Source organism: Coturnix japonica, chromosome 17 (genome assembly GCF_054131305.1).
Source record: "Coturnix japonica strain WE chromosome 17, WE-NBRP24, whole genome shotgun sequence".
Taxonomy (NCBI): Eukaryota; Metazoa; Chordata; class Aves; order Galliformes; family Phasianidae; genus Coturnix; species Coturnix japonica.
The window spans coordinates 1,307,833-1,379,921 of NC_140679.1; the positions used below are offsets into that span (position 1 = coordinate 1,307,833).

At 54.1% G+C, this 72,089-nt stretch overlaps 3 protein-coding genes across 3 annotated transcripts; 2 read left to right on the plus strand and 1 right to left on the minus strand.

Moving 5' to 3' along the window:
- Nucleotides 1-572: 572 nt before the first annotated feature.
- On the minus strand, nt 573-52,459 carry LOC107321102 (integrin alpha-L-like). Its single transcript, XM_085518627.1, has 17 exons — nt 52,366-52,459; nt 49,106-49,217; nt 47,987-48,069; nt 46,514-46,572; nt 43,993-44,107; nt 39,984-40,114; nt 37,399-37,544; nt 32,056-32,194; nt 27,235-27,385; nt 22,176-22,243; nt 18,734-18,860; nt 17,392-17,534; nt 15,030-15,185; nt 10,403-10,600; nt 2,377-2,507; nt 921-942; nt 573-581 (listed from the first exon to the last, which is right to left on the minus strand). Exons 1-17 carry the CDS (start codon nt 52,406-52,408, stop codon nt 573-575), a joined length of 1,833 nt encoding a protein of 610 aa, XP_085374753.1. The 5' UTR covers nt 52,409-52,459.
- Nucleotides 52,460-53,995: 1,536 nt separating this feature from the next.
- LOC146757979 (uncharacterized) lies at nt 53,996-58,553 on the plus strand. The gene is made up of 6 exons (XM_085518628.1): nt 53,996-54,016; nt 55,978-56,084; nt 56,676-56,800; nt 57,139-57,198; nt 57,992-58,063; nt 58,423-58,553. The coding sequence occupies exons 1-6, from the start codon at nt 53,996-53,998 to the stop codon at nt 58,551-58,553; spliced, it is 516 nt and encodes a 171-aa protein (XP_085374754.1).
- A 27-nt stretch (nt 58,554-58,580) lies between these two features.
- Nucleotides 58,581-60,645, plus strand: LOC146757980 (uncharacterized). The gene is made up of 3 exons (XM_085517967.1): nt 58,581-58,759; nt 59,067-59,214; nt 59,504-60,645. The coding sequence occupies exons 1-3, from the start codon at nt 58,666-58,668 to the stop codon at nt 59,724-59,726; spliced, it is 465 nt and encodes a 154-aa protein (XP_085374093.1). The 5' UTR covers nt 58,581-58,665; the 3' UTR covers nt 59,727-60,645.
- Nucleotides 60,646-72,089: the final 11,444 nt, after the last annotated feature.

Below are 72,089 nucleotides of genomic sequence, written 5' to 3' on the forward strand. Positions count from 1 at the left end.
CCATACCTGAAGATGAGTGCCTGCCCCATAGCCAGCCCCATAACCAGCCCCATAACTGACCCCATAACCTGCCCCATATCTGACCCATAACCAGCCCCATAACCAGCCCCATAACTGACCCCATAATCAGCCCCATAACCATCCCTATCACCAGCCCCATAACCAGCCCCATAACTGACCCATAACTGGCCCCATAACCAGCCCCATAACTGACCCTAAAACCGGCCCCATAACTGACCCATAACCAGCCCTATAACTGACCCCATAACCAGCCTTATAACTGACCCATAACCGACCCCATAACCATCCCCATAACTGACCCCATAACCAGCCCCATAACCAGCCCCATAACTGACCCATAACCAGCCCCATAGCCAGCCCCATAATCAGCCTCATAACTGACCCTAAAATCGGCCCCATAACTGACCCATAACCGGCCCCACAACCAGCCCCATACCTGAAGATGAGTGCCTGCCCCATAGCCAGCCCCATAGCTGACCCCATAACCAGCCCCATAACCCCATACCTGAAGATGAGTGCCTGCCCCATAACCAGCCCCATAACCAGCCCCATTACATGCCCTATAACCAGCCCCATAACCACCCCATAACCCCATACCTGAAGATGAGTGCCTGCCCCATAACTGACCCCATAACTGACCCCATAACCAGCCCCATAACCACCCCATAACCCCATACCTGAAGATGAGTGCCTGCCCCATAACTGACCCCATAACTGACCCCATAACCAGCCCCATAACCACCCCATAACCCCATACCTGAAGATGAGTGCCTGCCCCATAACTGACCCCATAACTGACCCCATAACCAGCCCCATAACCACCCCATAACCCCATACCTGAAGATGAGTGCCTGCCCCATAACTGACCCCATAACTGACCCCACAACCAGCCCCATAACCGACCCCATAACCGCCCCATACCTGAAGATGAGTGCCTGCCCCATAGCCAGCCCCATAGCTGACCCCATAACCAGCCCCATAACCCCATACCTGAAGATGAGTGCCTGCCCCATAACCAGCCCCATAACCAGCCCCATTACGTGCCCTATAACCAGCCCCATAAGTGACCCCATACCTGAAGATGAGTGCCTGCCCCATAACTGACCCCATAACAGACCCCATAACCAGCCCCATAACCACCCCATAACCCCATACCTGAAGATGAGTGCCTGCCCCATAACTGACCCCATAACTGACCCCATAACCAGCCCCATAACCACCCCATAACCCCATACCTGAAGATGAGTGCCTGCCCCATAACCAGCCCCATAACTGACCCCATAACCAGCCCCATAACCACCCCATAACCCCATACCTGAAGATGAGTGCCTGCCCCATAACTGACCCCATAACTGACCCCATAACCAGCCCCATAACCACCCCATAACCCCATACCTGAAGATGAGTGCCTGCCCCATAACCAGCCCCATAACTGACCCCATAACCAGCCCCATAACCACCCCATAACCCCATACCTGAAGATGAGTGCCTGCCCCATAACTGACCCCATAACTGACCCCATAACCAGCCCCATAACCACCCCATAACCCCATACCTGAAGATGAGTGCCTGCCCCATAACCAGCCCCATAACTGACCCCATAACCAGCCCCATAACCACCCCATAACCCCATACCTGAAGATGAGTGCCTGCCCCATAACTGACCCCATAACTGACCCCATAACCAGCCCCATAACCACCCCATAACCCCATACCTGAAGATGAGTGCCTGCCCCATAACTGACCCCATAACTGACCCCATAACCAGCCCCATAACCACCCCATAACCCCATACCTGAAGATGAGTGCCTGCCCCATAACTGACCCCATAACTGACCCCATAACCAGCCCCATAACCACCCCATAACCCCATACCTGAAGATGAGTGCCTGCCCCATAACCAGCCCCATAACTGACCCCATAACCAGCCCCATAACCACCCCATAACCCCATACCTGAAGATGAGTGCCTGCCCCATAACTGACCCCATAACTGACCCCATAACCAGCCCCATAACCACCCCATAACCCCATACCTGAAGATGAGTGCCTGCCCCATAACCAGCCCCATAACTGACCCCATAACCAGCCCCATAACCACCCCATAACCCCATACCTGAAGATGAGTGCCTGCCCCATAACTGACCCCATAACTGACCCCATAACCAGCCCCATAACCACCCCATAACCCCATACCTGAAGATGAGTGCCTGCCCCATAACCAGCCCCATAACTGACCCCATAACCAGCCCCATAACCACCCCATAACCCCATACCTGAAGATGAGTGCCTGCCCCATAACTGACCCCATAACTGACCCCATAACCAGCCCCATAACCACCCCATAACCCCATACCTGAAGATGAGTGCCTGCCCCATGGCCCCCACAGCCAGGTCTGGCCCCCCGTCCCCATTGAGGTCGTGGGTCCCGTCCAGCACCGTCCCAAAGTGCCGCAGCCCCATAGACAACACGCGGCCCTCGATGCGCTATGGGGCACAACCGGAAACCCCATAGAAACCCCATAGAGACACATAGGGACACATAGAAACCCATAGGGACCTATAGGGACACATAGAGGCCCCATAGAGGCCCCATAGAGACCCCATAGAGACACATAGGGACCCCATAGAGACACATAGGGACCCCATAGAGACACATAGAGACCCATAGGGACACATAGAGACCCATAGAGACACATAGGGACCCATAGAGACACATAGGGACCCATAGGGACCTATAGAGACCCATAGAGAGACATAGGGACCCATAGAGACCCATAGGGACCCATTGGGACCCATAGAGACACATAGGGACCCATAGAGACCCATAGAGACCCATAGGGACCCATAGAGACCCATAGAGACCCATAGAGACCCATAGGGACCCATAGAGACCCATAGAGACCCATAGAGACCCATAGGGACCCATAGAGACCCATAGAGACCCATAGAGACCCATAGGGACCCATAGACCACATAGGGACCCCATAGAGAGACATAGGGACCCATAGTGACCCATAGGGACCCATAGAGACCCTATAGAAACACATAGGGACACATAGAGACCCATAGAGACCCCATAGAGCCCCATATAAACCCCACAGACACCCCATAGAGACCCCATAGAGCCCCATAGAACCCCATAACCACCCCATGGAACACCCCAGAGCCCCATATAAACCCCTAGACACCCCACAGACACCCATAAAACCCCATAACCACCCCATAGAGCCCCATTGACACCCCATAGGACCCCATAGAGCCCCATAGAGCCCCATAGAAACCCATAGGGACCCATGGGGACCCCATAGGCAGCCCATAGAGACCCAAAGAGCCCCATAGAACCCCATAACCACCCCATGGAACCCCACAGAAACCCCATAGAGCCCCATATAACCCCATAGAGCCCCATAGATACCTCATATGACCCCATAGGATCCCTATATAACCCCATAGGATCCCCAGAGACCCCCATAGGCACCCCATATAACCCCATAGACACCCCATAGAGCCCCATAGAGCCCCATAGACCCACCTGTATACAGCCCATCTCCTTCCTGACCCTACAGACATACACGGCTCCCGTCCCCCCATAGAGCCCCATAGAACCCCATAGAGACCCATAGACACCCCATAGAGCCCCATAAGGACCCCATAGAACCCCATAGACACCCATAGACACCCCATAGAGCCCCATAGAACCCCATAGACCCACCTGTATACACCCCAGCTCCTTCCCGACCCTACAGACATACACGGCTCCCGTCCCCCCATAGAGCCCCATAGACACCCCATGGAGACCCATAGACACCCCATAGAGACCCATAGACACCCCATAACCAGGCCATAGAGCCCCATAGACACCCCATAACCACGCCATAGAGCCCCATAGACAACCCATAGAGCCCCATAACCACCCCATATAACCCCATAGAAACCCCATAGAGCCCCATAGAACCCCATAGAGCCCCATAGGACCCCATAGACACCCCATAGAGCCCCATAGAGCCCCATAAAACCCCATAATCACCCCATAGAGCCCCATAAGGACCCCATAGAGCCCCATAGACACCCCATAGAGCCCCATAGAGCCCTATAAGTACCCCATAGAGCCCCATAGGACCCCATATAACCCCATAGAGCCCCATAAGGACCCCATAGAGCCCCATAGACCCACCTGTATACACCCCAGCTCCTTCCCGACCCTACAGACATACACGGCTCCCGTCCCCCCATAGAGCCCCATAGAAAACCCATAGAGCCCCATAGGACCCCATAGAAACCCCATAGACACCCCATAGAGCCCCATAAGGACCCCATAGAGCCCCATAGACACCCCATAGACACCCCACAGACACCCATAAAACCCCATAGAGCCCCATAGAGCCCCATATAACCCCATAAAACCCCATAACCACCCCATAGAGCCCCATAAGGACCCCATAGAGCCTCATAGACACCCATAGACACCCCATAGAGCCCTATAGACACCCCATAGACCCACCTGTATACACCCCATAGAGCCCCATAGTACCACATAGAGCCCCATAGACACCCCATAGAGCCCCATAGAGCCCTATAAGGACCCCATAAGGACCCCATAGAGCCCTATAGACACCCCATAGAGCCCCATAGAGCCCCATATAACCCCATAGACCCACCTGTATACACCGCAGCTCCTTCCCGACCCTACAGACATACACGTCTCCCGTCCCCCCATAGAGCCCCATAGACACCCCATAACCACCCCATGGAACCCCATAGAAACCCCATAGACACCCCATAGAGCCCCATAAGGACCCCATAGAGCCCCATAGACACCCCACAGACACCCATAAAACCCCATAGAGCCCCATAGAGCCCCATATAACCCCATAAAACCCCATAACCACCCCATAGAGCCCCATAAGGACCCCATAGAGCCTCATAGACACCCATAGACACCCCATAGAGCCCTATAGACACCCCATAGAGCCACATAGACACCCCATAGAGCCCCATAGTACCACATAGAGCCCCATAGACACCCCATAGAGCCCCATAGAGCCCTATAAGGACCCCATAAGGACCCCATAGAGCCCTATAGATACCCCATAGAGCCCCATAGAGCCCCATATAACCCCATAGACCCACCTGTATACACCGCAGCTCCTTCCCGACCCTACAGACATACACGGCTCCCGTCCCCCCATAGAGCCCCATAGAGCCCCATAGACACCCCATAGAAACCCTATATGATGCCATAGAGCCCCATAGAGCCCCTTAGACACCCCATAATGACCCCATAGATCCCCATAGAAACCCCATATAACCCCATAGAGCCCCATATAACCCCCTAGACACCCCATAGAGCCCCATAGGACCCCATATAACCCCATAGACACCCCATAGAGCCCCATATAACCCCATAGACCCACCTGTATACAGCCCAGCTCCTTCCCGACCCTACAGACATACACGGCTCCCGTCCCCCCATAGAGCCCCATAGACACCCCATAGAGCCCCATAGACACCCCATAACCACCCCATAGAGTCCCATAAGGACCCCATAGAACCCCATATAACCCCATAAAACCCCATAACCACCCCATAGAGCCCCATAAGGACCCCATAGAGCCCCATAGACACCCCATAGAACCCCATAGACACCCCATTAGGACCCCATAGAGCTCCATAGAAACCCCATAGAGCCCCATAAGGACCCCATAGAGCCCCACATAAACCCCATAACCACGCCATAGAGCCCCATAGACACCCCATAGAGCCCCATAGAACTCCATAGGATCCCGATAGAGCCCCATAGACACCCCATAGAGACCCATAGAGCCCCATAGACACCCCATAGAGCCCCATAGACACCCCATAGAGCCCCATAACCACCCAATGGATCCCCATAAGAACCCATAGAGCCCCATAGACACCCCATAGAACCCCATAGAGCCCCATAGACCCACCTGTATACAGCCCATCTCCTTCCCGACCCTACAGACATACACGGCTCCCGTCCCCCCATAGAGCCCCATAGACACCCCATAGAGCCCCATAGGACCCCATATAACCCCATAGACACCCCATAGAGCCCCATAGAGCCCCATAGACCCACCTGTATACAGCCCAGCTCCTTCCCGACCCTACAGACATACACGGCTCCCGTCCCCCCATAGAGCCCCATAGACACCCCATAGAGCCCCATAGAGCCCTATAAGTACCCCATATAACCCCATAGAGCCCAATAGAGCCCTATAAGGACCCCATATAACCCCATAGAGCCCCATAGTACCCCATAGAGCCCCATAGACACCCCATAGACACCTCACAGACACCCATAAAACCCCATAGAGCCCCATAAGGACCCCATAGAGCCCAATAGACACCCCATAGGACCCCATAGAGACCCATAGGACCCCATATAACCCCATAGACACCCCATAGAACCCCATAGACACCCATAAAACCCCATAGAGCCCCATAGAGCCCCATATAACCCCATAAAACTCCATAACCACCCCATAGAGCCCCATAAGGACCCCATAGAGCCCCATAGACACCCCATAGAGACCCTTAGAGCCCCATAGGATCCCCATATAACCCCATAGAAACCCCATAGAGCCCCATAGAACCCCATAGAGCCCCATAGGACCCCATAGACACCCCATAGAGCCCCATAGGACCCCATATAACCCCATAGACACCCCATAGAGCCCCATAGAGCCCCATAGACCCACCTGTATACAGCCCAGCTCCTTCCCGACCCTACAGACATACACGGCTCCCGTCCCCCCATAGAGCCCCATAGACACCCCATAGAGCCCCATAGGACCCCATATAACCCCATAGACACCCCATAGAGCCCCATAGGACCCCATATAACCCCATAGACACCCCATAGAACCCCATAGACCCACCTGTATACAGCCCAGCTCCTTCCCGACCCTACAGACATACACGGCTCCCATCCCCCCATAGACCCCATTGACACCCCATAGACACCCCATGGAACCCCATAGAAACCCCATAGACACCCCATAGAGCCCCATAGACACCCCATATAACCCCATAGACACCCCATAGAGCCCCATAGAACCCCATAGACCCACCTGTATACAGCCCAGCTCCTTCCCGACCCTACAGACATACACGGCTCCCGTCCCCCCATAGACCCCATTGACACCCCATAGACACCCCATGGAACCCCATAGAAACCCCATAGACACCCCATAGAGCCCCATAGTACCACATAGAGCCCCATAGACACCCCATAGAGCCCCATAGACACCCCATAGAGCCCCATAGAGCCCCATAGACCCACCTGTATACAGCCCAGCTCCTTCCCGACCCTACAGACATACATGGCTCCCGTCCCCCCATAGAGCCCCATAGACACCCCATAGAGCCCCATAGGACCCCATATAACCCCATAGAGCCCCATAAGGACCCCATAGAGCCCCATAGACCCACCTGTATACAGCCCAGCTCCTTCCCGACCCTACAGACATACACGGCTCCTGTCCCCCCATAGAGCCCCATAGACACCCCATAGAGCCCCATAGGACCCCATATAACCCCATAGACACCCCATAGAGCCCCATATAACCCCATAGACCCACCTGTATACAGCCCAGCTCCTTCCCGACCCTACAGACATACATGGCTCCCGTCCCCCCATAGAGCCCCATAGACACCCCATAGAGCCCCATAGGACCCCATAGTACCCCATAGAGCCCCATATAAACCCCTAGACACCCCATAGAGCCCCATAAGGACCCCATAGAACCCCATAGACACCCACAGACACCCCATAGAGCCCTATACACACCCCATAGAGCCCCATAGAGCCCCATAGAACCCCATAGACCCACCTGTATACAGCCCAGCTCCTTCCCGACCCTACAGACATACACGGCTCCCGTCCCCCCATAGAGCCCCATAGACACCCCATAGAGACCCATAGACACCCCATAGAGACCCATAGACACCCCATAACCAGGCCATAGAGCCCCATAGAAACCCCATAACCACGCCATAGAGCCCCATAGACAACCCATAGAGCCCCATAACCACCCCATAGAGCCCCATAGAGCCCCATAGAGCCCTATAAGGACCCCATAGAGCCCTATAAGGACCCCATAGAGCCCTATAGACACCCTATAGAGCCCCATAGATACCCCATAGAGCCCCATAGTACCACATAGAGCCCCATAGACACCCCATAGAGCCCCATAGACACCCCATAGAGCCCCATAGGACCCCATATAACCCCATAGACACCCCATAGAGCCCCATATAACCCCATAGACCCACCTGTATACAGCCCAGCTCCTTCCCGACCCTACAGACATACACGGCTCCCGTCCCCCCATAGAGCCCCATAGACACCCCATGGAGCCCCATAAGGACCCCATAGAGCCCCATAGGACCCCATAGAGCCCCATAGTACCCCATAGAGCCCCATATAAACCCCTAGACACCCCATAGAGCCCAATAAGGACCCCATAGAACCGCATAGACACCCATAGACACCCCATAGAGCCCCATATAAACCCCCAGACACCCCATAGAGCCCCATAAGGACCCCATAGAACCCCATAGACACCCACAGACACCCCATAGAGCCCTATAGACACCCCATAGAGCCCCATAGAGCCCCATATAACCCCATAGACCCACCTGTATACAGCCCAGCTCCTTCCCGACCCTACAGACATACACGGCTCCCGTCCCCCCATAGAGACCCATAGACACCCCATAGAGACCCATAGACACCCCATAACCAGGCCATAGAGCCCCATAGACACCCCATAACCACGCCATAGAGCCCCATAACCACCCCATAGAGCCCCATAGAGCCCCATAGAGCCCTATAAGGACCCCATAGAGCCCTACAGACACCCCATAGAGCCCCATAGACACCCCATAGAGCCCCATAGTACCACATAGAGCCCCATAGACACCCCATAGAGCCCCATAGAGCCCTATAAGGACCCCATAAGGACCCCATAGAGCCCTATAGATACCCCATAGAGCCCCATAGAGCCCCATATAACCCCATAGACCCACCTGTATACAGCCCAGCTCCTTCCCGACCCTACACACATACACGGCTCCCGTCCCCCCATAGAGCCCCATAGACACCCCATAACCACCCCATGGAACCCCATAGAAACCCCATAGACACCCCATAGAACCCCATAGACACCCATAAAACCCCATAGAGCCCCATAGAGCCCCATAGAGCCCCATATAACCCCATAAAACCCCATAACCAGCCCATAGAGCCCCATAAGGACCCCATAGAGCCCCATAGACACCCCATAGAGACCCTTAGAGCCCCATAGGATCCCCATATATCCCCATAGAAACCCCATAGAGCCCCATAGAACCCCATAGAGCCCCATAGGACTCCATAGACACCCCATAGAGCCCTATAGACACCCCATAGAGCCACATAGACACCCCATAGAGCCCCATAGTACCACATAGAGCCCCATAGACACCCCATAGAGCCCCATAGAGCCCTATAAGGACCCCATAAGGACCCCATAGAGCCCTATAGATACCCCATAGAGCCCCATAGAGCCCCATATAACCCCATAGACCCACCTGTATACAGCCCAGCTCCTTCCCGACCCTACACACATACACGGCTCCCGTCCCCCCATAGAGCCCCATAGACACCCCATGGAGCCCCATAAGGACCCCATAGAACCCCATAACCACCCCATAGAGCCCCATAAGGACCCCATAGAGCCCCATAGAACCCCATATAACCCCATAAAACCCCATAACCACCCCATAGAGCCCCATAAGGACCCCATAGAGCCCCATAGAACTCCATAGGATCCCGATAGAGCCCCATAGACACCCCATAGAGACCCATAGAGCCCCATAGACACCCCATAGAACCCCATAGAGCCCCATAGACACCCCATAGAGCCCCATAACCACCCAATGGATCCCCATAAGAACCCATAGAGCCCCATAGACACCCCATAGGCCCCCATAGACCCACCTGTATACAGCCCATCTCCTTCCCGACCCTACAGACATACACGGCTCCCGTCCCCCCATAGAGCCCCATAGAAAATCCATAGAGCCCCATAAGGACCCCATAGAGCCCCATAGACACCCCATAGAGCCCCATAGAGCCCTATAAGGACCCCATAAGGACCCCATAGAGCCCTGTAGACGCCCCATAGAGCCCCATAACCACCCCATAGAGCCCCATAGAGCCCCATAGACACCCCATAGAGCCCCATAGAGCCCCATAGACCCACCTGTATACAGCCCAGCTCCTTCCCGACCCTACAGACATACACGGCTCCCGTCCCCCCATAGAGCCCCATAGACACCCCATAGAGCCCCATAGAGCCCCATAGACCCACCTGTATACAGCCCAGCTCCTTCCCGACCCTACAGACGTACACGGCTCCCGTCCCCCCATCCTCCATGGGGGCCCCGACCACCAGCCGCTGTTCGGTTCCGCCCCCATCTGGGTCACCCAGCACCGAAAGCGCCGAACCGAACCGACCCAAAGGCTGCCCCGCTGAGCCCCACAGCTGCCCCATTGATTCCAGCCGGCCCTATAGGGGATAATGGGGGGATAATGGGGGGATATGGGGGGATTTAGGGGGATATGGGGTGGTTATGGGGTGGTTATGGGGTGATATGGGGTTGTTATAGGGGGATATGGGGGGATATGGGGGATATGGGGTGGTTATGGGGTGATATGGGGTTCTTATAGGGGGATATGGGGGGATATTGGGGGATATGGGGTGGTATGGGGTTATGGGGTGGGGTTATGGGAGGATATGGGGGGGTTATGGGAGGATATAGGGGAATATGGGGCGGTTATGGGGTGGTATGGGGTGGTTATAGGGGGATATGGGGGGTTATGGGGTGCCCCGCTGAGCCCCACAGCTGCCCCATTGATTCCAGCCGGCCCTATAGGGGATAATGGAGGGATATGGGGGGATATAGGGGGATATGGGGTCATATGGGGTGGTTATGGGGTTATATGGGGTGGTTATAGGGGGATATGGGGGGATATGGGGGATATGCGGTGGTTATGGGGTGATATGGGGTTGTTATAGGGGATAATGGCGGGATATGGGGTGGTTATGGGGTGATATGGGGTTGTTATAGAGGGATATGGGGATATATAGGGGGATCTGGGGTGGTATGGGGTTATGGGAGGATATGGGGGGGTTATGGAGGGATATAGGAGGATATGGGGGGATATGGGGTTATATGGGGTGGTTATGGGGGGCTATGGGGGGTTATGGGGTGCCCGGCTGAGCCCCACAGCTGCCCCATTGATTCCAGCCGGCCCTATAGGGGATAAGGGGGGGATATGGGGTGGTTATGGGGGATATAGGGGAATATGGGGGATATGGGGGGATATGGGGATATATGGGGTTGTTATAGGGGAATATGGGGAGGATATGGGGGATATGGCGTGGTTATGGGGTCATAAGGGGTGGATATGGGATCATATGGGGGGATATGGGGGGAGTTATGGGGGGATATGGGGTGATATGGGGTGGTTATGGGGGGATATTGGGAAGTTATGAGGGGGTCATGGGGGGCTATGGGGTTATGGGGTCGGGTTATGGGGGGATATGGGGGTTATGGGGTGCCCGGCTGCACCCCACAGCTGCCCCATTGATTCCAGCCGGCCCTATAGGGGATAATGGGGGGATATGGGGTGGTTATGGGGTGATATGGGGTTGTTATAGGGGGATATGTGGAGATATAGGGGGATATGGGGCGGTTATGGGGTGGTATGCGGTTATGGGGTTATGGGGTCGGGTTATGGGGTGGGGTTATGGGAGGATATGGGGTCATATGAGGTGGTTATGGGGGGATATTGGGTGGTTATAGGGTCATATGGGGGGGATATAGGGAGATATGGGGGGATATGGGGGATATGGGGTGGTTATGGGGTGATATGGGGTTGTTATAGGGGATAATGGGGGGATATAGGGGGATATGAGGTGGTTATGGGGGGATATGGGGTGGTTATGAGGGGGTCATGGGGGGCTATGGGGTTATGGGATCGGGTTATGGGGGGATATGGGGGGATATGGGGTGATATGGGGTGGTTATGGGGGGATATGGGGTTATATGGGGTGGTTATGGGGGGCTATGGGGTGGTTATGAGGGGGCTATGGGGGGATATGGGGTTATGGGGTGGGATTATGGGAGGATATGGGGGCTATGGGGGTTTATGGGGTGCCCGGCTGAGCCCCACAGCTGCCCCATTGATTCCAGACGGCCCTATAGGGGATAAGGGGGGGATAATGGGGGGATATGAGGGAATATGGGGCAGTTATGGGGTGGTTATGGGGTGGTTATGGGGTGATATGGGGTGGTTATGGGAGGATATGGGGAGATATGAGGTGATTATGGGGGGATATGGGGTTATATGGGGTGGTTATGGGGGGATATGGGGTGATATGGGGGGATATAGGGTTATATGGGGTAGTTATAGGGGGATATAGGGGAACATGGGGGAAAAGGGGGGGGATATGGGGAGATATGGGGGGATATGGGGTGGTTATGAGGGGGTCATGGGGGGCTATGGGGTTATGGGGTCAGGTTATGGGGGGTTACGGGGTGCCCAGCTGAGCCCCACATCTGCCCCATTGATTCCAGCCGGCCCTATAGGGGATAATGGGGCGGTTATGGGGGGATATAGGGTGGTTATGGGGTGGTATGGGGCTATGGGAGGATATGGGGGGTTATGGGGGGATATAGGGGGATATGGGGCGGTTATGGGGTGGTATGGGGTGGTTATGGGGGGATGTGGGGGGTTATGGGGTGCCCCGCTGAGCCCCACAGCTGCCCCATTGATTCCAGCCGGCCCTATAGGGGATAATGGGGTGGTTATGGGGTGGTTATGGGGCTCTATGGGGGGTTATAGGGCAGTTATGGGGTGGTATGGGCATCCTATGGGGTCATATGGGGTGTCTATGGGGCTATGGTGGGGTTATGGGAGGATATGGGGTGGTTATGGGGTCATATAGGGTGGTTATGGGGGGATATGGGGTGGTTATGGGGTCATATAGAACGGTTATGGGGGGATATGGGGCGATATGGGGTGGTTATGGGGGTATATTGGGCACTATGGGGTTATGGGGTGGGGTTATGGGGCTCTATGGGGTGATAGGGGGGGATATGGGGAGATATGGGGTGGTTATGGGGGGATATGGGGTTATATGGGGTGGTTATGGGGGGCTATGGGGTGGTTATGAGGGGGATATGGGGGGATATGGGGTTATGGGGTGGGATTATGGGAAGATATGGGGGCTATGGGGGTTTGTGGGGTGCCTGGCTGAGCCCCACAGCTGTCCCATTGATTCCAGCTGGCCCTATAGGGGATAATGGGGGGATATGGGGTGGTTATGGGGTGATATGGGGTGGTCATGGGGGATATTGGGTGGGTATAGGGTCATATGGGGCTGGATATGGGGTGGTTATGGGGTTATATGGGGTGGTTATAGGGGGTTATGGGGGGCTATGGGTTGTTATGGGGGGGATATGGGGTTATATGGGGGATATGGTGGGATATTGGGTGGTTATAGGGTCATATGGGGGGGATATAGGGGGATATGGGGGGTTATGGGGTGCCCGGCTGAGCCCCACAGCTGCCCCATTGATTCCAGCCGGCCCTATAGGGGATATGGGATGGTTATGGGGCTCTATGGGGGGATATAGGGGGATATGGGGGGGATATAGGGTGGTATGAGGTTATGGGAGGATATGGAGGGGTTATGGGGTGGTTATAGGGGAATATGGGGGGCTATGGGGTGGTTATGGGGGGGATATGGGGTTATATGGGGTGGTTATGGGGTCATATGGGGTGGTTATGGGGTGGTTATAGGGGGTTATGGGGTGATATAGGGTGATATGGGGCCATATGGGGTGGTTATGGGGTGATATGGGGTGGCTATGGGGCACTTATGGGGGGCTATGGGGCCATATGAGGTGATTATGGGGCAGTTATGGGGTGGTTATGGGGCAGTTATGGGGCGATATGGGGTTATATGGGGCAATATGGGGTGGATATGGGGCCATATGGGGCGGTTATGGGGCGCTATGGGGTCATATGGGGCAGTTATGGGGGGCTATGGGGCGATAAGGGGCAGCTATGGGGTGCTATGGGGCAGCTATGGTGTACTATGGGGTGGATATGGGGCAGTTATGGGGTCACATAGGGTGGATATTGGGTGGTTATGGGGCGATATCGGGTGATATGGGACCATATGGGGCAGTTATGGGGCGATATGGGGTGATATGGGGCCATATGGGGTTATATGGGGCCATATGGGGTGATATGGGGCACTTATGGGGCACATTTGGGGCGCTAAGGGGCGGCTATGGGGCACTTATGGGGCGCTATGGGGCAGCTATGGGGCGCTATGGAGCACTTATGGGTCGCTATGGGGCACTTATGGGGCGCTATGGGGCAGCTATGGGTCGCTATGGGGTCATATGGGGCAGTTATGGGGGGCTATGGGGCGATAAGGGGCAGCTATGGGGTGCTATGGGGCAGCTATGTGGTACTATGGGGCGGATATGGGGCAGTTATGGGGTCATATAGGGTGGGTATCGAGTGGTTATGGGGCGATATGGGGTGATATGGGGCCATATGGGGCAGCTATGGGGCAGTTATGGGGCGCTATGGGGCACTATGGGGCAGCTATGGGGCGCTATGGGGTCATATGGAACACTTATGGGGCACTTATGGGGCGCTATGGGTCTCTATGGGTCAGGTTATGGGGCACTATGGGGCAGCTATGGGGCGCTATGGGGCGCTATGGGGCAGCTATGGGGCGCCATGGAGCACTTATGGGTCGCTATGGGGCACTTATGGGGCGCTATGGGGTGTTTATGGGGCACTTATGGGGCGCTATGGGTCGCTATGGGGTGGCTATGGGGTGGCTATGGGGCGCTATGGGGCAGGTTATGGGTCGCTTATGGGGTCAGTGTGTCACGTGAGGCGCAGACCTGCTCCCATTGGTAGACGTGGACCCGCCCCCCCCTCCTCCCGTCGTAATGGAGGGGGGCCCCGACCAGCAGAACCGGAACCGGAAACGAACCAGAACCGGAACCGGAACCGGAAACCAGCAACCAGAGCAGGGCGGAACCGAACTGAGAGCCCAGCTGGGAACATAGAGAACCATAGAGACACATTGGGACACATAGAGAGACATAGAGATTAATAGAGGTTAAGAGAGCGCCCCCTAGCGGCTCGGAGGACTCATTGCAACCCATAGGGATTAATAGGGAACCATAGAAACACATAGGGACCCCACAGAGATACATAGGGACACATAGGGACCCCATAGAGATACATAGGGACCCCATAGGGGGACATAGGGACCCCATAGAGACCCCATAGGGACACATAGGGACACATAGGGACCCCATAGAGACCCATAGAGACACATAGAGAGACATAGATATTAATAGAGGTTAAGAGAGCGCCCCCTAGCGGCTCGGAGGACTCATTGCAACCCATAGGGATTAATAGGGAACCATTGAGACACATAGGAACATATAGGGACCCCATAGAGACACATAGAGATACATAGGGACACATAGAGACACATAAGGACCCCATAGAGATAAATAGGGACCCCATAGAGACACATAGGGACATATAGAGACCCCATAGAGATACATAGGGACATATAGGGACCCCATAGAGATACATAGGGACATATAGGGACCCCATAGAGATACATAGGGACACATAGGGACCCCATAGAGACACATAGGGACATATAGGGACCCATAGAGATCCATAGGGACACATAGGGACACACAGGGACCCCACAGGGACACATAGGGACCCATAGGGACCCATAAAGACCCATAGGGACCCATAGAGACCCATAGATATTAATAGAGGTTAAGAGAGCGCCCCCTAGCGGCTCGGAGGACTCAGTGCAACCCATAGGGATTAATAGGGAACCATTGAGACACATAGGGACCCATAGAGATACATAGGGACCCCATAGAGATACATAGGGACCCCATAGAGACACATAGGGACCCCATAGAGATACATAGGGACCCCATAGAGACACATAGGGACATATAGGGACCCCATAGAGACACATAGGGACATATAGGGACCCCATAGAGACACATAGGGACATATAGGGACCCATAGGGACACATAGAGAGACATTGGGACCCATAGGGAGATATAGGGACACATAGGGAGACATTGGGACCCATAGAGAGACATTGAGAGACATTGGGACCCATAGGGACCCATAGGGACCCATAGGAAGACATAGGGACCCCATAGAAACCCAAAGAGGCCCCATTGAAACCCCATAGGGACCCATAGAGACCCATAGGGAGACACCGGGATCCATTGAGACACATAGGGACCCATAGAGACACATTGGGACCCATAGAGACCTATAGAGATACATTGGGACCCATAGAGAGACATTGGGACCCATACGGACCCCAAAGAGACCTATAGGGACCCATAGAGATCCATAGGGAGATATAGAGACCCATACGGACCCATAGAGACCCATAGGGACCCATAGAGACCTATAGGGACCCATAGGGACACATAGGGACACATAGGGACACATAGAGATACATAAGGAGACATATGGACCCCCCATATCCCCCTTATCCCCCCATATTTCCCATATCCCCCCTATATCCCCTATATCCCCCCTATCTACCTGCTCCCCATGGACGCTGTGGTTCCAGTTCCACTCCCGTCCCCCCCCCGTCCATATCCCCCCATATCTCCCCATATACCCCCCATAGACCCCCATAGACCCCCATAGAGTCCCATAGACCCCCATAGACACCCATAGAGTCCCATAGACCCCCATAGACCCCATATCCCCTCATATATCCCCCCATATCCCCCCATATCTCCTCCATATCCCCCCATATCTCCCCATATACACCCCATAGAACACCATAGACCCCCATAGACCCCCATAGAGTCCCAAATCCTTCCATATCCCCCATATCCCCCATATAGACCCCATATAGACCCCATATCCCCCCTATAGCCTCATATACCCTATATCCGCCCCATATCCCCCCCATAGACCCCCATAGAGTCCCATAGACACCTATAGATCCCCATAGAGTCCCATAAACCCCCATAGAGCCCCATATTCCCCCCATAGAGTCCCATAGACACCTATAGACCCCCATAGAACCCCATACAGCCCCATATCCCCCCCATATCCCCCCATAGACCCCCATAGAGTCCCATATCCCCCCATATAGTCCCCCATATCCCCCCATATACCCCATATACCCCATATATCCCATATATCCCCATATATCCCCATATCCCCTATACCCCCCCATCTACCTGCTCCCCATGGACGCTGTGGGTCCGGTTCCATCCCCGTCCCCCCCCCTCCATGATCTCGACCCCTCCAACATGGCGCCGCCGTGGGGCGCCCACAGCCAACATGGCGGAGCCGGCCCAGGACATGGCCGCCATGGCGTAACCTGGAAGGAGTTCATTAGCATATCATTACCATCTCATTAACATATAATTACCATCTAATTAGCATGTCATTACCGTCTCATTAGCATCCAATCACCACATCACTGCCATCCCATTACCGTCTCATTACCATCTCATTAACATCTCATTACCACCTCATTAACATCTCATTAGCATCTCATTAAGCACCTCATTAAGCACCTCCCACCCCCCAATTAGCCATTCAATCATCCTTCCATCCCCACCCCATAGGGCCCCCCAACCCATAGACCCCCATATAGTCCCCCATAGAGCCCCATAGAACCCCATAGACCCCCATAGACCCCCATAGAGTCTCATAGACACCCATAGAACCCCATAGAGCCCCATATACCCCCATAGACCCCCATAGACCCCCATAGAGCCCCATAGAGCCCCATATAGTCCCCCATATACCCCCATAGAATCCCATAGAACCCCATAGAGCCCCATATACCCCCATAGAACCCCATAGACCCCCATAGAGCCCCATATACTCCCATATACCCCCATAGACCCCCATAGAGCCCCATAGAGCCCCATATACCCCCATACAGCCCCATATACCCCCATAGACCCCCATAGACCCCCATATACCCCCATATACCCCCATACAGCCCCATATACCCCCATAGACCCCCATAGAGCCTCATAGACTCCCATAGAATCCCAAAGAGCCCCATAGAGCCCCATAGAGCCCCATATACCCCCATAGACCCCCATAGAGCCCCATATACCCCCATATCCCCTCCCATAGGACCCCCCCCCATTAATGTCCCCTTATGGGACCCCACCCCATTAATGTCCCCCTATGGGACCCCCCCTCATTTACTACCCCCATTGGACCTCATTAATGTCCCCTTATGGGACCCCCCCCCATTAATGTCCCCTTATGGGACCCCCCCCCATTAATGCCCCCTTATGGGACCCCCCCCCATTAATGTCCCCTTATGGGACCCCCCCCCATTAATGTCCCCTTATGGGACCCCCCCCATTAATGTCCCCCTATTGGACTCCCCCTATTTACTTCCCCCATAGGACCCCCCCCATTAATGTCCCCCTATGGGACCCCCCCCATTAATGTCCCCCCATAGGCCCCCCCCATTAATGTCCCTAATGGGATCCCCCCCATTTACTACCCCCATTAATTACCCCCCATTAATTAATACCCCCCATTAATTACCCATATAAGCGTTGTCCTCGTCGTCCCCCCTATTGTTGTTGGCTACGAACGTCTCCGGGGGGGGCAGGATCTGGAGGAGCCCCCCGGCCCCATTGTCAGCCCCCACCGCCCCCGTCAGCACGCGGCCCTATAGGGAACAAAGACCCCATAGAAACCCCATATAACCCCATATAACCCATATAACCCCATATAACCCCATATAACCCATATAGCCCCATAGATCCCATATAACCCCATATAACCCCATATAACCCCATATAACCCCATATAACCCCATATAACCCCATATAACCCCATATAACCCCATATAACCCCATATAACCCCATAGAGCCCCATGGATCTGGAGGAGCCCCCCGGCCCCATTGTCAGCCCCCACCGCCCCCGTCAGCACGCGGCCCTATGGGGAATAGAGACCCCATAGAAACCCCATATAACCCCATATAACCCCATATAACCCCATATAACCCCATATAACCCATATAGCCCCATAGATCCCATATAACCCCATATAACCCCATATAACCCATATAGCCCCATAGATCCCATATAACCCCATATAACCCATATAACCCCATATAACCCCATATAACCCATATAACCCCATATAACCCCATATAACCCCATATAGCCCCATATAACTCCATATAACCCCATATCCCCCCATATAACCCCATATAACCCATATAACCCCATATAACCCCATATAACCCCATATAACCCCATATAACTCCATATAACCCCATATAACCCCATATACTCCCATATAACCCCATATAACCCCATATAACCCCATATAACCCCATATAACCCATATAACCCCATATAACCCCATATAACCCCATATAACCCCATATAACCCATATAGCCCCATAGATCCCATATAACCCCATATAACCCCATATAACCCCATATAACCCATATAACCCCATATAACCCATATAACCCATATAACCCCATATAACCCCATATAACCCCATAGAGACCCATAGATCTGGAGGAACCCGTAGAGCCCCATTGTCAGCCCCCACCGCCCCCGTCAGCACGCGGCCCTATAGGGAACAAAGACCCCATAGAAACCCCATAGAGACACATAGAGACCCATAGGGAACCCATAGACACCCCATAGAGCCCCATAGAGACCCATAGAGACCCACAGAGACCCATAGAGACCCATAGAGACCCATAGAGACCCATAGACGCCCCATAGAGCCCCATAGAGAACCCATAGAGCCCCATAGGGAACCCATAAAGCCCCATAGAGAACCATAGAGACCCCATAGATCCCCATAGAGCCCCATAGGGAACCCATAGAGACCCATAGAGACCCATAGAGACCCATAGACGCCCCATAGAGCCCCATAGGGAACCCATAGAACCCCATAGAGCCCCACAGAGCCCCATGGATCATAGCACGCGGCCCTATAGGGAATAAAGACCCCATAGAAACCCCACCATAGGGACCCACAGGGACCCATAGAGACCCATAGACACCCCATAGAGCCCCATAGGGAACCCATAGTGCCCCATATAAACCCCATAGACACACCATAGAGCACCATAGACCCCCCATAGAGACCCATAGAACCCCATAGACACCCCATAGACCCCATAGGGAACCCATAGAGCCCCATAGACACCCCATAGAGCCCCATAGACACCCCATAGAGCCCCATAGGGAACCCATAGAGCCCCATAGACACCCCATAGAGCCCCATTGTCAGCCCCCACCGCCCCCGTCAGCATGCGGCCCTATGGGGAATAAAGACCCCATAGACACCCCATAGAGCCCCATAGAGACCCATAGGGAACCCATAGACACCCCATAGAGCCCCATAGAGACCCATAGAGACACACAGAGACCCATAGAGACCCATAGAGACCCATAGACGCCCCATAGAGCCCCATAGAGAACCCATAGAGCTCCATAGGGAACCCATAAAGCCCCATAGAGAACCATAGAGACCCCATAGATCCCCATAGAGCCCCATAGGGAACCCATAGAGACCCATAGAGACCCATAGAGACCCATAGACGCCCCATAGAGCCCCATAGGGAACCCATAGAACCCCATAGAGCCCCACAGAGCCCCATGGATCATAGCACGCGGCCCTATAGGGAATAAAGACCCCATAGAAACCCCACCATAGGGACCCACAGGGACCCATAGAGACCCATAGACACCCCATAGAGCCCCATAGGGAACCCATAGTGCCCCATATAAACCCCATAGACACACCATAGAGCACCATAGATCCCCCATAGAGACCCATAGAGCCCCATAGACACCCCATAGAGCCCCATAGGGAACCCATAGAGCCCCATATACACCCCATAGAGCCCCATAGACACCCCATAGAGCCCCATAGGGAACCCATAGAGCCCCATAGACACCCCATAGAGCCCCATTGTCACCCCCCACGCGGCCCTATAGGGAACAAAGACCCCATAGAAACCCCATAGAGACACATAGAGACTCATAGGGAACCCATAGACACCCCATAGAGCCCCATAGAGACCCATAGAGACCCATAGAGACCCACAGAGACCCATAGAGACCCATAGAGACCCATATACACCCCATAGAGACCCATGCGGAACCCATAGAGCTCCATAGACACCCCATAGACCCCATGGGGAACCCATAGAGACCCATACACACCCCATAGGGAACCCATAGAGCCCCATAGAGAACCATAGAGATCCCATAGAACCCATAGAGCCCCATAGAGAACCCATAGACACGCATAGGGAACCCATAGAGCCCCATAGAGTCCTATAGAACCCCATAGACACCCCATAGAGACCCCATAGAGCCCCATATACACCCCATGGAGACCCCATAGAGCCTCATAGGGAACCCATAGAGCCCCATATGGAACCCATAGAGCCCCATAGAGCCCCATAGAGACCCTATAGAACCCCATAGAGCCCCATAGGGAACCCATAGAGCCCCATAGACACATCATAGACCCCATAGGGAACCCATAGAGCCACATAGACACCCCATAGAGCCCCATAGGGAACCCATAGAGACCCATAGACACCCCATAGGGAACCCATAGAGCCCTATAGAGAACCATAGAGACCCCATAGAACCCCATAAAGCCCCATTGAGAACCCATAGAGACGCATAGGAAACCCATAGAGCCCCATAGAGTCCTATAGAACCCCATAGACACCCCATAGAGACCCCATAGAGCCCCATAAAGCCCCATAGGGAACCCATAGAGACCCATAGAACCCCATAGACACCCCATAGTGCCCCATAGAGACCCCATAGAACCCCATAGAGCCCCATAGGGAACCCATAGAGTCCCATAGAGCCCCATAGCTGCCCAGTAGAGCCCCATAGCACCCCATATAGCCCAATAGAGACCCATAGGGAACCCATAGAGCCCCATATCCCCCGTAACCCCATTGTATTTCCCCATATCCGCTCACATTGATGCTGGCTGCGCTGATGCCGGCGCTGCTGAGCTCCAGGTGGAAGCGATGCTGGGCTGAAGTGCCTGCAATTAACACCCCAATTAATGACCCCTCATTAATTAATTAGGGTCTAATTAGCCGTCTATGGACCCCTCATTAACTAATTAGGGTCATACGTCATTATGACGACCCCACGACCCCTTATAACGACCCCAAATGACCCCATAAACTGATAACCCTAAATGACCCCATATGATGTCCCCAAGTGACCCCTCGTTAATTAATTAGGGTCACCTCATTAATTAATTAGGGTCCCCTCATTAACTAATTACGGGTCCCTAATTAAGTCATTATGACGACCCCTTATAACAACCCCAAATGACCGCAAACAATGATCCCAAATGACCCCCTATGATGACCCCAAGTGACCCCTCGTTAATGAATTAGGGACCCCTCATCAAACTAATTAGGGACCCCTCATTAGCTAATTACAGGTCCCTAATTAAGTCATTATGACGACCCCACGAGCCCTTATAACGACCCCAAATGATCCCATAAACTGATAACCCTAAATGACCCCCTATGATGTCCCCAAGTGACCCCTCGTTAATTAATTAGGGTCCCCTCATTAACTAATTACGGGTCCCTAATTAAGTCATTATGACGACCCCTTATAATGACCCCGAATGGCCCCATCATCTGATAACCCCAAATGACCCCAATGATGACCCCAATGTGACCCCATAAGATGACCCCATATGATGACCCTAAATGACCCCATATGATGACCCTAAATAACCCCTAATGACCCCATATGATGACCTCAGGTGACCCCAATGTGACCCCATAAGATGACCCCATATGATGACCCCAAATGACCCCAAATTATGACCCCAAATGACCCCATATGATGACCCCAAGTGACCCCATATGATGACCCCAAGTGACCCCATATGATGACCCTAAATAACCCCTAATGACCCCATATGATGACCTCAGGTGACCCCAATGTGACCCCATAAGATGACCCCATATGACGACCCCAAATGACCCCATATGATGACCCCAAATGACCCCAAATGACCCCATATGATGACCTCAAGTGACCCCAAATGACCCTAAATGACCCCAAATGATGACCCTAAATGACCCTATATGATGACCCCAAATGACCCCATATGATGACCCCAAATGACCCCAAATGATGCCCCCAAGTGACCCCTCGTTAATTAATTAGGGTCCCCTCATTAACTAATGACGGGTCCCTAATTAAGTCATTATGACGACCCCTTATAATGACCCCGAATGGCCCCATCGTCTGATAACCCCAAATGACCCCAATGATGACCCCAATGTGACCCCATAAGATGACCCCATATGATGACCCCAAATGACCCCAAATTATGACCCCAAATGACCCCAAATGATCCCATAAACCCCATTGATACCCCATAGATCCCATAAACCCCATTGATAACCCCATAGATCCCATAAACCCCATTGATACCCCATAGATCCCATAAACCCCATTGACACCCCATAGATCCCATAAACCCCATTGATAACCCCATAGATCCCATAAACCCCATTGATAACCCCATAGATCCCATAAACCCCATTGATACCCCATAGATCCCATAAACCCCATTGATAACCCCATAGATCCCATAAACCCCATTGATACCCCATAGATCCCATAAACCCCATTGATACCCCATAGATCCCATAAACCCCATTGATACCCCATAGATCCCATAAACCCATTGATAACCCCATAGATCCCATAAACCCCATTGATACCCCATAGACCCCATAAACCCATTGATACCCCATAGATCCCATAAACCCCATTGATACCCCATAGATCCCATAAACCCCATTGATACCCCATAGATCCCATAAACCCATTGATAACCCCATAGATCCCATAAACCCCATTGATAACCCCCATTATGACCCCAAATGACCCCAAATGACCCCATATGATGACCCCTAATGACCCCAAACAATGACCCCAAATGACCCTAAATGACCCCAAATGATGACCCTAAATGACCCCATATGATGACCCCAAATGACCCCAAATGATGACCCCAAGTGACCCCATATGATGCCCCCAAGTGACCCCTCGTTAATTAATTAGGGTCCCCTCATTAACTAATGACGGGTCCCTAATTAAGTCATTATGACGACCCCTTATAATGACCCCGAATGGCCCCATCATCTGATAACCTCAAATGACCCCAATGATGACCCCAATGTGACCCCATATGATGACCCCATATGATGACCTCAAGTGACCCCATATGATGACCCCAAGTGACCCCATATGATGACCCTAAATAACCCCTAATGACCCCATATGATGACCTCAAGTGACCCCATATGATGACCCTAAATAACCCCTAATGACCCCATATGATGACCTCAGGTGACCCCAATGTGACCCCATAAGATGACCCCATATGATGACCCCAAATGACCCCAAATTATGACCCCAAATGACCCCAAATGATCCCATAAACCCATTGATAACCCCATAGATCCCATAAACCCCATTGATACCCCCATAGATCCCATAAACCCCATTGATACCCCATAGATCCCATAAACCCATTGATACCCCATAGATCCCATAAACCCCATTGATACCCCATAGATCCCATAAACCCATTGATACCCCATAGATCCCATAAACCCCATTGATACCCCATAGATCCCATAAACCCATTGATACCCCATAGATCCCATAAACCCCATTGATACCCCATAGATCCCATAAACCCCATTGATAACCCCATAGATCCCATAAACCCATTGATAACCCCATAGATCCCATAAACCCCCATTGATACCCCATAGATCCCATAAACCCCATTGATAACCCCATAGATCCCATAAACCCATTGATAACCCCATAGATCCCATAAACCCATTGATACCCCATAGATCCCATAAACCCATTGATACCCCATAGATCCCATAAACCCCATTGATACCCCATAGATCCCATAAACCCCATTGATACCCCATAGATCCCATAAACCCCATTGATACCCCATAGATCCCATAAACCCCATTGATAACCCCCATTATGACCCCAAATGACCCCAAATGACCCCATATGATGACCCCTAATGACCCCATATGATGACCCCAAAATGACCCCGTATGATGACCTCAAGTGACCCCAATGTGACCCCAAATGACCCCAATGATGACCCCATGTGACCCTACATGACCGTACATGACCACAAGTGACCCCAAATGACCCCATGACCCCCAATGATGACCCTAAATGACCCCATATGATGACTTCAAGTGACCCCATATCATGACCCCATGTGACCCCAAATGAACCTAAATGACCCCATTTGATGACCCCCGGTGACCCCCACTGATGACCCCAAATGACCCCAAATGACCCCCTACGATGACCCTGAATGACCCCAAGTGACCCCCAATGCTGACCCCAAAGGACCCTATATGACCCCAATGGCCCCAAATGACCCCAGTGGCCTCCAATGATGACCCCAAATAACCCCAATGATGACCCCAATGTGACCCCATATGATGTCCCCAGGTGACCTATTATGATGACCCCAAGTGACCCGAATGGTCACCCATATTCCCCCATAACCACCCCATATGACCCCATATCCCCCCATAACAACCCCATATCCCCCCATAACAACCCCATATCCCCCCATAACCACCCCTTACAACCCCATATCCCCCTATATGGCCCCATATTGCCCCATAACAACCCCATATCACCCCATATCCCCCCATATCTTTCCACATCCCCCTATATCCCCCCATATCCCCCCATATGACCCCATATCCCCCTATACCCCCCCATATGACCCCATATCCCCCTATATCCCCCCATATCACCTCATACCCCCCCATACCCCCCCATATCCCCATATATCCCCCCATATCGCCCCATATCTTCCCATATGACCCCATATCACCTCATATCCCCCCATAACAACCCCATAACAACCCCATAACAACCCCATAACAATGCCATATCCCCCCATATCGCCCCATATCCCCCCATATGGCCCTATATGCCCCCATATCCCCCCATAACAACCCCATATCGTCCCATAACAACCCCATATCCCCCTATATCCCCCCATATCCTCCCATATCCCCCCATATCCTTCCATATCCCCCCATATGACCCCATATCCCCCTATATCCTCCAATATCACCCCATATCCCCCCATATCCTCTCATAACAACCCCATATCGCCCCATATCCTTCCATATGACCCCATATCCTGCCATAATAACTCGATATCCCTCTATATCCCCCCATATTGCCCCATATCCTTCCATATGACCCCATATCCTCCCATAACAACCCCATATCTCCTCATATGACCCCATATTGCCCCATAACAACCCCATATTGCACCATAACAATCCCATATTGCCCAATATCCCCCCATTTCGCTCCATATCCCCCCATATCCCCCTATATCCCCCCATATGACCCCATATTGCCCCATATCCCCCCCCAGTACCCTCGATGTCGTAGATGCGCTGCTGCAGTTGGCTGAAGATCCCCCTGAGCCGCTCGAACTCATCCAGCACCGTCACAAAATGTTCGCCCCATATCCCCCCATATCCTTCCATATCCCTCTATATCCCCCCATATCCCCCCGTATGACCCCATATCCCCCTATATCCCCCCATATCGCCCAATATCCCCCCATATCCCCCTATATCCCTTTATATCACCCCATATCACCCCATAACAACCTCATATCCCCCAATAACAACCCCATATCCCCCCATATTGTTCCACATCCTCCTATATCCCCCCATATCTCCCCATATCCACCCATATGACCCCATATCACCCTATATCCCCCCATATGACCCCATATTGCCCCATATCCCCCCATATGACCCCATATACCTCCATATCCCCCCATATGACCCCATATACCTCCATATCCCCCCATATGACCCCATATCCCCCTATACTCCCCCATATCGCCTCATACCCCCCATATCGCCCCATATCCCCCCATATCCCCCCATATCCCCCCAGTACCCTCGATGTCGTAGATGCGCTGCTGCAGTTGGCTGAAGATCCCTCTGAGCCGCTCGAACTCATCCAGCACCGTCACAAAATGTTCGCTGGGCGACGACGCCAAAAGCTCCAACAGCGCCCGGCTCCGGGCGGAACGGAAGTTACGGCCCACCTAAAGGTCAGGGGTAACAGGGTCACAGGGGTCATAGGGGTTACTTGGGGTCTTTGGGGTCTAAGGGGTCCCAATATGGCGGCCCCCACAATATGGAGCCATCCCAATATGGCGCCCCCCCCAATATGGCTGCTGTCCCAATATGGCTGCCTTCCCAATATGGCTGCCGTTCCAATATGGAGGCACTCCAATATGGCGGCTGTGCAATATGAAGCAGTCCCAATATGGCGGCCCCCCAATATGGAGACGTCCCAATATGGCTGCTGTCCCAATATGGCGGCCGTCCCAATATGGCGGCACTCCAATATGGCTGCTGTCCCAATATGGCCGCACCCAGCCGAATGGAAGTTACGGCCCACCTAAAGGTCAGGGGTGACAGGGTCACAGGGGTCATAGGGGTTACTTGGGGTCTTTGGGGTCTAAGGGGTCATTGGGTTCCAAGGGGTCCCAATATGGCGGCTGTAACAATATAGCAGACGTCCCAATATGGCGGCCACCCCAATATGGAGCCGTAACAAAATGGCTGCCCTCCCAATATGGCGCCCCCCGTAATATGGCAGCCCCCCCAATATGGCGGCCCCCCCAATATAGCGGCTGTCCCAATATGGCGGCCATCCCAATATGGCGGCCGTCCCAATATGGCTGCTGTCCCAATATGGCCGCACCCAGCCGAATGGAAGTTACGGCCCACCTAAAGGTCAGGGGGCACAAGGTCACAGGGGTCATAGGGGTTACTTGGGGTCTTTGGGGTCTAAGGGGTCATTGGGTTCCAAGGGGTTCCAATATGGCGGCTGTAATAATATGGCGGCACCCCCAATATGGCTGCCCCCCCAATATGGCTGCTCCCCCAATATGGCAGCCATCCTAATATGGCTGCCGTTCCAATATGGCAGCCCCCCAATATGGCGGCCGTCCCAATATGGCCGCCCTCCCAATATGGCTACCATCCCAATATGGTGGCTGTCCCAATATGGCCGCACCCAGCCGAACGGAAGTTACGGCCCACCTAAAGGTCAGGGGTGACAGGGTCACGGGGTCATAGGGGTTACTTGGGGTCTTTGGGGTCTAAGGGGTCATTGGGTTCCAAGGGGTCCCAATATGGCGGCTGTAACAATATGGCCGCCTCCCCAATATGGCTGCTGTTCCAATATGGCCGCCCTCCCAATATGGCGCCATCCCAATATGGCCGCCCTCCCAATATGGCTGCCATCCTAATATGGCTGCCGTCCCAATATGGCGGCCGTTCCAATATGGAGGCACTCCAATATGGTGGCTGTCCAATATGAAGCAGTCCCAATATGGCGGCCGTCCCAATATGGCGGCCCCCCCAATATGGCAGCCATCCCAATATGGAGCCATCCCAATATGGCGGCCGTCCCAATATGGCAGCCCCCCCATATGGCTGCCATCCTAATATGGCTGCCGACCCAATATGGCAGCCTCCCCAATATGGCTGCCGTCCCTATATGGCAGCCCCCCCAATATGGCTGCCATCCCAATATGGCTGCCATCCCAATATGGCTGCCGTCCCAATATGGCTGCCATCCCAATATGGCTGCCGTCCCAATATGGCTGCCATCCCAATATGGCTGCCATCCCAATATGGCGGCCGTCCCAATATGGCAGCCCCCCCATATGGCTGCCATCCTAATGTGGCTGCCGTCCCAATATGGCAGCCCCCCCAATATGGCTGCTGTCCCTATATGGCCGCCCTCCCAATATGGCTGCCATCCCAATATGGCTGCCGTCCCAATATGGCTGCCGTCCCAATATGGCTGCCATCCCAATATGGCTGCCGTCCCAATATGGCTGCCACTCCAATATGGCTGCCATCCCAATATGGCTGCTATCCCAATATGGCTGCCATCCTAATATGGCTGCCGTCCCAATATGGCTGCCATCCCAATATGGCTGCCATCCTAATATGGCTGCCATCCCAATATGGCTGCCGTCCCAATATGGCGGCCCCCCCAATATGGCTGCTGTCCCAATATGGCCGCACCCAGCCAAACGGAAGTTACGGCCCACCTAAAGGTCAGGGGTGACAGGGTCACAGGGGTCATAGGGGTTACTTGGGGTCTTTGGGGTCTAAGGGGTCATTGGGTTCCAAGGGGTCCCAATATGGCGGCTGTAACAATATGGCCGCCTCCCCAATATGGCTGCTGTTCCAATATGGCCGCCCTCCCAATATGGCGCCACCCCCAATATGTCTGCTGTCCCAATATGGCTGCCATCCTAATATGGCTGCCGTCCCAATATGGCGGCCCCCCAATATGGCGGCCCCTGCAATATGGCATCACACCAATATGGTGGCCATGCCAATATGGCATCTGTCCCAATATGGCGGCCGTCCCAATATGGCTGCTGCCCCAATAATATGGCTGTCCCAATATGGCAGCTCCCAATATGGCGGCCGTCCCAATATGACGTCACCGCCAATATGGCAGCATACCAAGATGTAGTCCATCCCAATATGGCGGCCCCCCAAATATGGCGGCCTTCCCAATATGGCGGCCCCCCCAATATGGCGGCCCCCCCAATATGGCGGCCACAAAAATATGGCACCCCCCCAATATGGCTGCTGTCCCAATATGGCCACACCCAGCCGAACGGAAGTTACGGCCCACCTAGAGGACAGGGGTGACAGGGTCACAGGGGTCATAGGGGTTACTTGGGGTCTTTGGGGTCTAAGGGGTCCCAATATGGCGGCCCCCACAATATGGAGCTGTCCCAATATGGTGGCCACCCCAATATGGCTGCCGTCCCAATATGGCGGCCTTCCCAATATGGCTGCCGTCCCAATATGGCGGCCGTTCCAATATGGCGGCACTCCAATATGGTGGCTGTCCAATATGAAGCAGTCCCAATATGGCGGCCCCCCCAATATGGCGGCCCCCCCAATATGGCGGCCGTCCCAATATGGCGGCCGGCCCAATATGGCTGCTGTCCCAATATGGCCGCACCCAGCCGAATGGAAGTTACGGCCCACCTAAAGGTCAGGGGTGACAGGGTCACAGGGGTCATAGGGGTTACTTGGGGTCTTTGGGGTCTAAGGGGTCCCAATATGGCGGCCCCCCCAATATGGAGCTGTCCCAATATGGCGCCCCCCCCAATATGGCTGCCGTCCCAATATGGCTGCCTTCCCAATATGGCGGCCCCCCCAATATGGCAGCCGTTCCAATATGGAGGCACTCCAATATGGCGGCTGTGCAATATGAAGCAGTCCCAATATGGCGGCCCCCCCAATATGGAGACGTCCCAATATGGCTGCTGTCCCAATATGGCGGCCGTCCCAATATGGCGGCACTCCAATATGGCGGCTGTCCCAATATGGCCGCACCCAGCCGAACGGAAGTTACGGCCCACCTAAAGGTCAGGGGTGACAGGGTCACAGGGGTCATAGGGGTTACTTGGGGTCTTTGGGGTCTAAGGGGTCCCAATATGGCAGCCCCCCCAATATGGAGCTGTCCCAATATGGTGGCCATCCCAATATGGCGGCCGTCTCAATATGGTTGCCCCCCAATATGGCGGCCGTTCCAATATGGCGGCACTCCAATATGGCGGCTGTCCAATATGAAGCAGTCCCAATATGGCGGCCCCCCCAGTATGGCGGCCCCCCCAATATGGCGGCCCCCCCAATATGGCGGCCACCCCAATATGGCGGCCCCCCCAATATGGCGGCCCCCCCAATATGGCTGCCGTCCCAATATGGCCGCCGTCCCAATATGGCTGCTGTCCCAATATGGCCGCACCCAGCCGAACGGAAGTTACGGCCCACCTAAAGGTCAGGGGTGACAGGGTCACAGGGGTCATAGGGGTTACTTGGGGTCTTTGGGGTCTAAGGGGTCATTGGGTTCCAAGGGGTCCCAATATGGCGGCTGTAACAATATGGCGGCCATCCCAATATGGCGGCTGTCCCAATATGGAGCCATCCCAATATGGCCGCCCTCCCAATATGGCTGCCATCCTAATATGGCTGCCGTCCCAATATGGCGGCCATTCCAAAATGGCGGCACTCCAATATGGCGGCTGTCCAATATGAAGCAGTTTCAATATGGCGGCCGTCCCAATATGGCGGCAACCCAATATGGCGGCCCCCCCAATATGGCAGCCCCCCCAATATGGCTGCCATCTCAATACGGCGCCCCCCCCGAATATGGCGGCCATCCCAATATGGCGTCCCCCCCCAAATATGGCGGCCCCCCCAACATGGCTGCCGTCCCAATATGGCGTCCCCCCCAATATGGCGGCCGTCCCAATATGGTGGCCGTCCCAATATGGCAACCATCCAAATATGGCTGTCGTCCCAATATGGCGGCCATCCAATATGGCGGCCCCCCAATATGGCGGCCATCCCAATATGGCGTCCGTCCCAATATGGCGGCTGACCCTATATGGCCGCTGTTCCAATATGGAGCCGACCCAATATGGCCGCCCCGCAATACGGCGGCTGTCCCAATACGGCGGCCCCCCCGACACGGCGCCCCCCCCAATATGGCGGCCATCCCAATATGGCGGCCATCCCAATATGGCGGCCATCCCAATATGGCGGCCATCCCAATATGGCGGCCGTCCCAATACGGTACCGCCCCAATATGGCTACCGTCCCAATATGGCTGCCGTCCCGATACGGCGCCCCCCCCAAGATGGCGCCCCCCTAGCTGTCGCACCCCGATGACGTAACGCAGGATGCCCCTCCTCTCGGCGCTGCTGACGGTGCCGCTGTCGGTGGCGTCGCCGTCGGTGACGATGAGGATCACGTGACGAGCCCAGGGGCGGGAACCGGAACCGGGGCTGAACATGTGATCACTGCGGGGGGGGGGGGAGAGGGGTAATGGGGGTAATGGGGGTCTATGGGGTTAATGTAGGTCTATGGGGTCTATGGGGTCTATGGGGTCTATGGGGTTAATGGGGGTCTATGGGGTCTATGGGGGTAATGGGGTTAATGGGGTCTATGGGGTTAATGGGGGTCTATGGGGTCTATGGGGTCTATGGGGGTAATGGGGGTCTATGGGGGTCTATGGGGTCTATGGGGGTCTATAGGGTCTATGGGGTTAATGGGGGTCTATGGGGTCTATGGGGTTAATGGGGGTCTATGGGGTCTATGGGGTTAATGGGGGTCTATGGGGTTAATGGGGGTCTATGGGGTCTATGGGGTTAATGGGGGTCTATGGGGTTAATGGGGGTCTATGGGGGTCTATGGGGTCTATGGGGTAAATGGGGGTCTATGGGATCTATGGGGTTAATGGGGTTAATGGGGGTCTATGGGGGTCTATGGGGTCTATGGGGTCAGTGAGGGTCTATGGGGTTAATGGGGGTCTATGGGGTCTATGGGGTCTATGGGGTTAATGGGGGTCTATGGGGTTAATGGGGGTCTATGGGGGTCTATGGGGTCTATGGGGTCAGTGAGGGTCTATGGGGTTAATGGGGGTCTATGGGGTCTATGGGGTTAATGGGGGTCTATGGGGTTAATGGGGTCTATGGGGTCTATGGGGTTAATGGGGTCTATGGGGTTAATGGGGGTCTATGAGGTCTATAGGGTCTATGGGGTCTATGGGGTCTATGGGGTCTATGGGATTAATGGGGGTCTATGGGGTCTATGGAGTTAATGGGGGTCTATGGGGTTAATGGGGGTCTATGGGGTCTATGGGGTTAATGGGGGTCTATGGGGTCTATGGAGTTAATGGGGGTCTATGGGGTTAATGGGGGTCTATGGGGTCTATGGGGTTAATGGGGTTAATGGGGGTCTATGGGGTCTATGGGGTTAATGGGGGTCTATGGGATTAATGGGGGTCTATGGGGTCTATGGGGTCTATGGGGGTAATGGGGTCTATGGGGTCTATGGGGTTAATGGGGGTCTATGGGGTCTATGGGGTCTATGGGGTTAATGGGGGTCTATGGGGTTAATGGGGGTCTATGGGGTCTATGGGGGTCTATGGGGTCTATGGGGTCTATGGGGTTAATGGGGGTCTATAGGGTTAATGGGGTCTATGGGGTCTATGGGCTCTATGGGGGTCTATGGGGTCTATGGGGTTAATGGGGGTCTATGGGGTTAATGGGGGTCTATGGGGTCTATGGGGTTAATGGGGTCTATGGGATCTATGGGCTCTATGGGGTTAATGGGGGTCTATGGGGTCTATGGGGTTAATGGGGTCTATGGGATCTATGGGGTCTATGGGGTTAATGGGGGTCTATGGGGTCTATGGGGTCTATGGGGTCTATGGGGGTCTATGGGGTCTATGGGGTTAATGGGGGTCTATGGGATTAATGGGGGTCTATGGGGTCTATGGGGGTAATGGGGTCTATGGGGTCTATGGGGTTAATGGGGTCTATGGGGTCTATGGGGTCTATGGGGTCTATGGGGTTAATGGGGGTCTATGAGGTCTATAGGGTCTATGGGGTTAATGGGGGTCTATGGGGGTCTATGGGGTTAATGGGGGTCTATGGGGTCTATGGGGTTAATGGGGGTCTATGGGGTCTATGGGGTCTATGGGGTTAATGGGGGTCTATAGGGTTAATGGGGTCTATGGGGTCTATGGGCTCTATGGGGGTCTATGGGGTCTATGGGGTTAATGGGGGTCTATGGGGTTAATGGGGGTCTATGGGGTCTATGGGGTTAATGGGGTCTATGGGATCTATGGGCTCTATGGGGTTAATGGGGGTCTATGGGGTCTATGGGGTTAATGGGGTCTATGGGATCTATGGGGTCTATGGGGTTAATGGGGGTCTATGGGGTCTATGGGGTCTATGGGGTCTATGGGGGTCTATGGGGTCTATGGGGTTAATGGGGGTCTATGGGATTAATGGGGGTCTATGGGGTCTATGGGGGTAATGGGGTCTATGGGGTCTATGGGGTTAATGGGGGTCTATGGGGTCTATGGGGTCTATGGGGTTAATGGGGGTCTATGGGGTCTATGAGGTCTATGGGGTTAATGGGGGTCTATGGGGTCTATGGGGTCAATGGGGTCTATGGGGTTAATGGGGGTCTATGGGTTTTATGGGGGTCTATGGGGTCTATGGGGTCAGTGAGGGTCTATGGGGTTAATGGGGGTCTTTGGGGTCTATGGGATTAATGGGGGTCTATGGGGTTAATGGGGGTCTATGGGGTCTATGGGGTTAATGGGGTTAATGGGGGTCCATGGGGTCTATGGGGTCTATGGGGGTCTATGGGGTCTATGGGGTTAATGGGGGTCTATGGGATTAATGGGGGTCTATGGGGTCTATGGGGGTAATGGGGTCTATGGGGTCTATGGGGTTAATGGGGTCTATGGGGTCTATGGGGTCTATGGGGTCTATGGGGTTAATGGGGGTCTATGAGGTCTATAGGGTCTATGGGGTTAATGGGGGTCTATGGGGGTCTATGGGGTTAATGGGGGTCTATGGGGTCTATGGGGTTAATGGGGGTCTATGGGGTTAATGGGGGTCTATGGGGTTAATGGGGTCTATGGGGTTAATGGGGGTCTATGGGGTCTATGGGGTTAATGGGGTCTATGGGGGTCTATGGGGTCTATGGGGTCTATGGGCTCTATGGGGGTCTATGGGGGTCTATGGGGTCTATGGGGTTAATGGGGGTCTATGGGGTCTATGGGGTCAATGGGGGTCTATGGGGTCTATGGGGGTCTATGGGGTTAATGGGGGTCTATGGGGTTAATGTAGGTCTATGGGGTCAATGGGGGTCTATGGGAGTCTATGGGGTCTATGGGGTCTATGGGGTCTATGGGAGTCTATGGGGGTCTATGGGGTCTATGGGGTCAATGGGGGTCTATGGGCTCTATGGGGTTAATGGGGGTCTATGGGGGTCTATTGGGGTCTATGGGGTTAATGGGGGTCATCAATGGGGTTAATGGAATCTATGGGGTATCAATGGGATTTATGGGATCTATGGGGTTATCAATGGGGTTTATGGGATCTATGGGGTATCAATGGGGTTTATGGGATCTATGGGGTATCAATGGGGTTAATGGGATCTATGGGGTATCAATGGGGTTTATGGGATCTATGGGGTTATCAATGGGTTTATGGGATCTATGGGGTATCAATGGGGTTTATGGGATCTATGGGGTATCAATGGGGTTAATGGGATCTATGGGGTATCAATGGGGTTTATGGGATCTATGGGGTTATCAATGGGTTTATGGGATCTATGGGGTATCAATGGGGTTTATGGGATCTATGGGGTATCAATGGGGTTTATGGGATCTATGGGGTATCAATGGGGTTTATGGGATCTATGGGGTATCAATGGGGTTTATGGGATCTATGGGTTATCAATGGGGTTTATGGGATCTATGGGGTATCAATGGGTTTATGGGATCTATGGGGTATCAATGGGTTTATGGGATCTATGGGGTTATCAATGGGGTTAATGGGATCTATGGGGTTATCAATGGGGTTTATGGGATCTATGGGGTATCAATGGGTTTATGGGGTCTATGGGGTTATCAATGGGGTTTATGGGATCTATGGGGTATCAATGGGTTTATGGGATCTATGGGGTTATCAATGGGGTTTATGGGATCTATGGGGTTATCAATGGGGTTTATGGGATCTATGGGGTATCAATGGGGTTTATGGGATGTATGGGGTCTATGGGGTTTATGGGATCTATGGGGTATCAATGGGGTTTATGGGATCTATGGGGTATCAATGGGTTTATGGGATCTATGGGGTCTATGGGGTTTATGGGATCTATGGGGTATCAATGGGGTTTATGGGATCTATGGGGTATCAATGGGGTTTATGGGATCTATGGGGTATCAATGGGGTTTATGGGATCTATGGGGTTATCAATGGGTTTATGGGATCTATGGGGTTATCAATGGGTTTATGGGATCTATGGGGTATCAATGGGTTTATGGGATCTATGGGGTATCAATGGGTTTATGGGATCTATGGGGTCTATGGGGTTTATGGGATCTATGGGGTATCAATGGTGTTTATGGGATCTATGGGGTTATCAATGGGGTTTATGGGATCTATGGGGTATCAATGGGGTTTATGGGATCTATGGGGTCTGTGGGGTTTATGGGATCTATGGGGTTATCAATGGGTTTATGGGATCTATGGGGTATCAATGGGTTTATGGGATCTATGGGGTATCAATGGGGTTTATGGGGTCTATGGGGTATCAATGGGTTTATGGGATCTATGGGGTATCAATGGGGTTTATGGGATCTATGGGGTATCAATGGGTTTATGGGATCTATGGGGTTATCAATGGGTTTATGGGATCTATGGGGTATCAATGGGGTTTATTGGATCTATGGGGGTATCAATGGGGTTTATGGGATCTATGGGGTTATCAATGGGGTTTATGGGATCTATGGGGTTATCAATGGGGTTTATGGGATCTATGGGGTATCAATGGGGTTTATGGGGTCTATGGGGTTATCAATGGGGTTTATGGGATCTATGGGGTTATCAGTGGGGTTTATGGGATCTATGGGGTATCAATGGGGTTTATGGGATCTATGGGGTATCAATGGGGTTTATGGGATCTATGGGGTTATCAATGGGTTTATGGGATCTATGGGGTTATCAATGGGGTTTATGGGGTCTATGGGGTATCAATGAGGTTTATGGGATCTATGGGGTATCAATGGGGTTTATGGGATCTATGGGGTATCAATGGGTTTATGGGATCTATGGGGTTATCAATGGGGTTTATGGGATCTATGGGGGTATCAATGGGGTTTATGGGGTCTATGGGGTATCAATGGGGTTTATGGGATCTATGGGGTATCAATGGGGTTTATGGGATCTATGGGGTATCAATGGGGTTTATGGGATCTATGGGGTTATCAATGGGTTTATGGGATCTATGGGGTATCAATGGGGTTTATGGGATCTATGGGGTATCAATGGGTTTATGGGATCTATGGGGTTATCAATGGGGTTTATGGGATCTATGGGGGTATCAATGGGGTTTATGGGGTCTATGGGGTATCAATGGGGTTTATGGGATCTATGGGGTATCAATGGGGTTTATGGTGTCTATGGGGTTTCTCCCTTACACCACGTAGTCGATGGCCTTGAAGGTGTCTGTGAGTCCCCCCAGTTGTTCCACGTTTCTCAGCAGTTCCCGGGGCTGCGGCCGCTGCGAGTAATCGCGGAACGAGAACAGCGGCAACGGGGAGTCTGAGAACTGAACTGCTGCGAACTGAGGGGATATAGGGGACATTGGGACCCATAGAGACCCCATAGGGGGACATTGGGACCCATAGAGACCCCATAGGGGGACATTGGGACCCATAGAGACACACACGGGGACAGAGGGGGACATTGGGGACATTGGGACCCATAGAGACCCCATAGAGACCCATAGGGGGACATTGGGACCCATAGAGACCCCATAAGAACACATTGGGACCCATAGAGACACACACGGGGACAGACGGGGACATTGGGGACATTGGGACCCATAGAGACCCCATAGAGACCCATAGGGGGACATTGGGACCCATAGAGACCCCATAAGAACACATTGGGACCCATAGGGACCCCATAGAGACCCGTAGGAAGATATTGGGACCCATAGAGAGACATGGGGACCCATAGGGACCCATAGAGACCCATGGGGACCCCATAGAGATCCATAGGGGACGTTGGGACCCATAGGGACACAGAGAGACCCATAGGGACCCAATAGAGGTACATAGGGGGACGTTGGGACCCATAGAGGGACACTGGGACCCATAGGGGGACATGGAGACCCATAGAGAGACATTGGGACCCATAGAGACACATAGAGAGACACCGGGACCCATAGAGACCCATAGGGACCTTATAGAGACCCATAGGAAGACATTGGGACCCATAGGGACACATAGAGACCCATAGGGACCCCACAGAGATCCATAGGAAGACATAGGGACCCATAGAGTGACACTGGGACCCATAGGGACCCATAGAGACCCATAGGGACCCCATAGAGATCCATAGGAAGACATTGGGACCCACAGAGAGACATACAGACCCATAGACAGTCATTGGGACCCATAAGGACAAACTGAGACCCATAGAGACACATAGGGACCCCATAGAGCCCCATAGTGCCCCATAGTGCCCTATATCACCCCATAGGGGCTGCGGCCGCTGCGAGTAATCGCGGAACGAGAACAGCGGCAACGGGGAGTCTGAGAACTGAACTGCTGCGAACTGAGGGGATATAGGGGACATTGGGACCCATAGAGACCCCATAGGGGGACATTGGGACCCATAGAGACCACATAGGGGGTCATAGGGGACAATGGGACCCATAGAGACCCCATAGAGACCCCACAGAGATCCATAGGGGGATATAGGGGACATTGGGACCCATAGAGACTCCATAGGGGGACATAGGGGGACATTGGGACCCATAGAGACCCCATAGGGGGACATAGGGGACAATGGGACCCATAGAGACCCCATAGGGGGACAGTGAGACCCATAGAGACCACATAAGAACACATTGGGACCCATAGGGACACATAGAGACCCATAGGAAGACATTGGGACCCATAGAGACCCCATAGAGAAACATAGGGGGACACTGGGGACACTGGGACCCATAGAGACCCCATAGGGGGACAGTGAGACCCATAGAGACCCCATAAGAAAACATTGGGACCCATAGGGACACATAGAGACCCATAGGAAGACATTGGGACCCATAGAGAGACATAGGGACCCATAGAGATCCATAGGAAGACATTGGACCCATAGAGAGACATAGAGACCCATAGGGACACATAGAGAGACACTCGGACCCATAGGGACACATAGAGACCCCATAGGGGGACATAGGGGACAATGGGACCCATAGAGACCCCATAAGAACACATAGGGACCCATAGAGCCCCATATCTCCCCATTGTGCCCCATAGCGCCCCATAGTGTCCCGTAGTTCCCCATAGAGCCCAATAGAGACCCATAGAGCCCCACAGACACCCCATATTGACCCATAGTGCCCCATAGCATCCCTTAGGGACCACTAGAGATGCCACAGCTCTCCAATAGCAACCCATAGGAACCCATAGAGCCCCATATCTCCCCATTGTGCCCCATAGCGCCCCATACCATCCCATAGGGACCACTAGAGATGCCACAGTTCCCCAGTAGCAACCCGTAGAAACCCATAGGGACCCATAGGGACCCATAGCGCCCCATAGACACCCCATAGAGACCCCATAGTGCCCCATAGCTCAACATAGGAACTTATAAAGACTCATAGGAACCCATAGCGCCCCATAGCCATCCCATAAAGCCGCATAGCCATCCCATAGACACTCCATAGATCCCCTTAGCCACCCCATTCTGCCCCACAGTGCCCCATAGAGCCCCATAGAGTCCCATAGTGCCCCATAGAGCCCAATAGAGACCCATAGAGCCCCACAGTGCCCCATAGCGCCCCATACCATCCCATAGGGACCACTAGAGATGCCACAGCTCCCCAGTAGAAACCCATAGAAACCCATAGGGATCCATAAAGACCCATAGTGCCCCACAGACACCCCATAGGGACCCATAGTGCCCCATAGTGCCCCATAGCATCCCATAGGAACCCATAGAGCCCCATATCTCCCCATTGTGCCCCATAGCGCCCCATAGCGCTGACCTGGAAGGAGGAGTTGTGCAGCTGCTCCATGGCGTCGCGCATGAAATCCAAGATGGCGTCGAACTGCTCCGAGCTGAGGCTGCCGGAACCGTCAAATAGGAACACGAGATCCACGGCTCCGGGAACACAGCCTGCCCCATAGAGACACATAGATATACTGCCTGCCCCATAGAGACCCATAGATACACAGCCTGCCCCATAGAGACCCATAGAGACACATAGATACACAGCCTGCCCCATAGAGACCCATAGATATACTGCCTGCACCATAGAGACCCATAGATATACTGCCTGTCCCATAGAGACCCATAGATATACTGCCTGCCCCATAGAGACCCATAGATATACTGCCTGCCCCATAGAGACCCATAGAGATACATAGATACACAGCCTGCCCCATAGAGACACATAGATATACTGCCTGCCCCATAGAGACCCATAGAGATACATAGATACACAGCCTGCCCCATAGAGACCCATAGATATACTGCCTGCCCCATAGAGACCCATAGAGATACATAGATACACAGCCTGCCCCATAGAGACCCATAGAGACACATAGAGATCCATAGAGACACATAGATATACTGCCTGCCCCATAGAGACCCATAGATATACTGCCTGCCCCATAGAGACCCATAGAGATACATAGATACACAGCCTGCCCCATAGAGACCCATAGAGACACATAGAGATCCATAGAGTCACATAGATATACTGCCTGCCCCATAGAGAACCATAGAGACACATAGAGATCCATAGAGACCCATAGATATACTGCCTGCCCCATAGAGACCCATAGAGATACATAGATACACAGCCTGCCACATAGAGACCCATAGAGACACATAGAGATCCATAGAGACACATAGATATACTGCCTGCCCCATAGAGAACCATAGAGATACATAGAGACCTATAGGGACCCATAGAGACACAGCATGCCCCATAGAGACACATAGAGACCCATAGAGACCCATAGAGACACAGCATGCCCCATAGAGACACATAGGGACACATAGAGACCCATAGAGACACATAGAGACACAGCCTGCCCCATAGAGATACATAGAGACCCATTGAGACCCATTGAGACCCATAGAGACACATAGAGACACAGCCGGCCCCATAGAGACCCATAGATATACAGCCTGCCCCATAGAGACCCACAGAGATACATAAAGACACATAGAGACCCATAGATACACAGCCTGCCCCATAGGGACACATTGATACACATAGAGACCCATAGAGACACATAGGGACAAATAGAGACACATAGAGACCCATAGAGACACAGCCTGCCCCATAGAGACACATAGATACACAGCCTGCCCCATAGCGACCCATAGAGACACGCAGAGACCCATAGAGACACATAGAGACACATAGAGACCCATAGAGACACGTAGAGACGCATAGAGACCCATAGAGACACAGCCTGCCCCATAGAGACACATAGAGATACAGCCTGCCCCATAGAGACCCATAGAGACCCATAGAGACACAGCCTGCCCCATAGAGACCCATAGAGACACACAGAGACCCATAGAGACACATAGAGACCCATAGAGACACAGCCTGCCCCATAGATACACAGTCTGCCCCATAGAGACACATAGAGACACATAGAGACACATAGACGCATAAAGACCCATAGAGACACAGCCTGCCCCATAGAGACACATAGAGACGTGTAGGGAACCATAGAGACACAGCCTGCCCCATAGAGACACATAAGGACACATAGAGACCCATAGAGACACAGCCTGCCCCATAGCGACCCATAGAGTCACATAGAGACCCATAGAGACACATAGAGATACATAGAGACCCATGGAGACACATAGAGACACAGTCTGCCTCATAGCTACCCACAGAGACACATAGAGACCCATAGAGACACAGCCTGCCCCACAGAGACCCACAGAGACACATAGAGACCCACAGAGACACAGCCTGCCCCATAGAGACACATAGAGACACATAGAGACCCATAGATACACAGCCTGCCCCATAGCGACCCATAGAGACACATAGAGACCCATAGAAACCCATAGAGACCCATAGATACACAGCCTGCCCCATAGAGACCCATAGACACGTAGAGACCCATAGAAACACAGAGACACATAGAGACCAATAGAGACACAACCTGCCCCATAGAGACCCATAGAGACAGATAGAGACCCATAGAGACACAGCCTGCCCCATAGTGACCCATAGAGACACAGCCTGTCCCATAAATAGAGACACAGCCTGCCCTATAGACACCCCATAGAGCCCCATAGACACCCCATAGAGCCCCACAGACACCCCATAGCTCCCCATAGACACCCCATAGCGCCCCACAGACACCCCATAGAGCCCCATAGACACTCCATAGAGCCCTATAGACACCCCATAGTGCCCCATAGTCACCCCATAGCGCCCCATAGACACCCCATAGCGCCCCATAGACACCCCATAGAGCCCCATATAGCCCCATAGAAACCCCATAGAGCCCCATAAACACCCCATAGAGCCGCACAGACACCCCATAGAGCCCTATAGACACCTCATAGTGCCCCATAGCGCCCCATAGAGCCCCACAGACACCCCATAGAGCCCCATAGACACCCCATAGAGCCCCATAGAATCTGACCTTGCAGGCCGGGCTCCATCAGCTCTATGGGCTGCAGTTGTGGGTCCAGCACAGCGCAGACCCCATAGGGACCCATAGACACCCCATAGAGCCCCATAGACACCCCATAGCGCCCCATAGACACCCCATAGGGACCCACAGACACCCCATAGAGCCCTATAGACACCTCATAGTGCCCCATAGAGCCCCATAGACACCCCATAGAGCCCCACAGACACCCCATAGAGCCCCATAGACACCCCATAGTGCCCTATAGACACCCCATAGCGCCCCATAGACACCCCAAAGAGCCCATAGGGACCTATAGACACCCCATAGAGCTCCATAGAGCCCCACAGACACCCAATAGCACCCCACAGACACCCTGTAGAGCCCCATAGAGCCCCACAGACACCCCATAGCGCCCCATAGACACCCCATAGAGCCTCACAGACACCCCATAGAGCCCCATAGACACCCATAGCGCCCCATAGACACGCCATAGAGCCCCACAGACACCCCATAGAGCCCCACAGACACTCCATAGAGCCATATAGACACCCCATAGACACCCCATAACGCCCCATAGACACCCCATAGCGCCCCACAGAAACCCCATAGAGCCCCACAGACACGCCATAGGGACCCGCAGACACCCCATAGAGCCCCATAGACACCCCATTGAGCCCCACAGACACCCCATAGCGCCCCATAGACACCCCATAGAGCCCCATAGACACCCCATTGAGCCCCATAGACACCCCATAGCGCCCCATAGACACCCCATAGAGCCCCATAGACACCCCATAGCGCCCCATAGACACCCCATAGAGCCCCATAGACACCCCATTGAGCCCCATAGACACCCCATAGCGCCCCATAGACACCCCATAGAGCCCCATAGACACCCCATAGAGCCCCACAGACACCCCATAGAGCCCCATGGACACCCCATAGAGCCCCATAGAATCTGACCTTGCAGGCCGGGCTCCATCAGCTCTATGGGCTGCAGTTGTGGGTCCAGCACAGCGCAGACCTCATAGGGACCCATAGACAACCCATAGAGCCCCATAGACACCCCATAGCGCCCCACAGACACCCCATAGAGCCCCATAGACACCCCATAGAGCCCTATAGACAACCCATAGAGATCCATAGAGCCCCATAGACACCCCATAGTGCCCCATAGACACCCCATAGCGCCCCATAGACACCCCATAGAGCCCCATAGACACCCCATTGAGCCCCATAGACACCCCATAGCGCCCCATAGACACCCCATAGAGCCCCATAGACACCCCATTGAGCCCCATAGACACCCCATAGCGCCCCATAGACACCCCATAGAGCCCCATAGACACCCCATAGCGCCCCATAGAATCTGACCTTGCAGGCCGGGCTCCATCAGCTCTATGGGCTGCAGTTGTGGGTCCAGCACAGCGCAGACCCCCCCCACATGGACGTTCTGGTTACACTCCATGTGCAGCCCTGGGCCGCAGGCCTGAAATGTGGGGCAGGGATCAGGGCTGCCCCATAGAGACGCATGGAGAGCCATAGGGAACCCATAGAGACCTATAGAGACCTACAGAGACCCATAGGGACCCATAGAGACCCATAGGGATACATAGGGACCCCATAGGGACCTATAGAAACCACATAGAGATCCCATACAGACCCATAGAGACCCCATAGAGACCCCATAGAGACCCATAGGGGGACATAGGGACCCATAGAGTCCCCATAGAGACCCATAGAGACCCCATAGAGACCCATAGAGACCCATAGGGATACATATGGACCCCATAGAGACTTACAGAAACCACATAGAGATCCCATACAGACCCATAGAGACCCATAGGGGGACACAGGGACCTATAGAGAACCATAGGGACCCATAGAGACCCATAGGGATACATATGGACCCCATAGAGACCTACAGAAACCACATAGAGATCCCATACAGACCCATAGAGACCCATAGAGACCCATAGGGGGACATGGGGACCTATAGAGACCCATAGGGACCCATACGGTGACATAGAGGCCCAGAGGGATACATAGGGACCCATAGAGACCTACGGAAACCACATAGATCCCATACAGACCCATAGAGACCCATAGGGGGACATAGGGACCCATAGAGAACCATAGAGACCCATAAGGAGACACAGAGACCCATAGGGACCCCATAGGGAGCCATAGGAAGACATAGGGACCCATAGGGTGACAGAGGGGGACATAGAGACCCATAGAGACCCATAGGAACCCCATAGAGACCCCATAGGGAGCCACAGACCCATAGAGACCCATAGGGACATAAACAGACCCATAGGGAGACATAGAGACCCATAGGGATATAAAGGGACGCATAAAACCCCCATAGAGACCCCATAGGGACCCATAGAGACCCCATAGACTCCCGTAGAGACCCATAGAGACCCCATAGAGACCCATAGGGGGACACAGGGACCCATGGGGAGGCAAAGAGACCCCTAGGGACATATAGAGACCCATAGCGACCCATAGAATCCCACAGAGCCCCATAGCTGCCCCATGGAGCCCCATAGAGCTCCATAGAGCCATATAGCTGCTACACATAGACCCCATAGCTGCCCATAGAGCCCCATAGCAGCCCCATAGAGCCCCATAGCTGCCCCAAAAAGCCCCATAGCTGCCCCATAGAGCCCAATAGAGCTCCATAGAGCCCTATAGCTGCCCCATAGAGACCCCATAGCACCCATAGAGCCCCATAGCTGCCCCATAGAGCGCCATAGAGCTCCATAGAGCCCTATAGCTGCTACATAGAGACCCCATAGCACCCATAGAGCCCCATACCTGCCCCATAGAGCCCCATAGAGCTCCATAGAGCCCCATAGCTGCCCCATAGAGCCCCATAGCTGCCCCATAGAGCCCCATAGAGCTCCATAGAGCCCTACAGCTGCTACATAGAGACCCCATAGCACCCATAGAGCCGCATAGAGCCCCATAGCTGTACCATAGAGCCCCATAGCTGCCCCATAGAGCCCCACAGAGCCCCATAGAGCCCTATAGCTGCTACACAGAGACCCCATAGCTGCCCCATAGAGCCCCATAGCAGCCCCATAGAGCCCCATAGAGCCCCATAGCAGCCCCATAGAGCCCCATAGCTGCCCCATAGAGCCCCATAGAGCCCCATAGAGCCCTATAGCTGCTACATAGAGACCCCATAGCACCCATAGAGCCCCATAGCTGCCCCATAGAGCCCCATAGAGCTCCATAGAGCCCTATAGCTGCTACATAGAGACCCCATAGCACCCATAGAGCCCCATACCTGCCCCATAGAGCCCCATAGCGCTCCATAGAGCCCCATAGCTGCCCCCAAAAGCCCCATAGCTGCCCCATAGAGCCCCATAGAGCTCCATAGAGCCCTATAGCTGCTACATAGAGACCGCATAGCACCCATAGAGCCCCATAACTGCCCCATAGCTGCCCCATAGCTGCCCCATAGAGCCCCATAGCGCCCCATAGAGCCCCATAGAGCTCCATAGAGCCCTACAGCTGCTACATAGAGACCCCATAGCACCCATAGAGCCGCATAGAGCCCCATAGCTGTACCATAGAGCCCCATAGCTGCCCCATAGAGCCCCATAGAGCCCCATAGAGCCCTATAGCTGCTACACAGAGACCCCATAGCTGCCCCATAGAGCCCCATAGCAGCCCCATAGAGCCCCATAGAGCCCCATAGCAGCCCCATAGAGCCCCATAGCTGCCCCATAGAGCCCCATAGAGCCCTATAGCTGCTACATAGAGACCCCATAGCACCCATAGAGCCCCATAGCTCCCCCATAGAGCCCCATAGAGCCCCATAGCTGCCCCATAGAGCCCCATAGCTGCCCCATAGCGCCCCATAGCGGCCCCATAAGCTCACAATGGTGTTGTTCCCGTGGCGGCTCAATGCCATTCCCATATGGGCAGCACTGCGGTTCCCTGTGGGGCACAGTGGGTCAGCACCGACCCCATAGAACCCAATAAACCCCATAAACCCCATAAAGCATTAATAAAACCCTATAGAACCCAATAAACCCCAATAGACCTATAACCCTGCCCCATATCCCACCCCATATCTGACCCCATTCCCACCCCACATCCCACCCCATATCTGACCCCAAACCGCCCCCCACATCCCACCCCATAACTGACCCCAATCCCTGCCCCATATCTCACCCCAACCCCATTCCTGCCCCACATCCCACCCCATATCTGACCCCATTCCCACCCCATATCCCGCCCCATATCTGACCCCAATCCTGCCCCATATCTGACCCCATATCTCACCCCATATTCCACCCCATTCCTGCCCCACATCCCACCCCATATCTGACCCCAATCCTGCCCCATATCTGACCCCATATCCCACCTCATGTCCCGCCCCATATTCCACCCCATTCCTGCCCCACATCCTACCCCATATCTGATCCCATTCCCACCCCATATCCCGCACCATATCTGACCCCAATCCTGCCCCATATCTGACCCCATATCTCACCCCATATTCCACCCCATTTGTGCCCCACATCCCACCCCATATCTGACCCCAATCCTGCCCCATATCTGACCCCATATCCCACCCCATATTCCACCCCATTCCTGCTCCACATCCCACCCCATATCTGACCCCATTCCTGCCCCGTATCCCGCCCCATATCTTACCCCATATCCCACCCCATATCTGACCCCATATCCCACCCCATATTCCACCCCATTCCTGCCCCACATCCCACCCCATATCTGACCCCAATCCTGCCCCATATCTGACCCCATATCCCACCCCATGTCCCGCCCCATATTCCACCCCATTCCTGCCCCACATCCTACCCCATATCTGATCCCATTCCCACCCCATATCCCGCCCCATATCTGACCCCAATCCTACCCCATATCTGACCCCATTCCCACCCCATATTCCACCCCATTCCTGCCCCACATCCCTCCCCATATCTGACCCCATTCCTGCCCCGTATCCCGCCCCATATCTTACCCCATATCCCACCCCATATCTGACCCCACATCCCACCCCATATTCCACCCCATTCCTGCCCCACATCCCACCCCATATCTGACCCCAATCCTGCCCCATATCTGACCCCATATCCCACCCCATGTCCCGCCCCATATTCCACCCCATTCCTGCCCCACATCCTACCCCATACCTGATCCCATTCCCACCCCATATCCCGCCCCATATCTGACCCCATATCCCACCCCATATCTGACCCCATTCCCACCCCATATTCCACCTCATTCCTGCCCCACATCCCTCCCCATATCTGACCTCATTCCTGCCCAACATCTCACCCCATATTCCACCCCATTCCTGCCCCACATCCCCCCCCACACTCACCCCCCAGCTGCAGCTCCGTGCACTCCCCGCTCTGCGCCCCACATCCGTACAGCCGCCCCACAGCCGGCGCCCCCACAACCACCCTATAGGGGGAGGAACATGACTTATGGGGCTGCCCTATAGCTGTGGGTCTGCCCCATAGCCGTGTAGGGCTGCCCCACAGCTGTGGGTCCCATAGCGGTGTGGGGCTGCCCCATAGCCGTGGGTCCCATAGCGGTGTAGGGCTGCCCCATAGCCGTGAGTCCCATATCCATGGGTCTGTCCCATAGCTGTGTGGGGCTGCCCCATAGCTGTGGGTCCCAAAGCTGTGTGGGGCTGCCCCATAGCCGTGTGTCCCATAGCCGTGTAGGGCTGCCCCATTGACGTGTGGGGCTGCCCTATAGCTGTGAGTCTACCCCATAGCCGTGTAGGGCTGCCCCATAGCTGTGTGGGGCTGCCCCATAACCGTGGGTCCCATAGCGGTGTGGGGCTGCCCCATAGCTGTGGGTCCCAAAGCTGTGTGGGGCTGCCCCATAGCTGTGTGGATCTGCCCCATAGCCTTGTAGGGCTGCCCCATAGCTGTGTGGGGCTGCCCCATAGCAGTGTAGGGCTGCCCTATAGCCGTGAGTCTGCCCCATAGCGGTGTGGGGCTGCCCCATAGTTGTGTGGGGCTGCCCCATAGCTGTGGGTCTACCCCATAGCGGTGTGGGGCTGCCCCATAGCTGTTGGTCCCATATCTATGTGTCTACCCCATAGCCATGGGTCCCATATCCATGGGTCTGTCCCATAGCTGTGTGGGGCTGTCCCATAGTTGTGTGGGGCTGCCCCATAGCCGTGGGTCCCATAGCTGTGTGGGGCTGCCTCAAAGCTGTGTGGGTCTGCCCCATAGACGTGGGTCCCATAGCCATGTGGGGCTGCCCCATAGCCGTGGGTCCCATAGCTGTGTGGGGCTGCCCCATAGCCGTGGGTCCCATAGCCATGTGGGGCTGCCCCATAGCCGTGGGTCCCATAGCTGTGTAGGGCTGCCCCATAGCCGTGGGTCCCATAGCTGTGTGGGGCTGCCCCATAGCCGTGGGTCCCATAGCAGTGTGGGGCTATGGGTCCCGTATGGGGTGGTTATGGGGCAGGGCGGTTCCTTACCGTCCCCCTTGTAGGGCCAGCACCCCATAACCGAAGCTGGGGGTCCCGGGCAGCTCCAGGATCCGCTGTGGGGTGACTTGGAGCTGGAAGCACCAGGTGGGGGGCAGGACAACTTGGGGGGCACAAAGGGGGCAGTGTGGGGATACTGCGACCCATAGCGACCCCATAGAGACCCATAGGGACACATAGGGACCCACAGCGACCCCATAGAGACCCATAGGGACCCAAAGGGACACATAGGGACCCCATAGAGACCAATAGCGACCCCATAGAGACCCATAGAGAACCCATAGGAACACATAGAGACCCCATAGCGACCCATAGGGACACATAGGGACCCATAGAGACCCATAGGGACACATAGGAACACATAGGGACATATAGGGACACATAGGGACACATAGGGACCCATAGAGACCCATAGGGACACATAGAGACCCATAGAGACACATAGGGACACATAGAGACCCCATAGGGAGACATAGGGACACATAGAGACCCATAGGGACCCATAGAGACCCATAGGGACACATAGGGACCCATAGGGACACATAGGGACACATAGAGACCCATAGAGACCCATAGAGACACATAGGGACACATAGAGACCCTAGAGACCCACAGGGAAACATAATAGAGACCCATAGAGACCCATGGAACCCCATAGGGACACATAGGGACACATAGGGAGACATAGAGACCCATAGAGACCCATTGGGACACATAGGGACCCATAGAGACCCATAGTGACCCATAGAGACCCATACGGACCCATAGGGACCCATAGAGACCCATAGGGACACATAGAGACCCATAGGGACACATAGGGACACATAGAGACACATAGGGACACATGTGGCACCCCATGTCACCCCATAGCACCCCATAGCGCCCCATAGCTTCCCACAGCCCCACATAGACCCCATAGCACCCCATAGAGACCCATAGCGACCGATAGAGCCCCATAGCCCCACATAGCAACCCATAAAGCCCCATAGAGACCTATAGAGCCCCGTAGAGCCCCATAGCCACCCCATAGCACCCCACAGAGACCTATAGAGCCCCATAGCCACCCCATAGCACCCCATAGAGCCTCACAGCACCCCATAGCCACCCCATTTAACCCCATAGCACCCCATATCCACCCCATATCACCCCATAGAGCCACATAGCCACCCCATAGCACCCCATAGAACCCCACAGCACCCCATATCCACCCCATAGCCACCCCATATCAGCCCATAGAGCCCCATAGAGACCTATAGAGCCCCATAGCCATCCCATAGTACCCCATTTCTCCCCTTAGAGCCCCATAGCTACCCCATAGCACCCCATAGAGCCCCATAGCCACCCCATAGCACCCCATAGAGCCCCACAGCACCCCATAGCCACCCCATATCACCCCATAGAGACCTATAGAGCCCCATAGCCACCCCATAGCACCGCATAGAGCCTCACAGCACCCCATAGCCACCCCATTTCACCCCATAGCACCCCATAGCCACCCCATAGAGCCCCATAGAGCCTCACAGCACCCCATAGCCACCTCATTTCACCCCACAGCACCCCATATCCACCCCATAGAGCCCCATAGAGACCTATAAGCCCCATAGCCACCCCGTAGCACCCCATAGAGTCCCACAGCACCCCATAGCCACCCCATAGCCACCCCATAGCAACCCATAGCGACCCATAGAGACTCATAGCGATCCATAGCCACCCGTAGCACCCCATAGAGACCCATAGAGACATATAGAGCCCCAAAGCCCCCATAGCAACCCATAGCAGCCCCATAGAGCCCCATAGAGACCTATAGAGCCCCATAGCCCCCCATAGCACCCCATAGAGCCTTACAGTACCCCATAGCCACCCCATTTCGCCCCATAGAGACACATAGCACCCCATAGAGACTCATAGTGATCCATAGCCACACCATAGCACCCCATAGAGACCTATAGCACCCCATAGAGCCCCACAGTACCCCATAGCCACCCCATAGCACCCCATAGAGCCCCATAGCCACCCCATAGCGCCCCATAGAGCCCCACAGTACCCCATAGCCACCACATAGCACCCCATAGAGACCAATAGCACCCCATAGAGCCCCATAGAGCCCCATAGCCCCCCATAGCACCCCATAGAGACCCATAGCCACCCCACAGCCACCCCATATCACCCCATAGAAGCCCCATAGAGACCTATAGAGCCCCATAGCCACCCCACAGCACCCTATAGAGCCCCACAGCACCCCATAGCCACCCCATTTCACCCCATAGCACCCCATAGAGCCCCATAGAGACCTATAGAGCCTCATAGCCACCCCATAGCACCCCACAGATCCCCATAGAGACCTATAGAACCCCATAGTCACCCCATAGCACCCCATTTCACAACATAGAGCCCCATAGCCACCCCATATCACCCCATAGAGCCCCATAGAGACCTATAGAGCCCCATAGCCCCCCCATAGCTCCCCATTTCTCCCCATAGAGCCCCATAGCCACCCCATAGCACCCCATAGAGCCCCATAGCCACCCCATAGCCACCCCATATCACCCCATAGAAGCCCCATAGAGACCTATAGAGCCTCATAGCCACCCCATAGCACACCATAGATCCCCATAGAGACCTATAGAGCCCCATAGTCACCCCATAGCACCCCATAGAGCCCCATAGCCACCCCATAGCACCCCATTTCACACCATAGAGCCCCATAGCCACCCCATATCACCCCATAGAGCCCCATAGAGACCTATAGAGCCTCATAGCCCCCCCATAGCACCCCATTTCTCCCCATAGAGCCCCATAGCCACCCCATAGCACCCTATAGAGCCCCATAGCCACTCCATAGCCACCCCATAGCACCCCATAGAAGCCCCATAGAGACCTATAGAGCCTCATAGCCACCCCATAGCACACCATAGAGCCCCATAGCCACCCCATAGCACCCCATTTCACACCATAGAGCCCCATAGCCACCCCATATCACACCATAGAGCCCCATAGAGACCTATAGAGCCCCATAGCCACCACATAGCACCCCATAGAGCCCCATAGAGCCCCACAGCCACCCCATAGCACCCCATAGAGCGCCATAGAGCCCCATAGCCACCCCATAGCACCCCATAGAGCCCCATAGAGACCTATAGAGCCTCATAGCCACCCCATAGCACACCATAGAGCCCCATAGAGACCTATAGAGCCTCATAGCCACCCCATAGCCACCCCATAGACCCCCCACATATAGGGTCCCCCCTCACCCCCCATCAGGACCCCCATGAGGCAGGTTGTGGGGCCGCCCATGATTTGCCGCCTCGCTGTGGGGCCGCAGCTTCCTTCCGCCCCACAACGGAAAGGGATGTGGGGAGATGTGGGGCGGGGAAAGGAAATGGGGCTGTGGGGCACCACTGTGGGGTCTATGGGGCCGAGGTGGGGTCTGTATGGGGTCTATGAGACCTATATGGGGTCTATGGGGCCTGTATGGGTTCTATGGGGCCTATATGGGGTCTATGGGGTCTGTATGGGGTCTATGGGGAACCATTATGGTGCCTATATGGGATTTGGGACCTATGTGGGGTCTATGGGGCATATATGGGGTCTATGGGGCATATATTGGGTCTGTATGAAATTTGGGGTCTATGGGGCCTATATGGGGTCTACGGAGCCTCTATGGGGTCTATGGGGAACCATTATGAAGCCTATATGGGATTTGGGGCCTGTATGGGGTCTATGGGACCTGTATGGGGTCTATGGGGCCTATATCGGGTCTGTATGGGATTTGGGATCTATGGGGCCTATATGGGGTTGTGGGGGACCATAGTGGGGCCTATATGGGGTCTATGGGGCCTATATGGGGTCTGTATGGGATTTGGGATCTATTGGGCCTATATGGGGTTGTGGGGGACCAGAGTGGGGCCTATATGAGACTGTGGGGTATATAGTGTCTATGGGGTACCATTATGGGGCCTATATGGGGTCTATGGAGCCTGTATGGGATCTATGGGGAACCATTATGATGCCTATATGGGATTGTGGGGCCTATATGGGGTCTATGGGGCCGAGGTGGGATTGTGGGGGACCAGAGTGGGGCCTATATGGCATTGTGGGGTCTATAGGGTTTATGGGGCCTATATGGGGTCTGTATGGGATGTGGGATCTATGGGGCCTATATGGGGTTGTGGGGCCTATATGAGGTCTATGGGCCTATACGGGGTCTGTATGGGATTTGGGATCTATGGGGCCTATATGGGGTTGTGAGGGGACCATAGTGGGGCCTATATTGTGTTGTGGTACCTATATGGGGTCTATTGGGCCTATATGGGGTCTGTGGGGCCTATATGGGGTTGTGGGGGACCAGAGTGGGGCCTATATGAGACTGTGGGGTATATAGTGTCTATGGGGCACCATTATGGGGCCTATATGGGGTCTATGGGGCCTGTATGGGGTCTATGGGGAACCATTATGGTGCCTATATGGGATTGTGGGGCCTATATGGGGTCTATGGGGCTGAGGTGGGATTGTGGGGGACCAGAGTGAGGCCTATATGGTATTGTGGGGCCTATATGGGGTCTGAGGCCTGTCTGGGGTCTGTATAGGATTTGGGATCTATGGGGCCTATATGGGGTTGTGGGGGACCAGAGTGGGGCCTATATGGGGTTGTAAAGCCTATATGAGGTTGTGGGGCTTATATGAGGTCTTGTATGGGGTTGTGGGGGACCACAGTGAGGCCTATATGGGATTGTGGGGTCTATATGGGACCTATATGGGATTTGGGGCCTGTATGGGGCCTATGGGGCACCGTTATGGGGCCTATGTGGGGTTGTGGGTCTTATATAAGGTCTATGGGGCCTATATGGGGTCTGTATGGTATTTGGGATCTATGGGGCCTATATGGTGTTTTGGAAGACCAGAGTGAGGCCTATATGGGGTTGTGGGGCCTATATGGGGTCTATGGGGCCTACATGAGGTCTGTATGGGATTTGGGATATATGGGGCCTGTAGGGGGTTGTGGGGGACCATAGTGGGGCCTATATGAGGTTGTGGGGCCTATGTGGGGTCTATGGGGCACCATTATGGGGCGTATATGGGGTCTATGGGGCCTGTATGGGGTCTATGGGGAACCATTATGGTGCCTATATGGGGTTGTGGAGCCTATATGGGGTCTATGGGGCATATATGGGGTATGTGGGGCCTATATGGGGTTATGGGGAACACAGTGGGGCCTGTATGGGGCCTATGGTGCACTAATATGGTGCTTATATGGGTTTGTGGGCCTATATGGGGTCTATGGAGCCTATATGGGGTCTGTATGGGATTTAGGATCTATGGGGCCTATATGGGGTTGTGGGGGACCAGAGATGGGCCTATATGGCGTTGTGGGGCCTGTATGGGGTCTATGGGGCCTGTATGGGGCTGTGGGGGACCACAGTGAGGCCTATATGGGATTGTGGGGCCTATATTGGGCCTATATGGGATTTGGGGCCTATATGGGGTCTGTATGTGATTTGGGATTTATGGGGCCTGTATGGGGTTTGGGGGGACCATTATGGGGCCTATATGGGGTCTATGGGGCTTATATGGGGTCTGTATGGGATTTGGGATTTATGGGGCCTGTAGGGGGTTGTGGGGGACCAGAGTGGGGCCTATATGGGGTTGTGGGGCCTATATGGGGTCTATGGGGCCTGTATGGGGCTGTGGGGGACCACAGTGAGGCCTATATGGGGTTGTGGGGCCTATATGGGGTCTATGGGGCCTGTATGGGGCTGTGGGGGACCACAGTGAGGCCTATATGGTATTGTGGGGTCTATATGGGGCCTATGGGGCACCATTATGGTGCCTATATGGGGTTGTGGGGGACCAGAGTGGGGCATATATGGGATTGTGGGGCCTATATGGGGTCTGAGGGGCCTATATGGGATTGTGAGGCTCGTATGGGGTCTATGGGACCTGTATGGAGTTTGGGGGGGACCATAGTGAGGCCTATATGGGGTTGTGGGGTCTATAGGGTCTATGGGGCACCATAGTGGGGCCTATAAGGAGTTGTGTGTCCTATATGGGGTCTATGGGGCCTATATGGGGTCTGTATGGGATTTGGGATCTATGTGGCCTATATGAGGTCTGTGGGGCATTATTATGGGGCCTATATGGGGTCTATGGGGTCTGTATGGGGTCTGTGGGGCACCATTATGGGGCCTATATGGAGTTGTGGAGCCTATATGGGATCTATGGTGCCTATATGGGGTCTGTGGGGCCTATATGGGGTTGTGGGGAACATAGTGGGGCCTGTATGGGGCCTATGGGGCACCATTATGGAGCCTATTTGAGGTTGTGGGGCCTATATGGGGTCTATGGGGTTGTGGGGCCTATATGAGGTCTGTGGGGCCTATATGAGATCTATGGGGCCTATATGGGGTCTGTATGGGATTTGGGATTCTATGGGGCCTATATGGGGTTGTGGTAGACCATCGTGGGGCCTATTTGGGTTGTGGGGCCTATATGGAGTCTATAGGGCCTGTATGGGGCTGTGGGGGACCACAGTGAGGCCTATATGGGATTGTGGGGTCTATATGGGGCCTATGTGGGATTTGGGGCCTATATGGGGTCTTTATGTGATTTGGGATGTGACTTGGTGTGTCGTTCCTTGGTTGGTCCTTCCGTGAAACTTTGTATCCATCGGGGCGCGCTTTGCCTGTAACTATGCAGAGTACACACTCTACCCATAAAATTAGAGTGTTCTGCAACCCTTGTGGCCTCCATATTCCACCATCACATCCCGGTCCTAATGAACAAGCACTCCACCACAATGCTGCCACATCCCGGTCTTAATGAGCAAACATTTTATCACAGTCACAATGCCCAGCTGCGTGCCCTAGGAGTTCTGTGCCCCAGTAGCAGCACTCGTTGTGGCTGTAGCGGTGGTGGTAGCAGCATGGCACGAGTTCTGGGGGCCTCGGCCCCCACCTGCCTTGCCTTCCTCCTCGTACTGATAGCCATGTGTTGTCAGGAGGCTTGTGCTGCTCCGTGGCGAGCAGCAGAAGCAGGTGGGTGGGCAGAGTTGGGTAAAAAATGAGCAGAACTGAGGGTGAGAAGCCCAGGTTCTGGTTGCAGTGGCTCTGTGCCGTGTTGCCCTAGGGCTGCCTTCGATGGGGGGTGTGTTGGAGAGGGGAGACAGGCAGCACCACAGGAGCTGGGCAAGGGCATGAGGAAGCCCTGTGCTCCCACGGCTCTGCCGCTGGATGGCTGGAGCATGCTCTTCATCCTGGGGGTGTCCTAGGGGAGAACTCGTAAGATGTGTGCTGGGAAAAGCATGAGCGTTTCTGCTCCAGCTGCCTGATGCTCCCCATAGAAAAATCCCGGTTCAGAGACCCCCAGCTGTAGCCCAGATGAGTTCAGGCACCTTTTCTTTGTATGCTCTTCCACGTGGTCCCAGAGGGGTGCTGCACATTGCCAGGAGGGAGCATTTGTAAAGCTGCTGAGTGCCAGGCTCCAGGTCACCCTGGCACCTCTATAGCTTTGGCAATCACGGCCTGAGTCTCCCATCCCGTTACCTGGCCCCTTCCCTGCCACTAAGGGAGAGGAAGATCACAGCATGCAATGGGAACATCCCTCTTCTGTTCTTTATTCTAGATGATGACATTGGTACTGCTCCAGACGACTGGAAGGAGACTGCTTTTGTGCCTCAGAGGAAACTCCGAGGTAAGTTGTGAGTGTCTGTTTCTTCGGAGGTAGAAAAATTAGTGCTGTAATAGCTTATTTGGGTACATAAGGACCTCCAAAGGTCTTTCAAGTCTCTTTGTGCTCTGAAGGTCGTACACAGATCAGTCATGAGTATTTTTTTACGTGGAGAATTGTCACATTTCAGTGGGAAGGCGGCCCTTGCCAGTCTTTGCTCCTATTCCTTTGCTGTTTGGGCCATGTCATTCCCAGACCTGCAGCCAGTCCTCACATGTCACTGCAGGAAAAAACAACAAAGCAGACCCCTGTGCGCAGTGGAAGCTCTCCTCACCTGTGTCTGATCACTCTTGTGCCTGCAGGCCCCTTTGATGCTTTTCCAAAGCAAAGTCGTGTCCCTGAGCCTGGGGTGGATGCCAGAGGTAAGTCACCAGTCTTCATCTCATGATCTTTGCTCATATTTGGCTGTGGAAGTTCAGGGGGGGGTTCATCTTTTCACTGCCTGGTGATTTCTTCCCCATGATAAGCTTGGGTAGTCACTGTTTCTTGGGTGCTGCATGCTCCCAGCATCCCGTTGACTTTGTCTCCGTACATCAGAGATCTCCCCACTAAGAAAACCTTGAGGGGCCAAATGTTCTTCTATGCCTTCTCTGAAGATTGTTTTACATGGCCTGGAGAGAGTATCTGGAAAGCTGCTGAGTGCCAGCCAACTGCCCACCTGGCTTCTCTGCAGCTTTGCAACTTTTGACCCAGGTCTGAGTGCCATGTCATCACCTGAGCCCCTTCCAGTCACTGCAGGTCCCTAAGGAAGAGAGAAATCACAGCATACCATGGCACCCAAACAGCAGCACCCTGGCACATGAGTGGCAGGCCTGGCTGCCCCCAGGCATCAACACCAGGAGATGTTTCTCGTCAATGCTGTGCCTATAAGCAGTGCCTTGCCAAAGCCTCAGCACAATCCAGCCTGTGAGCCTCAGGGCAATCCCACAGGAAAGGGCCTTTAGATCTTGCCCTTTCTTTTCCATCCCCTTCCCTTCTCCAGGCAGTTCTGCACACGGCTCCTTTTTGGACTGTCACGGTGCCACTGCAGGCACCCAACAACTATTTGCCAGATGCTTCTGTGTGGCAGGGAGAGGAGAGTGCTGTGGAGCAGTGCTGTCATTCCAGTCTAAACAGGTGTCTGACAGGAGCTGCTCTGTCTGTGTTTGTTGACAGCTCCTAGTGGAGTTGAATGGCATCCAGATTCCCAGCTGAGCTCCAGGACAGAAGCCCCAGCGATTCGAATGGGTACGTCATGAGATTTTACTTCTTTTGAGAGATGGCAGCTCACAGTCCTAATGTCAGCCAGGCATGTCTGCAGGTGTGAGTGAGAATGCACACCTGTGTGTGTGTGCCCTGCCCTCGCACAATGCCCTGGTCCCATTCAGTGATGCTGTTATGCGTTTATGTAAGTTGCAGTGTGTGGTGAAAAGTTCTCATTCTTTGGTTGCAGAAGTGCCTCCAGGGAAGGCCGTGCTAAATCCTTAGTTGTGCTGGAACCCCACAGGCATCCCAGGGGTGGCTGTTGTCGTTACTGGCTGCACTGAAAAGACCATTCAGTTTAATACCTTGTTTGTCTGAAAGTTATCTTAATGCTTTCTGTTTAGGTCCTGAGAAACAGAAAGAGGCCCTGGAAAGAGGAAAATATTTGCAGACACTGCCCTCTCTGCTAATGAAAATCAAGAAAGACAAAGCACGTGGTAGGTGTATTTCCGTCTGTTCCCTGAAAGACTTGTGAAGCTGAATTTCTAGAAAAACATGTGGAGAAACTGTACCATCTTCCTGATGAGAAGCAGTTACTTACAGTCCCACTCTCTTACCTCCTTTCTAAAGAGACAGGTGGAGCACCTATGCGCTGGCTTGCATTTCAAAACGGCAGAGTTCGCACATTGACTGTCCCCCCGAGAGTAAAAGAGGCCATGCAGACAGCAACTGTCACTCCAGGTAAGGGCTGCTCATAGTGGCTTTGTGGTTAGAGGTTGCTCCCCTCCCACTGCAGCCAGTTCCCAGGGACTTAGGAACCTTGTCCTGTTGGGAACTAGGCCACCAGAACCACATTCAGCAGATAAGGAGAGGAAACAGGACCCACCATAGTACCTCCTGTGCACAGACCCTGCATTCCAGAGCTTGCTGTGCTTCCCCTGAGCCACCAGGCACAACAGCAGCCCGGAGCGGGATCCTTCCTGTGGCTGTTCTTGTCCACGTCGCTCAAAGCAGCAGCTGGTGAAACAGATCCACATTGTTTTTCCAGGTGCGGATGGTGAGGAACATGCAAATGCCGCAGTAAATAATTTTATCAGGAAGTACTGCCTGGGATTCGGTGTGGCTATCTTCGTTACCACGCCGATGGCAATGTTTTCATGCTATCGTCTTGTCTGGCTACGGAGGCAGATAAACCAGTGAGTTCTTGTTCACCCCCAGCCCCATCCTGCCCCCCTCTTTACTATAGGGCTCCTGTGAGCCAGGAGGCATTTCTAGGTAAAGCAGCATAGAGAAGCCAGTTAGTTGTTGCCTAACACTGTCTGAGATTGATGCTGTCAGATGTTTTAACTGGCTGAGCCATTCCTGCTGCATGTTCTTACTGCTGGGCCTGAGACAGGCCGGGAGCTGAGGGTGGCTCTACCATGCACTGTGAGGAAGGAGAGCAGGGGGTTCTCCTGTGCCCTCAGCATGTTTCTTTCTCTGCAGGCGCCGTGCTGCAGCTGCTGCAGACGAGAATACTGCCTGCAGGAAGTGGTACTTGGAAAGATGGCTTGCTCACCTCAACGAACAGCTTCCTTGCCTCAAGGCGGTGGACAGAAAGACAGGGCACCAACAACGACCAGCCCAGCAGCCGCAGAGCACCACCAGAGCGGCCCCTGCCAGGCCTGACGGCTGTCGGGCTCAACTGCCCCCACTGCGGCCCCTGTAGCCCACCAGCCCAGGCTCCGTGGCCCCCGGGAAGTACATCAGGCCCAGCAGCCCCTATCCACCCTGGGCATCAACACCTCTTTCAGGGGACAGGAGGGACCCACCTGGTTTGGAAGCTTGCAGTCATCGGCTGGCACCCAAACAGCAGCACCCTGGCAGATGAGTGGCAGGCCCAGCTGCCCCCAGGCATCAACACCACCCTCCTGTCCCCCACCACCATCCTTCAGGGGTTGGCAGTGGCTCCCTCGGAGCATCACCTGGGGGCAGCCACCGCCTGGGGGAAGCTTGAGAGGCCCGTCAGCCCCCAGCACCATCTCTGCCCTCACCCTCCCCTCCACCATCCATCAGGGGATGGAAGCGACCACAGCAGAGTATAGACCTGGGGACATCATCCAACAGACGGACGACCATTGCCTGGGGGAAGCCAACTGGCCCAGCAGTCCCCTGCACCCCCCAGGAACTGTCACCAACCTCCCACTTCCCTCCACCATCCTTCAGGAGGTTGGAGCAGCCCCCACAGGGTGTCAGTTTGAGGGCATCATCAGACACCCAGAAAACTACAGCCAGGGGAAAGCATACCAGGCCCCACAGCTCCCAGCCCCCCACAGCACCAACTCTGCCCTCCCGCTCCTCTCCACCATCCTTCAGGATGTGGGAGTGCCCCCCCCCCCAACAGGGTCGGCTTGGGGGCATCATGCAACACCTGTAAAACCTCTGCCTGGGAGAAGTATGACAGGCCCAGCAGCCCCAAGATCCCCCCAGCACCACCTCTCTCTTCAGGCTCCTCTCCACCATTGGTCAGGGGGTGGGAGCATCATCACTGGTCAACACAACAGGGGGTTCTTTCTTTAACATCCTTATTCCACCTTCTGAACTGAGTATAGCTTTTCTACAAAAATTCTCAGCACCACACATGATCATATTCAAAACATCTATAACTATACAGAATATAGATATTCAAAACATCTATATGGAATATAGATATTGTAAATTAATTCAATAAAATTCAACAACAAAACAAAATAACCAAGAAGCTGCTTCCTTCAAAAGACAGAGTATTCTGACGAGGAGAAAACAGCAATACTAACATCACGTCACGGCGTTGCCATCAGGGCTCAAGCTAAGGCAGCCAGCTGACCAGGGCAGAATTTGTGTTAGACGCTGCTCAGTGACAACACCCAGAACAAAGTAGCAAGGATGTGAAGTGCAGGAGACTACTTGCGCTTATCACATTCTGACTGCTGTAACAGCACTACTCAAAGATTTCTAATCAGGCCAAGATCTTTGTGAAGCAGCAGTTTGTTCATTACTGCCATCATGGGCGCACACCCCTACTGACTGTTGGGCAGGGCTGCAGTGGGGAACGCCCTCCACACGCAATCCTGGGCAGGCAAGGGCTGTCGGTGCACAGTGCCACACGCTCCTTGCCATCTGCACACACGTGGGCTGGCTTTGCACTGCCAGGCACATCGTGTCGCCTGGGCACTGCAGGTCCTCGCTTGGTGGTATGCAGAGACAGCGGGGCCAACAGATGAAGTTATCTGTGTTGTGTGCAATGCTTGTATTACCTGGGAGCTGACAATCCTTGTGGTTCTCTGTCCTGCTCCAGTTTATAGGAAGGAGAGGAGGTCCATACATGTATGCCTGGGCACGGTCCAAATGTTGGAGGATGGACGCTATTACAATTTAGGGTGATTAGGAAGGGAAGGCGGGCAATAGAAGAGATAGGAAATAGAATCAAGGAGTCTTTATAGGAAGCAAGAGGGAGAGAGAGTCACCACCATGGATCTGACGTGTTTAGTAGTTCAGTCATTGATCTTCAGTAGTGGTGGGTCATCAGGAGTTGTTGTTCCGCTAACGATGACTGTGACCACGGCAACAGTTTTCAATGATAGCATAAACTTACAAATAAGTCCAACGTGGTTCAGTCAGCTCTCCTTGGTGTGACAGCTCAAATCCAAAATGGTTGAGTCAGCTCTCCTTGGAATGGCAGCTTCTGGCTCTGGGATCTCATCTTCTGGGCCTTGCCAGCAGACAAGAGGGAGCAGGGATGCCCACCTGCTTACTGTTCTTCACAGCACACGATGGTATCATTCTCCAGTTTTCCCATACCAAGCTGGAGCCAGATCTTCTGCCAGTAAACACTTCTGAGCACCCTCTTCTGGAGGTGAACAGCTCTGGAGGAAGGTGCTTTCAAATGTCCACAAAGTGATGTTGATTGTCACACAGTAGCACCCATCACTTGCCTCCTCCATAAATCAGTTACAGTCTTGTTGGTGAACCTGAAGACAAAAGGTCAGCGCGCTGGGACAAACAGCCACACACCAGTATCACAGCATCACAGAATTACCCGGGTTGGAAGGGACCTCAAGGATCATGTAGTTCCAACCCCCCTGCCTGGCAGGGCCACCAAACATACACCTTTACTAGATCAGGTTGCCCAGGGCCCTGTCCAACCTGGCCCTGAACACCCCCAAGGACGGGGCATCCACAACCTCCCTGGGCAGCCTGTTCCAGGGCCTAACCACTCTCCTAGTAAACGACTTTCCCCCTAACATCCAACCTAAATCTTCCCTCTTTCAACTTAAATCAGTTTCCCCTTGTCCTGCTATTACCAGCCCCCTCCTCATCCTATGTGGAACACCAGTGCCAGCAGTGCGGCCGCCATTTTAGAACCCTCTCCACGTCACCTTGGTCACCGCTGCCGTGCGCAACGCAGTCGCCTCTGACAGTTGTGGCAGTTAACAGCCATGTCGGCAGCTAAGAGGGCGAGGGTGGAAGTTTCCCCTGTTTCATGCGGGAGGATGGAGCTGGGGGCCCTAGGACTGAGAAGGAGGAGGGGGCCCGCCATGACCACCAGGCAGAGGAGGGGTAAGAGAGCCCAGTTCCATCGCGCCTGCACCAGCCTGGTGACGAGCAACCATGTGGAGCCCATGGAGGTGGATCCACCTCCAGAGGAGCCCATGGAGGTGGATCCGCCCGCGGCATAGCTGGCCTGGCACCACACCACCGTGCCAGGCCCCGCGTTGGCACCATTGCAGCTCCACCGTGGCTGGTCCAGGCGCTGAGCTCCTTACCCGCTGCTCGGCCCCTGCCCCCGGCATTAGCTGGGTGGCATTTTTTGTAACATCTGCTCCTCCTTCGGGCTTCTTCTGCAGCCACGTCTTGTGGGCCCCCAGTCCCATCTTTACCCAGTTTTTCTTGTTGTTTTTTTGGTTAAGTTTAGTTTTAGAGTTAGGTGTAGGTTGTTGTTCATTTTTACGAGTTAGGCATAAGTTTTTGTTCATGTTTTACTGTTAGGAGTAGGCTTAGGAGTAGGTTTAGTGTTAGGAGTTGTTGTTTTCCTGTTCGGAGTAGGTTCCTGTTCTTGCTGTAGTGTTAGGAGTTGTTGTGTTGTTCCCATAGTAGAGTTAGGCATAGGTTACTGTTGGTACTGTAGGGTTAGGCGTGGGTTCCTACCAGCAGCTGGCAGCAAACAGCGCTCGCTCGGTAAGCACACGTCTGCTTTCTCCCCCGGAGCTGTGAGTGCGACTGCCATGAGAGCAGAGGTCTGATGCCATCTGCAAGGGATGGGATTTGCATCCGGTGGCTTTTCCATTGCAGAATGTCCAGCAGCAGAGTGTGAGTGGCCGTGAAATGAAGCTGGGCCTCAGGAGAGCAGTCTGGAGCTGCGTCATGAACTTCCTGCATGGCCAGCGCAAGGTAGGTGTGCCTTACTGTAAGCGTGCGCTGAAGCAGTGTTGGTTAAGCACAGCTCACTCCTCTGTCTGCAACAGATGGGCTTTCTGCGTGCTTTATTGCTGTGGCCGGCGTTGAACAGCACAGCAGCAGCGAGGCCTCGAACATGTCCACAACCAGGTACGTGAATGTGAGTAAATTTAGCTGTGTGAATGATGTTATTGTTCATATTAGTAAGGCAGTATTCACATGTGTGTGATGGAGCTCAGGGATAGGTTTATTCTTGCCTGGTAAATTTTCCCTTCTTTGACACCCACCCGTCCTCTCTTGCTTCTCTTCCCCTCACCTGTAAGTGCAGCAGTACTGAAGGCTGAGGGCTCTTCTCCGAGGCGGGCGCTAAAGGGCAACTGAAATGCAAGTTTGATGTCCCTCTTTGTTCTTGGGTCGGTAACCCAAGGTGACCAAGCTTCAGAGCACTTCTCTAAGTCAGCCTGGAAATGTTTCTAGCAGGAAGTAACTCCATCACAGTGCCTGAGAGTAATGATGCCTCTTTTTCCCCCCTCACAGCAGGCAGCCTCCGTGAGAGCAGTAGAGCAGCAGGCTGTCTGTGCTATGGCTGCTGAACGGCATTTCTGGCCACCTGAGATCCCTGAGCCCATGCTAATGAAGAACATGCTGCGCCACGGACTCTTCTACGGAGCCGTTTTGCAGCTTCTCTGTGCTGGCCATCATGCTGCCAGTTTCCAAGTCCCCAAAGGCAGTAAGTGGTGCTCTCATGGGCTGGGAGAAAGGCACGGGCAACTGGGTGGGAGGGAACCATCTGTAGCTGTTGCCAGCAGCCTGGAGGTGCCAGCTCGTCTTATCCTGCGGCTGCTGCTGCGCCCTATGAGCTGCCAGGCAGAGGGTCCACCTGCCCGGGCAGGGACCACCTTGCAGGAAAGGGCTTTAGGCTCTGGTTTGTGTGGGATTTGGGGAACGAGACAGGGGTGGAGATTCTTGTGTGCCTGACTGTCAGGAAGGCGGTTCCCAGTTCTGGCAGCCCAGTGTGCCCAGGAGGGTGACTTGAGCTCCCAAAGCGAGCCGCCAACCAGTTGTTAGCTGAGAAGGTTCCCTGAGCGTTTCTGAATTGATTCTTGTAGGACTTGGAGAGTAAGTGGTCTGAGACTTGGGAAAGAATGAAGAAAGCCGAGGCAAGGCAAGTGCTGCTCAGCTGAGGAAGAAAGCTGAGAAGGAAAGCAGAAAGCAAGGATGATGGCCTGAGCAAGAAGCTACAAAGGACAGCAGAACCACCTGCAGCTCTTCCTCGGAGGTGGCACCAAAAGCTGCTGACTCAACAGTCCAGTTTACCGGCAGAGCCGTGCTTTCCCTGTCATGGACGGTGGAGATGATGGAAGTGAACTGGACAGGAAGGGCTTGTGCTGCGTTAGAAGCAAAGAGGGCTTCACATAGGCAGGACTTGGTGCATGGCAAGAGCTGGAGATGCTGTGTTCCTTCAGGGTGTGTCTCTTGAGGTCCAGGCCTGGTGTAGGGTTAGGCTGGAATAGGGCTGGCTGGGACTGGAGAGGGAGGAGGTGACGTAGCCCTGGGGTTTGGCTTCTCCTTGGGTCTGACTGGAGGCTGAGTGACTGATTGCTAAGCGGAAATCCTGGGCACTGGGGTTTCATTTTGGGGTGTGGGTGGGGTAATAAATAGAAGCCGAGTCCTTTTGTACGCAATAAACTTGAAGCGAACTTTCTAAACCTGGTGCTGCCTCTTTCAGTAGCTGGTCAGAACGTCCCTCGCTCGGGCTGGCAATCGCAGGGCGATGAAGCGGTCGGCTTCACGTCTCTCCCTTGACACGGTGAACGTTTTCCTACGTTTCCTTGTCTGTCTTCCCAACCTGTGGCCTTTCAGCCAACCCGTAAGTGCTGGTGACAGGCTGTGAGCATCTCCTTACTCTCTGAGGTCCGACAGAAAGAAACCAGAGGAGGGGAAGCAGCCCAGCAGGAAGAAGGGTGTCCCGTGCTCAGCCCCTTGAGTTGGCCTCTCTTCCCTGAGGGCTCCTTCAGCTTCTGATGCACCGTGTGCTGCTGTTTGCCCTGGGAAGCCCAGCTGCACGCTGGCAGCCGTGGCCTGTGCATCAGCCTCCCCTTGAGGCCCAAGGAGTTGTTTGTTTTTATGTATTCACTATTGGTGTGGCATTTTCTTGTTTTGTTCTGTGTTGGAAGTAACCGCGGGAGACAAGTCTCATGCTATCATGGTCAACAAGCCTCGTTTATTAGGTGTTACAGCATCTCATTTATACAATCAGCAATAAGTTCATGCATATTGCAAAAGTTAAGCTCAGGATTGGTGAATTAGATATTACTTCATCTGACCTTTGTGGTTAGTCTTATAGATACTTTTTCTTTGCAGCTTTGTCTACACCTTGCTACACATCTTGCTTTTCCCTCAGGCCGTCCTTGCCTCTAGATACATATTTCATCTTTAGCTACATACCCTGTCTTTTCACATACTGATTTCTTCTCAGCTGCCTAGCCCATGATTGGCCCTAGGATAGACCGTCTTTGTCTTTAATCGCGTTCATTCTTTTACAATTTAACTAGTGGAATCTCTTCATGTCCTTTCTCATGAAGCCATTCTGAATAAACATTCTCCACAGTTCTGCTTTGAGATCAGGGGTAATTTAACACCGCTGGAAGTAATTGGGGTTCAGGAGTAGCACATGTAGAATGTTGATCATGCAGCAAGTTGTGATTTCTACTGTGTTAAAGAACTGGCACACACATATACGCCTGCAGCCGGAGCTTGATTGACTCTCGTCAATACGGCCTTCCAAAGCCCGGCCCTGGGGAGTTGTCCAAAAATTTTCCAATCTTTTGTATTACCTAAGTTTATTTTAAACAGACAAGGAGGAGTAATCTCTTAAAGGCTTTTTCTAAGGCATTGGACTAGGTTTTGATTATCACATCTCAGGAAGCTTCTGCATTCCACCTAGTGCTAATGGGATAAATCAAGAGCAGATTACACAAGAGATTCAGGCCTTGCTGCCAGTCTTTTATGAATCCGAACTTTGTTTCATGTTGCCAGATATTGTGGTTTCCTTTTCAGGAGATTCCTTTGCTGTATATTAAGAAGGCCAACTGCATCCTGGCCTGCATCAGAAACAGTGTTGCCAGCAGGAGCAGAGAGGTGATTGTCCCCCTGTTGTCAGCACTGATGAGGCCGCAGCTCGGGTGCTGTGTTCAGTTTTGGGCCCCTCAGTGCAAGGAAGACATGGAGGCCCCGGAACGCGTTCAGAGGAGGGCAACAAAGCTGGTGAGGGGTCTGGAGCACAGGCCGTATGAGGAGCGGCTGAGGGAGCTGGGATTGTTCAGCCTGGAGAAGAGGAGGCTCAGGGGAGACCTCATTGCTCCCTCTAACTTCCTGAAGGGAGGCTGTAGTGAGATCCGGATGTAGTGTGTAGGTCAGATCTATGAGGCAGGAGCTGCTGTGGGGCAGATGTGGGTCAGATCTATGGGGCAGGAGTTGCTGTGGGGCACATATGGGTCAGATCTATGGGACATAAGCTGCTGTGGGGCTGCTGTGGGTCATATCTATGGGACAGGAGCTGCTGTGGGGATGATGTGGCTCAGATCTATGAGGCAGGAGCTGCTATGGGGCAGATGTGGGTGAGACATATTGAACAGGAGCTGCTGTGGGGCTTATGTGGATCAGATCTATAGGGCAGGAGCTCCTGTGGGGCAGATGTGGGTCAGATCTATGAAGCAGCAGCTGCTGTGGGGCACATGTATGTCAGATCTATGGGGCAGGAGCTGCTGTGGAGATGATTTGGGTGAGATCTCTGGGGCAGGAGCGGCAGAGGGGCTTATGTGGGTCAGATCTATGGGGCAGGAGCTGCTGTGAGGCTGATGAGGGTCACATCTATGGGCCAGGAATTGCTGTGGGGTAGATATGGCTCATATCAATGGAGCAGGAGATGCTGTGGGGCAGATCTATGGGGCAGAAGCTGCTGTCGGGTATATTTGAGTCAGATGTATGGGGCAGGAGCTGCTGTGGGGAGATGTGAATCTGATCTATGGGGCAGGAGCTGCTGTGGGACAGATCTATGGGACAGGAGCTGATGTGGGGCTGATATGGGTCAGATCTATGGGGAAGGAGCTGCTGTGGGGCAGATGTGGGTCAGATCTATGGGGCAGGAGCGGCTGTGGGTCAGATCTATAGGACAGGAGCTGCTGTGGGTCTGATGTGCGTCAGATCTATAGGACAGGAGCTGCAGTGGGGCTTATGTGAGTCAGATCTATGGGGCAGGAGCTGCTGTGGGGCAGATCTATGGGACTGGAGCTGCTGTGGGGCACAAGTGAGTCAGATCAATGGGGCAGGAGCTGCTGTGGGGCACACGTGGATCAGATCTATGGGGCAGGAGCTGCTGTGGGGCTGAAGTGGGTCAGATCTATGGGGCAGGAGCTGCTGTAGGACTGATTGGGGTCAGATCTATGGGGCAGGAGCTAATGTGGGGTAGATGTGTGTCAGATCTATGGGGCAGGAGCTGCTGTGGAGATGATTTGGTTCAGAACTATGGGTCAGGAACTGCTATGTGACAGATGTGGGTGAGAGATTTTGAACAGGAGCTGCTGTGGGGCTTAAGTGGGTCAGATCTATAGGGCAGGAGCTCATGTGGGGCAGATGTGGGTCAGATCTATGGAAAGGAGCTACTGTGGGTCTGATGAGGGTCAGATCTATGGTGCAGGAGCTGCTGTGGGGCAGACGTGGGTCAGATCTATGGGGCAGGAGCTCCTGTGCGTAAGATCTATGGGGCAGGAACTTCTGTGGGGCTGATGTGGGTCAGATCTATGTGGCAGGAGATGCAGTGGGGCAGTAGTGGGGCAGATCTATGGGGCAGGAGCTGCTGTGGGGCACATGTATGTCAGATCTATGGGGCAGGAGCTGCTGTGGAGATGATTTGGGTCAGATCTCTGGGGCAGGAGCTGCAGTGGGGCTTATGTGGGTCAGATCTATGGGGCAGGAGCTGCTGTGAGGCTGATGAGGGTCACATCTATGGGCCAGGAATTGCTGTGGGGTAGATATGGCTCATATCAATGGGGCAGGAGATGCTGTGGGTCAGATCTATGGGGCATGAGTTGCTGAAGGGCACATGTGGGTCAGATCTATGGGGCAGGAGCTGCTGTGGGGCTGATGTGGGTCAGATCTATGGGGCAGGAGCTGCTATGGAGATGATTTGTGTCAGGTCTAAGGGGCAGGAGCTGCACGGGGGCTGATGAGGGTCAGATATATAGGGCAGGATCTGCTGTGGGGCAGATGTGGGTCAAATCAATGGGGCAGGAAATACTGTTGGTTATATCTATGGGGCAGGAGCTGCTGTGGGTCAGATCTATGGGGCAGGAGCTGCTGTGGGGCACATGTGGGTCAGATCTATAGGGCAGGTGCTGCTGTGGGGCTGATGTGGGTCAGAACAATGGGGCAGGAGCTGCTGTGGGGCTGATGTGGGTCAGAACAATGGGGCAGGAGCTGCTGTGGGGCTGAAGATGGTCAGATCTAAGGGGCAAAAGCAGCTGTGGGGCAGACGTGGGTCAGATCTATGGGGCAGGAGCTTCTTTGGGGCTGATGTGTGTCAGATCTATTGGGCAGGAGCTGCTGTGGGTCAGATCTATGGGGCAGGAGCTGCTGTGGGGCAGATGTGGGTCAGATCAATGGGGCAGGGGCTGCTGTGGGGCACATGTGGGTCAGATCTATGCGGCAGGAGCTGCTGTGGGGCTTATGTGGGTCAGATCTATGGGGCAGGAGCTGCTGTGGGGCACAAGTGAGTCAGATTTATGGGGCAGGAGCTGCTTTGGGGCACACATGGATCAGATCTATGGGGCAGAAGCTGCTGTGGGGCTCATGTGGGACAGATCTATGGGGCAGGAGCTGCTGTGGAGCTGCTGTGGGTCAGATCTAGGGGTCAGGAGCTACTGTGGAGATGATTTGGGCCAGAACTATTGGGCACGAGATGCTTTCGTGCTGATGTGGGTCAGATCTATGGGGAAGGAGCTGCTGTGGGGCAGATGTGGGTCAGATCGATGGGGCATGAGCTTCTGTGGGGCAGATGTGGGTCAGATCTATGGGGCAGGAGCTGCTGTGGGTCAGACGTGGGTCAGATCTATGGGGCAGGAGCTGCTGTGGGTCAGATCTATGGGGCAGGAGTTGCTTTGGGGCAGATATGGGTCACATCTATGGGGCAGGAGCTGCTGTGGGTCAGATCTATGGGGCAGGAGCTGCTGTGGGTCAGATGTGGGTGAGATCTATGGGGCAGGAGCTGCTGTGGGGCAGATCTATGGGACAGGAGCTGCCCTGGGGCACATGTGGGTCAGATCTATGGGGAGGAGCTGCTGTGGGGTAGATGTGGGTCGGATCTATTGGGCTGGAGCTGCTGTGGGTCTGGTGGGGGTTAGATCAATTGGGCAGGATCTGCTCTGCGTCAGATCTATGGGGCAGGAGTAGCTGTGGGGGTGATGTGGGTCAGATCTATGGGGTAGGAGCTGCTGTGGGGCAGATATGTGTATGATCTATGGGGCGGGAGCTGTTGTGGGGCAGATGTGGGTCAGATCTGTGGGGCAGGAGCTGCTGTGTGGCTGATGTGGATCAGATCTATGGGGCAGGAGATGCTGTGGGGCTGCTGTGGGTCAGATCTATGGGGCAGTTGCTGCTGTGGGGCAGTCGTTGGTCAGATCTATGGGAGAGGAGCTGCTGTCGTGCTGATATGGGTCAGATCAATTTGGCAGGAGTTGCTGTGTGTCAGATGTGGGTCAGATCTATGGGGCAGGTGCTGCTGTGGGGCTAATGTTGGTCAGATCTATGGGGCAGGAGCTGCTGTGGGGCAGATGTGGGTCAGATCTATGGGGCAGGAGCTGCTGTGGGGCAGATGTGGGTCAGATCTATGGGGCAGGAGCTGCTGTGGGGCAGATCTATGCGGCAGGAACTCCTGTGGGGCTGATGAGGGTCAGATCGATTGGGCAGGAGCTGCTGTGGGGGCTGACGTGGGTCTGATCTATGGGGCGGGCGATGCCGTGGGGCAGACGCGGCTCAGATCTATGGGGCAGGAGCTGCTTTGGGGCATATGTGGATCAGATCTATGGGGTAGGAGCTGCTGTGGGTGAGATATGGGTCAGAACTATGGGGCAGGAGCTGCTTTGGGGCAGATGTGTGTCAGATCTATGGGGCAGGAGCTGCTGCGGGGCACATGTGGGTCAGATCTATAGTGCAGGAGTTGCTGTGCGTCTGATGTTGGTCAGATCTATGTGGCATGAGCTGCTGTTTGGATGCTGAGGGCCCGATCTATGGGGCTGGAGCTTCTGTGGGGCAGACATGGGTCATATCTATGGGGCAGGAGCTGCTGTGGGTCAGATCTATGGGGCAGGAGCTGCTGTCGGGCAGTTGTGGGTCAGATCTATGAGGCAGGAGCTTATGTGGGGCAGATGTAGGTCAGATCTATGGGGCAGGAGCTGCTGTGGTGCATATGTTAGTCAGTTGTATGGGGCAGGAGCTGCTGTGGGGAGATGTGGGTCAGATCTACGGGGCAGGAGCTGGTGTGGGGCACATGTGAGTGAGACATGGGGCAGGAGCTGCTGTGGGGCAGATCTATGGGGCAGGAGCTGCTGTTGGTCAGATCTATAGGTCAGTGGCTGCTCTGGGGCTGATGAGGGTCAGATCTATGGGGCAGGATCTGCTGTGGGGCTGAGGGGTTTCAGATCTATGGGGCAGGAGTTGCTGTGGTCAGATCTATGGGGCAGGAGCTGCTGTCGGGCAGATGTGGGTCAGATCTATGAGGCAGGAGCTGCTGTGGGGCAGATGTAGGTCAGATCTATGGGGCAGGAGCCGCTCTGGGGCACATGTGGGTCAGATCTATGGGGCAGGAGCTGCTGTGGGGCAGATGTAGGTCAGATCTATGGGGCAGGAGCTGCTGTGGGGAGATGTGGGTCAGATCTATGGGGCAGGAGCTGGTGTGGGGCACATGTGAGTGAGACATGGGGCAGGAGCTGCTGTGGGGCAGATCTATGGGGCAGGAGCTGCTGTTGGGCAGATGTTGTTCAGATCTATGGGGTAGGAGCTGCTGTGTGGCTGATGTGGGTCAGATCTATGGGGCCGGAACTTCTGTGGGGCAGAAATGTTTCACATCTATGGGGCAGGAGCTGCTGTGGTTCTGATCTATGGGGCAGTAGTTGCTTTAGGGCAGATGTGGGTCAGATCTATCGGGCAGGTGCTGCTGTGGGGCAGATGTGGGTCAGATCTATGGGGCAGGAGCTGCTGTGGGTCAGATGTGGGTGAGATCTATTGGGCAGGAGATGCTGTGGGGCAGATCTATGGGACAGGAGCTGCCCTGGGGCACATGTGGGTCAGATCTATGGGGAGGAGCTGCTGTGGGGTAGATGTGGGTCGGATCTATTGGGCTGGAGCTGCTGTGGGTCTGGTGGGGGTTAGATCAATTGGGCAGGATCTGCTGTGCGTCAGATCTATGGGGCAGGAGATGCAGTGGGGCAGATGTGGGTCACATCTATGGGTCAGGAGTAGCTGTGGGGGTGATGTGGGTCAGATCTATGGGGTAGGAGCTGCTGTGGGGCAGATATGTGTATGATCTATGGGGCGGGAGCTGTTGTGGGGCAGATGTGGGTCAGATCTGTGGGGCAGGAGCTGCTGTGTGGCTGATGTG

Coding starts and splice junctions, on each gene's coding strand:
- LOC146757979 (XM_085518628.1), top strand. CDS start 53,996: ATGGTGTTTTGGAAGACCAGA. Junction 54,017..55,977: donor TGGTGTTTTGGAAGACCAGA/GTGAGGCCTATA, acceptor TGCGTGCCCTAG/GAGTTCTGTGCCCCAGTAGC. Junction 57,199..57,991: donor GCCTGGGGTGGATGCCAGAG/GTAAGTCACCAG, acceptor GTTTGTTGACAG/CTCCTAGTGGAGTTGAATGG.
- LOC107321102 (XM_085518627.1), bottom strand. CDS start 52,408: ATGGGCGGCCCCACAACCTGCCTCATGGGGGTCCTGATGGGGG. Junction 44,108..46,513: donor GCCACGGGAACAACACCATT/GTGAGCTTATGG, acceptor CCCACATTTCAG/GCCTGCGGCCCAGGGCTGCA. Junction 943..2,376: donor GGGCAGGCACTCATCTTCAG/GTATGGGGTTAT, acceptor ACTCATCTTCAG/GTATGGGGCGGTTATGGGGT.
- LOC146757980 (XM_085517967.1), top strand. CDS start 58,666: ATGCGCTGGCTTGCATTTCAAAACGGCAGAGTTCGCACATTGACTGTC. Junction 58,760..59,066: donor GACAGCAACTGTCACTCCAG/GTAAGGGCTGCT, acceptor TTGTTTTTCCAG/GTGCGGATGGTGAGGAACAT. Junction 59,215..59,503: donor CTACGGAGGCAGATAAACCA/GTGAGTTCTTGT, acceptor CTTTCTCTGCAG/GCGCCGTGCTGCAGCTGCTG.